The 72,089-nt window shown below is 38.4% G+C and overlaps 1 protein-coding gene and 3 long non-coding RNA genes across 10 annotated transcripts; all 4 read right to left on the reverse strand.

Moving 5' to 3' along the window:
- Positions 1-8,212: 8,212 nt before the first annotated feature.
- On the reverse strand, positions 8,213-10,230 carry LOC137579616 (uncharacterized). 2 transcript variants are annotated; one of them, XR_011032867.1, is made up of 3 exons: positions 9,404-10,230; positions 8,797-9,335; positions 8,213-8,734 (listed from the first exon to the last, which is right to left on the reverse strand). It is a non-coding gene; the product is annotated as an uncharacterized lncRNA (long non-coding RNA). The 2 variants fall into 2 exon arrangements; XR_011032866.1 differs by having other exon boundaries at positions 9,398-10,230.
- Positions 10,231-39,015: 28,785 nt separating this feature from the next.
- On the reverse strand, positions 39,016-41,763 carry LOC137579614 (uncharacterized). 3 transcript variants are annotated; one of them, XR_011032859.1, is made up of 3 exons: positions 41,604-41,763; positions 39,339-40,145; positions 39,016-39,276 (listed from the first exon to the last, which is right to left on the reverse strand). It is a non-coding gene; the product is annotated as an uncharacterized lncRNA (long non-coding RNA). The 3 variants fall into 3 exon arrangements; XR_011032860.1 differs by lacking the exon at positions 41,604-41,763 and adding an exon at positions 40,260-40,337 and having other exon boundaries at positions 39,339-40,191; XR_011032861.1 differs by lacking the exon at positions 41,604-41,763 and adding an exon at positions 40,260-40,330.
- Positions 41,764-43,468: 1,705 nt separating this feature from the next.
- On the reverse strand, positions 43,469-46,324 carry LOC137579615 (uncharacterized). 4 transcript variants are annotated; one of them, XR_011032863.1, is made up of 4 exons: positions 46,206-46,306; positions 46,133-46,150; positions 43,929-44,733; positions 43,469-43,866 (listed from the first exon to the last, which is right to left on the reverse strand). It is a non-coding gene; the product is annotated as an uncharacterized lncRNA (long non-coding RNA). The 4 variants fall into 4 exon arrangements; XR_011032862.1 differs by lacking the exon at positions 46,133-46,150 and having other exon boundaries at positions 46,206-46,324; XR_011032864.1 differs by lacking the exons at positions 46,133-46,150; positions 46,206-46,306 and adding an exon at positions 44,848-44,925.
- A 24,482-nt stretch (positions 46,325-70,806) lies between these two features.
- LOC137579592 (antifreeze protein Maxi-like) lies at positions 70,807-71,662 on the reverse strand. The gene is made up of 2 exons (XM_068293371.1): positions 70,865-71,662; positions 70,807-70,827 (listed from the first exon to the last, which is right to left on the reverse strand). Exons 1-2 carry the CDS (start codon positions 71,660-71,662, stop codon positions 70,807-70,809), a joined length of 819 nt encoding a protein of 272 aa, XP_068149472.1.
- Between the last annotated feature and the right edge of the window lie 427 nt (positions 71,663-72,089).

Raw genomic sequence — 72,089 nt, forward strand, 5'->3', positions numbered from 1 at the left:
AATGATGCACTTATGGCGATAAATGCCATTGAGCTCCCTGCCGTCAGTGAGTTAGACTTTGATATAGAGCCCACGTTACGAGAAGAGCAAACCGCAGCCCTGAAGTCTATTATTTCCACTTCATATGTACAAGTTGATCCAGATTTAATCAAGCCCATGAACTATGAGATGAAAATAGAATTGACTAGCCAAACTCCGATTTTCTGCCGCCCCCGCCGTCTGTCGCACCACGAACGCATCGAGGTGCGTGAGATTTGTGACGATCTCTTGAAAGCTGGCATTATTCGCCACAGTAGTTCCCCTTACGCTGCCGCGATTGTCCCTGTACGCAAAAAGGACAACACCCTAAGAAAGTGCGTAGATTATCGCCCGTTGAACAAAATTACAGTTCGAGATCATTTTCCGATTCCCCTGTTAGATGATTGCATTGAACATCTGGGTGGTAAATCGTTCTTCACTATCTTGGACTTGAAGAACGGTTTCCACCATGTAAAAATGCACCCAGACTCAATCAAATACACGGCCTTTGTAACCCCTGATGGCCAGTTTGAATATGTACGCATGCCCTTCGGACTTTGTAATGGCCCTTCCGTGTTCGCGAGATTCGTTTATTTTGTCCTTAAGGAATTTATAAACCGAGGCCAACTGGTGATATATATGGACGACATTCTAGTCGCGTCGCATGACTTTGAAACTCACCTTGAGATTCTGAAGGAAATATTGTATGTGCTAAGAGTGAACGGGCTATGCCTGAAGCTGACGAAATGCCGTTTTGCGTATAGGGAACTAGATTACTTGGGCTACTTAGCCAATTCCGCCGGTATCACGCCTAAACTAGCTCATATCCAGGCGATACGGGATTTGCCCATCCCAAGGGATAGCAAGGAATTAGAGCGTTGCCTAGGCCTATTCTCATACTTCCGCCGATTTGTATCAGGTTTCGCTAAGATTGCGTGTCCGCTGTCCCGATTGTTAAGAAAAGATACCCCTTATGTCTTCTCCAATGAATGCCTTGAAGCCTTCCGAAAACTGAAATTGAAATTGATCAAATCCCCCGTGTTATCTATTTACAACCCGAAGTCTGAAACAGAGTTACACTGCGATGCTAGTTCAATTGGTTTCGGAGCAGTGCTCCTCCAGAAACAAACAGACGGTAAATTACACCCAGTGTCCTACTTCTCTAAGATGGCCTCCGCCGCTGAATCGAAACTACACAGTTATGAGTTAGAGACGTTAGCTATAGTGTATTCCTTGAAACGTTTTGAGACATACCTTAAGTTCATCAAAACTATAACTACATGATTGTACACCGCTCGGGGGTTGGTATGCCCCATGCTGATGCTCTAAGCAGAATAGAAACTGCCGCATACGTTGACGATATAAACCTCGACTTCCAACTGCAGTTAACCCAGAACCGGGACCCTGAGATTGTCAAACTCCGAGATGAGTTAGAGAAACATGAGATAGCGGATTTCGAACTGCGAGATGGAGTAGTGTACCGCCTGTCCTCGACGAGTGTACCCCAACTTTATGTCCCTTCCGAAATGATAAATCATGTCATACGAGTAGTGCACGAGAAGCTTGGCCACATGGCCACGGAAAAATGTTGTACACAGATCAAGAAGCATTACTGGTTCCCGTGTATGAAGTCTTATGTTAACAATTACATTAAAAATTGCCTCAAGTGTATATACTACTCCGCGTCCGCTTCGGACCACCGTGTTACGCTACATAGTATTCCGAAAGTGCCCCTTCCGTTTGATACCGTCCATATTGACCATTTGGGCCCCCTTCCGTCCATACGTTCTAAGAAAAAGTACCTTCTGGTTGTCATTGACGCTTTCACCAAATTTATGAAGCTGTACCCTGCCGCCACGACGAATTCGCGTGAAGTATGCCAGACATTAGAATCTCAGTATTTCGCAAATTACAGTAGACCCCGCCGAATTATCAGCGATCGAGGTACCTGCTTTACTTCCTCCGAGTTTGAAGAATTTCTGAAGGCCAATAATATAATTCATGTGCTGAATGCCACTGCCTCACCCCGGGCCAACGGCCAAGTCGAGCGGGTTAACCGCGTGTTGGGTCCCATGTTGGGTAAACTGACGGAACCTGTGGACCATGAAGATTGGGTCCAACAACTGCCGAACATAGAGTTTGCATTGAATAACTCCGTCCACTCCACAACCAAATTTGCCGCTTCCGTACTTCTATTCGGTGTTGAACAACGAGGTGTGGTAGTGGACGAACTAACCGAACGGTTGGATGAGAGAACGGAGGAGGTCGATGCCTCAGAGGTAGATGTCCGGAGATTAGCCTTCCGTAACATTGTTAAGTCCCAAAAATATAATTCGGAATATTATTCAAAGCATCACCTCCCTGCCGTTAGTTTTGAGGAGGGGGATTTCGTAGTTATCAAGAATGTGGATACTTCGGCAGGCACAAACAAAAAGCTTATCAGGCGGTATCGTGGTCCGTATGACCGATATGTTATCCGGGATGTAGAGGGCTCCCAAATCACCCAACTACCATATGATGGGGTCCTAGAAGCCTCCAAACTAAAGCTATGGGTTGCCCTTGATCAAGATTGCACTTCTGATAGACAAACAAAGGCGACACCAGCCACTTAAGATTCTTATTTACCCCCCCTTCATTGTTAACAATTGGAATCGAGGTCGATTCCTCGTCAGGACGGCCGAGTTGTAAGATTCCAATTATTTACAAGTCTGTTAAATGCTCATGTATATACCGAAATCGGTGTTGTAGTATCGATTGTTAGTAATAAGTATCGATTGTTAGTATAAGTATCGATTGTTAGTATTTTAAGTATCGATGGTATATATTGGTACACGACCTAAGGCCACACTAGAGCGTGGCTTCTTTCTTCTTCCGGCAACCACCAAACGAGACAGACCTACAGCTGCTCATTAGAAAAAGAAATCTTTTGCCATCGATACTTATACATTTATCTTTCAGAAAATAAATACCCTATTATAAAAGATGAGTTTTGAAATAACGCTGAAAAAGAAATTTCGGAATTTCAAGTAATTTTAAATTTTTGTTTAAAACAGTGCCAGTGCCTACCGGACCTTCTAGATTATGGGATCCGCAGAGACAAGTGCCTGATTCGCCACGTGCACGCTATAACCCAAATTGATCCAATGTGATGGAGCAGATGATCCAATTTCAATTTTGTGACTAGACGTTGTTTATATGATTGTTTCTGGAAAAAAGGATGTGCTAAGAAAACTTTTACTGTTTTTCGGTCACTCACACGACAAAAAAAGATGACTTGACAAATAAGCGAAATTACGGTAAAATCGTACTCTTACGGCTCTCTTTATATCTTTTACAGTTAGTTCACGTGTCTAAGTTTCATTTAAGAGCAGAACATTTACGGTAACAGAACCTCTAATGCTGTAAATACAAATTTTAATTTTTGACAAATTTTAGGATAAGAACGTTACTAATAACTCACAGTAAGAAAACAAATAGAGAACCCATAACAAAACGCATTATGTCCAGCAAACTCGGATCGCTACAACAGTGTATAACACACAAAACCCAATAACACGTTACGGAGTATATTCAACAGGACAAAAAGCAAGATTAATACAATGGACAAGAGCAATGTAGTTTATAAACTACCATGCAACGGGAATAATGCAGAAAACTGAAGAAAATTACATAGGTACACTTCAATATTCAAAAAGCGGCACTTATGGCACTGTGCGGCCAGTGGACATTCACCTTCCATTTTATTGCAGCAAACATGGTAGATAAAGAAAAACATTACACCAAACGGTTCACTTTCGAAATGCTGCAGATAAAAAATACCCTGACAAATATAAGACTTAGTAATAAGGTAGATACCGACAACTACGCTCATTTATACAGGCATTTATTAGGGACAAATCAGTGTATAGCTTCACGTTACAGAGTGCGGACGTGGAAAAATAAGTAGCTGATGTAATCACACTTAAATGTTAGTTTATTCTAAAATGGTGTTTGTTATAAACATTGCTCTACACAACTGTTAATTTTGGAAAAAACTAAATAATTTTTGGAATCAATAGACTCTTGTGCATAAAACATAGTTAAGATCTCAACTCGGTTCAAAAGGATTTTTACATTGATATTTAGATAATATATGAAATATGAAATCTAAGTTAGTCTATTCGTGTATATCTTCCATCAGTGTGGCTTAATCCTTTCATTAACCACTTCGAAGCGATTTCATGTTGCCTTGATTTGTCATCATTAGTGTTCACGCCACTGAGTGAACCATGAAGATTGGGTCCAACAACTGCCGAACATAGAGTTTGCATTGAATAACTCCGTCCACTCCACAACCAAATTTGCCGCTTCCGTACTTCTATTCGGTGTTGAACAACGAGGTGTGGTAGTGGACGAACTAACCGAACGGTTGGATGAGAGAACGGAGGAGGTCGATGCCTCAGAGGTAGATGTCCGGAGATTAGCCTTCCGTAACATTGTTAAGTCCCAAAAATATAATTCGGAATATTATTCAAAGCATCACCTCCCTGCCGTTAGTTTTGAGGAGGGGGATTTCGTAGTTATCAAGAATGTGGATACTTCGGCAGGCACAAACAAAAAGCTTATCAGGCGGTATCGTGGTCCGTATGACCGATATGTTATCCGGGATGTAGAGGGCTCCCAAATCACCCAACTACCATATGATGGGGTCCTAGAAGCCTCCAAACTAAAGCTATGGGTTGCCCTTGATCAAGATTGCACTTCTGATAGACAAACAAAGGCGACACCAGCCACTTAAGATTCTTATTTACCCCCCCTTCATTGTTAACAATTGGAATCGAGGTCGATTCCTCGTCAGGACGGCCGAGTTGTAAGATTCCAATTATTTACAAGTCTGTTAAATGCTCATGTATATACCGAAATCGGTGTTGTAGTATCGATTGTTAGTAATAAGTATCGATTGTTAGTATAAGTATCGATTGTTAGTATTTTAAGTATCGATGGTATATATTGGTACACGACCTAAGGCCACACTAGAGCGTGGCTTCTTTCTTCTTCCGGCAACCACCAAACGAGACAGACCTACAGCTGCTCATTAGAAAAAGAAATCTTTTGCCATCGATACTTATACATTTATCTTTCAGAAAATAAATACCCTATTATAAAAGATGAGTTTTGAAATAACGCTGAAAAAGAAATTTCGGAATTTCAAGTAATTTTAAATTTTTGTTTAAAACAGTGCCAGTGCCTACCGGACCTTCTAGATTATGGGATCCGCAGAGACAAGTGCCTGATTCGCCACGTGCACGCTATAACCCAAATTGATCCAATGTGATGGAGCAGATGATCCAATTTCAATTTTGTGACTAGACGTTGTTTATATGATTGTTTCTGGAAAAAAGGATGTGCTAAGAAAACTTTTACTGTTTTTCGGTCACTCACACGACAAAAAAAGATGACTTGACAAATAAGCGAAATTACGGTAAAATCGTACTCTTACGGCTCTCTTTATATCTTTTTCAGTTAGTTCACGTGTCTAAGTTTCATTTAAGAGCAGAACATTTACGGTAACAGAACCTCTAATGCTGTAAATACAAATTTTAATTTTTGACAAATTTTAGGATAATGACGTTACTAATAACTCACAGTAAGAAAACAAATAGAGAACCCATAACAAAACGCATTATGTCCAGCAAACTCGGATCGCTACAACAGTGTATAACACACAAAACCCAATAACACGTTACGGAGTATATTCAACAGGACAAAAAGCAAGATTAATACAATGGACAAGAGCAATGTAGTTTATAAACTACCATGCAACGGGAATAATGCAGAAAACTGAAGAAAATTACATAGGTACACTTCAATATTCAAAAAGCGGCACTTATGGCACTGTGCGGCCAGTGGACATTCACCTTCCATTTTATTGCAGCAAACATGGTAGATAAAGAAAAACATTACACCAAACGGTTCACTTTCGAAATGCTGCAGATAAAAAATACCCCTGACAAATATAAGACTTAGTAATAAGGTAGATACCGACAACTACGCTCATTTATACAGGCATTTATTAGGGACAAATCAGTGTATAGCTTCACGTTGCAGAGTGCGGACGTGGAAAAATAAGTAGCTGATGTAATCACACTTAAATGTTAGTTTATTCTAAAATGGTGTTTGTTATAAACATTGCTCTACACAACTGTTAATTTTGGAAAAAACTAAATAATTTTTGGAATCAATAGACTCTTGTGCATAAAACATAGTTAAGATCTCAACTCGGTTCAAAAAGGATTTTTACATTGATATTTAGATAATATATGAAATATGAAATCTAAGTTAGTCTATTCGTGTATATCTTCCATCAGTGTGGCTTAATCCTTTCATTAACCACTTCGAAGCGATTTCATGTTGCCTTGATTTGTCATCATTAGTGTTCACGCCACTGAGTGAACCATGAAGATTGGGTCCAACAACTGCCGAACATAGAGTTTGCATTGAATAACTCCGTCCACTCCACAACCAAATTTGCCGCTTCCGTACTTCTATTCGGTGTTGAACAACGAGGTGTGGTAGTGGACGAACTAACCGAACGGTTGGGTGAGAGAACGGAGGAGGTCGATGCCTCAGAGGTAGATGTCCGGAGATTAGCCTTCCGTAACATTGTTAAGTCCCAAAAATATAATTCGGAATATTATTCAAAGCATCACCTCCCTGCCGTTAGTTTTGAGGAGGGGGATTTCGTAGTTATCAAGAATGTGGATACTTCGGCAGGCACAAACAAAAAGCTTATCAGGCGGTATCGTGGTCCGTATGACCGATATGTTATCCGGGATGTAGAGGGCTCCCAAATCACCCAACTACCATATGATGGGGTCCTAGAAGCCTCCAAACTAAAGCTATGGGTTGCCCTTGATCAAGATTGCACTTCTGATAGACAAACAAAGGCGACACCAGCCACTTAAGATTCTTATTTACCCCCCCTTCATTGTTAACAATTGGAATCGAGGTCGATTCCTCGTCAGGACGGCCGAGTTGTAAGATTCCAATTATTTACAAGTCTGTTAAATGCTCATGTATATACCGAAATCGGTGTTGTAGTATCGATTGTTAGTAATAAGTATCGATTGTTAGTATAAGTATCGATTGTTAGTATTTTAAGTATCGATGGTATATATTGGTACACGACCTAAGGCCACACTAGAGCGTGGCTTCTTTCTTCTTCCGGCAACCACCAAACGAGACAGACCTACAGCTGCTCATTAGAAAAAGAAATCTTTTGCCATCGATACTTATACATTTATCTTTCAGAAAATAAATACCCTATTATAAAAGATGAGTTTTGAAATAACGCTGAAAAAGAAATTTCGGAATTTCAAGTAATTTTAAATTTTTGTTTAAAACAGTGCCAGTGCCTACCGGACTTTCTAGATTATGGGATCCGCAGAGACAAGTGCCTGATTCGCCACGTGCACGCTATAACCCAAATTGATCCAATGTGATGGAGCAGATGATCCAATTTCAATTTTGTGACTAGACGTTGTTTATATGATTGTTTCTGGAAAAAAGGATGTGCTAAGAAAACTTTTACTGTTTTTCGGTCACTCACACGACAAAAAAAGATGACTTGACAAATAAGCGAAATTACGGTAAAATCGTACTCTTACGGCTCTCTTTATATCTTTTTCAGTTAGTTCACGTGTCTAAGTTTCATTTAAGAGCAGAACATTTACGGTAACAGAACCTCTAATGCTGTAAATACAAATTTTAATTTTTGACAAATTTTAGGATAATGACGTTACTAATAACTCACAGTAAGAAAACAAATAGAGAACCCATAACAAAACGCATTATGTCCAGCAAACTCGGATCGCTACAACAGTGTATAACACACAAAACCCAATAACACGTTACGGAGTATATTCAACAGGACAAAAAGCAAGATTAATACAATGGACAAGAGCAATGTAGTTTATAAACTACCATGCAACGGGAATAATGCAGAAAACTGAAGAAAATTACATAGGTACACTTCAATATTCAAAAAGCGGCACTTATGGCACTGTGCGGCCAGTGGACATTCACCTTCCATTTTATTGCAGCAAACATGGTAGATAAAGAAAAACATTACACCAAACGGTTCACTTTCGAAATGCTGCAGATAAAAAATACCCTGACAAATATAAGACTTAGTAATAAGGTAGATACCGACAACTACGCTCATTTATACAGGCATTTATTAGGGACAAATCAGTGTATAGCTTCACGTTACAGAGTGCGGACGTGCAAAAATAAGTAGCTGATGTAATCACACTTAAATGTTAGTTTATTCTAAAATGGTGTTTGTTATAAACATTGCTCTACACAACTGTTAATTTTGGAAAAAACTAAATAATTTTTGGAATCCATAGACTCTTGTGCATAAAACATAGTTAAGATCTCAACTCGGTTCAAAGAGGATTTTTACATTGATATTTAGATAATATATGAAATATGAAATCTAAGTTAGTCTATTCGTGTATATCTTCCATCAGTGTGGCTTAATCCTTTCATTAACAACTTCGAAGCGATTTCATGTTGCCTTGATTTGTCATCATTAGTGTTCACGCCACTAAGTGAACAGCAGGGAGGGAGTGGTAGAAATGTTTTTCCAAAAGCGAATACGGTTACGCCGACCACCCGCACTTTTAACTCCAGTTTTACTTTAGCCCGAAACATGTCGTGGGTGAATACTTGCCTGTAAATAATTCATCGTGTTTAAAACTAGGTTAAAATTAAATTCCGGCGCGTTTTGATTACTTGTACCAAATCGTTTTAGTATTTTGGGCCTTCTTTAGTTTATTTATCACAGTATCATCGGTGGACTAAACCTGTTTAGATACCTCTTGATCAGTATTGCTTGTCGAATGTAATGATATATATATGGAATCGGATTATTATGACTTATTCCATATTTCAGGCAATTTAACCTCATTGAAACCGTCTTCGACTTGTTTTGGAAATCTTTTGCTTGTCCTCGGTGATGATCTGCTGACTCCCTAGCTTGCGCTGAACTGGTGGTGCACTCAAGCGATTCTCAATTGTGGTCTCTCGCAAAGTTGCATGGTAGCAGCCGGTTTAAAGATCTTCGATTATGTAGTTTTAAGCGAGAATTGTGTTGTAGTCCGCTTGGCATTGCGACTGAGCTTACGATTTCCACTGGGAGAGTGCCACTGAGTGAACAGCAGGGAGGGAGTGGTCGAAATGTTTTTCCAAAAGCGAATATGGTTACGCCGACCACCCGCACTTTTAACTCCAGTTTTACTTTAGTCCGAAACATATCGTGGGTGAATACTTGCCTGTAAATAAATCATTGTGTTTAAAACTAGGTTAAAATTAAATTTCGGCGCGTTTTAATTACTTGTACCAAATCGTTTTAGTATTTTGGGTCTTCTTTAGTTTATGTATCACAGTATCATCGGTGGACTTAACCTGTTTAGATACCTCTTGATCAGTATTGCTTGTCGAATGTAATGATATATATATGAAATCGGATTATTATGACTTATTCCATATTTCAGGCAATTTAACCTCATTGAAACCGTCTTCGACTTGTTTTGGAAATCTTTTGCTTGTCCTCGTTGATGATCTGCTGACTCCTAGCTTGCGCTGAACTGGTGGTGCACTCAAGCGATTCTCAATTGTGGTCTCTCGCTAAGTTGCATGGTAGCAGCCGGTTTCAAAATCTTCGATTAGGTAATTTTAAGCGAGAATTGTGTTGTAGTCCGCTTGGCATTGCGACTGAGCTTACAATCTCCACTGGGAGAGTGCGTCTACTTTTTGCAGGGGTATCATAATTAACTGCAGCAGATGATTGTTAATTTAATCAAAAAGAATTTGTTAACCCAACGATCAAATCGCAAATGATGTAAAAGAGTACCCTTTATCAGCAAGTGTACAGGAATATTCTTCTGCCCATACGTGCGATGGAAACTCATCTTCAGTAATCAGAATTTCTGTATATGATCAAAATCCGTAATGGTTGCTCATTTCACTTTCTTCATCAGATTTAAAGATATCAAAGAGCTAAAAATAGGCCGGAACACAAGTCATTTAGATGCATATAATTTGAATTCAGTTTTCCATTTATCCACTCCAGATGTTCATTCAATGTATATAACGGCCATCGAATGGATTGCTGGTCGCAGTAACATTTCTTTTCGACATAAACTGAAAGGATTATTATTAGTAAACCATAACACTATTAGGAGAACTGAAAGTAAAGCAATTCTAGTAATAAAGAAAAGATAAGTTCACAAAGCACGGCACGCATACTTATACGGTTTATATAGAGCTGCGGTTGAGCAGATCCGATCTGTATTGGTATCTAATCTTATATATATAATGAAGTAAGTCGACTCGCCGACTTGGGTTTCACCAGGTGAAACAAATATTTCAAATTTCGAAAACCAGATGTATGTCTATTAAATTGTTTTTACATGCCCCATACTATGTGTGCTATCTCGCTCACTCCACAAACACACGAGCACTCTAGCGCCGCTACTAGCCAACGGCCAATCCTGGCCTTATGCACGTTCATACTCAAATTTTGCATGTTTCTTGTCCGATTTGGTAGTTTGGTAGAAATACTTACTCTGGCGAATTAGAATGCGAAATCAAAAACTACAGAAGGAAATCGGTTTATTATGGAGGCGAAAGTCGACTTGGCAAAATATGAAAAGATGTATACTCTGCGCGCATACTAAGCCAGTGTACATACTAAATTTGCTGACTTTAGCTTTGTTAGTTTTTGACAAAATCAGTTGTTTGATTTGCGGGGGCGGAATTGGGCGCGGCATAATTTTTTAATAGCCAATATCTGCGCGTCCATTGAACTAGTCTACATACCAAATTTAAAGTCGGTAGCTGTCATAGTTTTTAAGAAAATCTGTTTTATGTAAATTCCGGCAGCGGAGGGGGCGTGGCAAAAGTGTGAACAATTAGTTTCTGCGTGCTAACTAAACGAAAATATAAACCAAATTTGATGTTTCTAGCTGTTATACTTTTTAAGAAAAATAGTTTTATACCTACCAAATTCGGTGTCTCTAGCACTTATAGCCTCCGAGATCTGCGTGTTCATACAGACGGACGGACGCACGGACAAACGGACAGACGGACGGACTAGCTTCACAGAAGTCCTTGAATTGGGCGCTAACGAACTGCCGGCCGTTATCTGTCCTTAACGATCTCGGTATGCCAAGCCTGGATAATATTTCTTTAAATGCCGTAATAATTGTTTGCGATGATATTTAGCCAATGAATTTTATCTCCTGATAACGCGAAAAATAATCTATCAGCACCAATACATGGTCATTGTTCGGTAGAGGCCCCAACAGGTCGGTTGCTAAGCACTGCCACGGGCCGTCAGGGAAAACGTGCCGCTTCATCGGCGGTGGACGGGTTGGCTGTGACACCAATAAACAGCTTCTGCACAGTTTCATATGCTGTTCGACATCTCTGTCCAAACGTGGCCACCACACCTTCGCTCTCATTCGTCGCTTCATAGCCGATTCGCCAGGGTGTCCTTCGTGCCCTAACTCTAAAACTCTCTGCCGTAGAACTTCTGGTATCACTATACGAGTACCACGCAACAGAATGCTACCCACTGTTGATAGCTCAGCTCTAAACGGGTAATAACAGCTTGATAAACCTTCATTCCAGTTATCGTCTTTAAGATGTGAGAAAGCAGCTGATATCTCTCGGTCCACAACACTTGTTTTTGCTATTTCTGGTATAGCAATTGCTTTTGGTGTAGCACAAGAAACAATTTGACAGATGTTATAGTCACCTCCTTTATCGAAAGAATCGCATGACTGAGCCTTACAAAGTCTTGATATTGAGTCGGCAATGTTCTCCTTTCCAGGGCGATATGAAACCTTGAATTTAAAAGCCTGTAGTCTCAAAAGCCAACGTTCTATTCTCGCCGGGGGTTTCGATGTTGGTTTGAAGATCGCCTCCAGTGGTTTATGATCAGTGACGAGTTCAAACTCCAAACCCGCAACGTAAAAGAAAAATTTTTCAACAGCCCAAACTAGCGCCAGACTTTCCACTTCCGATAAGCTCTTACTAGCGAAGCTAATGATAACCGATTCATTTCTCTCATCAAATTGTAACAAAACACCACCAAGTGCTACCGGACTTGCGTCTGCAATTATCTGCGTGCGTCTATTTGGATCAAAATATGAAAGTTCCGGGATACGAGCTAGCCGATTTTTCAAGTTAACAAACGCTTTTCCTTGTTCGCTCGACCACACGAATTTGCTATTGATTTTAAGTAGTACTCTTAATGGCTCTGTAATATGCGACAAATCGGCGTAGGATTTTCCAACGTATGTAACCAGTCCCAGAAAGCTTCTCAGTTCCTCCTTTGTTTCAGGTGGTCGAAAATGCAAAATCAATTTCACCTTCTCTGGATCTGCCGCAATGCCGTCACTCGATAAGATATGTCCCAGAAATTTAAGCTCTTTTGCCTTATACACGCATTTATCTTTGTTTAACAGAACACAATTGATCTCAACAGATTCAACACTTTTGTAACGCTTTATCGTGCTCAGCTTCAGTTCTTCCAAAAATTATTACATCATCCAAATAGTTATTTGCATTTTTGCATGGTGCCAAGATCTCCGCCATCACCCGTTGAAAAATCTCTGGTGCCGAATTTACGCCAAAAAGAAGACGTTTATATCGAAACAGCCCTTGCTGTGTCACGAAAGTTGTTATTTCGCGGCTAGATTCATGAAGTTCAAGCTGATGATAGGCATCCTTGAGGTCCAGTCTCGAAAACCATTTCGCACCCTGGCTTTTGTCATAAAAGTTTCAAAGGTTGGTAGTGGATAATTTTCCCGTTGGATAGCCCTGTTTGCCATCCTCATATCAACGCATAGCCTTATTTCGCCGCTTTCCTTGAACGCAATTACCACCGGCGAGATCCATGCACTCGGACCCATTACTGGTTCTATTATGTCACGATCACAAGCGTCTTTTATCTTATCTGCCACTTTATCTTCAAATGACACTGGAACCCGTTTCATAGGTTGGTGCACTGGTTTCACGCTGGAATCAATGGCCAATTTTATCAATCTGCCTTTTATTTTTGAAAACGGCAATAAAGTCTCAATACGGCAAACATCTAACCCTAACGATAGGACCTTGAGTTGAATGGCCGTTTTCTTCCCCAGAAGCGATTGACTACCCTTTTCTATTACGTAAAATGTAGCAATCATTTCTTGGTTCGTTTTCACACTTATTGGTGCTTCAAAAACGTTAAAATAACATATTGTCACTCATCGAAGTCGGTCGTGTTTTTTTTGCGCTCTCGCTTAATTTTTGTTTTTCATTCTTTCGTGAAGCTAATTTATAATATTCAATTTAAATTCATTGCCTTACTAATTCTTAATAAATCGCTATACTCATCGCGAAGTTTGCGTTAAATTTACAAACATTTATATAAATTTATAATCAAAACTTTAACAAACGCAAATATAATTTTGTTGTTGCGCTGCTTAGATTTTGATTTCGTTCTATCTTTAGCTCCCACCCGCGCTCTCAATTTACAGTTCATAGTTTGCTTTTGTTTGTTTGGTGTTGGTGCTGTCTATTCTTTTGTTTTCTCTTTTGATCGCGCTCGCGGCCGTTAACTTCGCGCTTGTGACAAGTTTTTGTTGTTGTGTGTTTTAATACAGATAAGTACAAATATTCTCTCTTTTTGTTTTCTCTTTCTAATTTGCATATTGCAGTTAGCTTTTTGCCTTGGTTTGTATACGTTTTTCTTTACATACATACATATACAGTTTTCTTTTTATTTACATATTAATTTATAATTTGTTTTTGTATAAATCAATTATTTAATAATGTCTGTCTGTTGCAAATATAATTGCAATAATCCCAGCAAGACCAGTGAAGCCTTTCTTTACTGTTGGCTGTGTGACAATGTAATGCACTTTAAATGTGCTGGTTACACAGTCAAGGTGCGGGACAGTATTGCACAGGGTGGCGGCCTTAAATGGGGCTGTGATTCGTGTCGTGGTTTGGAGCTCGAGATGCGAAGTTTTATGAAACGGACTGGGGAAGCGTTTAAAACCCTGTCAGCTGGCGTTCATAAGCTCCAAGAGGAGCTTTTGGCGATGGAGGTTCAATTCAGAAGTTCTAAACTTTTGATTGAATCTCCGACGCGCAAGAGGGCCAGGTTTCAGGGCGCGTCCCTCAGTCCGTCGGCACTTTCGTCTCTACCAGTTCCGGCTTTCGACATTGACCCTATGTCACCAAATGTACAGCAGCTGACGTCGTTTAGGAGTCCGGCTTTGGCAGGTGTGGAGTCTCTTCCCATTTCCCCTGGAGACAGTATCCCACCTACTAACACGATATCGGTTGTAGTTTCCGAACCGTCCGGGCAAACATCCGTTTCCAGTAATATTGACAATTAAGTAGTTACAAAAGGAGCTAGTAAAGTGCTGGCTGCTTCAGCTGCTGCCCCGTCTGCTGTAGCCGCTACAGCTGTGCCTAGTATTCCTAGTTCCCTTGTTGTAGTTCCACCCAAAAAGCAAATTTTTATTTCGAGGCTTGATCCCAATACTACTTCTGAAGAAGTCATAGCCTTTATCCAGGGCAAAGTTCAAGCACCAAACATTGCGGTGGAAAAGTTCCGTTTCTCATATACTCGGGACATTTCGTCCTTTAAAATAGGTGTCTCCCCAGATCTTTTTGGCCAAATATGTCATAAAGATTTTTGGCCGGAACACCTTGTTGTAAAAGAGTTTACAATAAAAAAGAAGAATCGGCCTCCGATTAGTTTGCTACCTGCCTCTGTGAATAACGTTCCTTCCGGCTCGTCTGCACCTGTTGGCGAGTCAAAAAACTAATTTCGTCCCTAACTCTGGCCTATCAGAACGTACGGGGACTAAAGTCTAAACTGTCTAGACTCTATGTAGATAGTATAGCCTTTGACTTTCATATTCTTGCCTTTACTGAGACTTGGCTGAAGCCTGATATTGCTGATGCTTCAATTTTCCCCTCAAAATATTTAATATATAGACATGATCGGACTATCCGTAATGGTGGTGGCGTTTTGATCGCTGTTGACTCGGCGTTCTCGTCTCAAATTGTCCAGTCCTCCAATCAGGAGATTGAATTTGTTTGTGTTAAAATTTCGTTTAATTCTTTTTCTGCCTATATTACTTGTTCGTATATTCCACCACAGTCCGACTTGGCAGTATACACTCACCATTTGGAAGCTATTCAACTTATATCCTCATATCTCTCTGACAAAGACTTGCTCGTTGTTCTGGGAGATTTTAATTTACCTGAGATTGCCTGGACCCTCTCATTTGATTCTTTATTACTGTTGCCCTCCTTGTCACATTGTTTCATAGATGGTCTGCTTGAGTTGTCCCTAACTCAAATAAATCCTGTCCGGAATAGTCGTAACAGATCACTAGATCTGGTATTTGTGCTGGATTCTTCCAACTGCGATATTTCCAGGACTGATCCCCTTAGTTATCCCCGAAGACAACTTTCATCCAACTCTGGATATAACCATTGACCTTCCTTTTGGTGTTATGTCTCGACATAATAACTCGATGCCTCCAACCCGATGTTTTCGAAAGACAAACTTTACTAAACTTAAAAAACTTTTGTTAACTAATGATTGGACATATCTGTATACTTGCACGGATATGGACTCGGCCATTTCTGTCTTCTATAAAACTCTTGAGTCGTTCTTTGATGTTTGTGTCCCACGTGTGACTCTAGGATGGTCTGATAGACCTGCTTGGTTCTCACGTGAGTTATGTAACTTGAAGAACGTAAAATCGAGATGTTATAAAGATTTAAAAAATCCGGTAAAGCATCGGATTTTTCCCTATATGTAGTTGCTCGATCAAATTTTATGGTGCTGAATTCACAGTGCTATAAGGATTATCTTCAGCGATGTAAACTCAGGTTTTCTCGCGATCCTAAGCAATTTTATAAATTTGTAAATGTTAAACGTAAGACATCGGTGCACCCGTCTTACTTGTCTTTCGAAAACAATAAAGCTGACAATGATCAGGCAATTGCCGACATGTTTGCTGATTTTTTTAAAACAACTTATTGCTCTTCGATTTATCAAGCAAATCCTCCTTATCCTCATCACTTGCAATCGTCTAATTGCATTTTAGACCCTGTGTTTGATGAAAGTTCGGTTCTTAGCGTGCTCAGTTCCGTCAAACCAATATATGCACCTGGCCCTGATGGAATACCAGGCTGCGTATTAAGGTTTTGCGCGGAGGCCCTATTTAAGCCAATACTTAAGTTGTTTACATTGTCCGTCACATCTTCCGCCTTCCCGCCTATCTGAAAGGAATCATATATTATTCCTCTTCATAAAAAGGGGAAGAAGTCCGAAGCCTCCAATTATAGGGGTATTTCTAAATTGTCTGCCATACCCAAAGCATTTGAGAAAATAATAACATCTCAATTGCAGCATTTCTGTAGTTCAATCATTTCGTCATCCCAACATGGGTTTAAAAAACGTAGATCGACAACTACTAACCAATTAGAATTTACATCTCACTCAATCAAAGGGTTTAAGACTGCCGTGCAAACTGACGTCATTTATACTGACTTCAGCAAGGCCTTTGACTCCGTTAATCATACTCTGCTTCTATATAAATTAAACGCACTTGGCATCCCCAGCCTTTTGCTAGATTGGATTTTTCAATATCTTTCTAAGCGTACACAAAAGGTCCTCTTTAAGTCTTCATTTTCTAAAACCATCCAAGTGACCTCTGGAGTACCTCAGGGTAGTCATTTGGGTCCATTGCTATTCACTCTTTTTATAAATGATCTTCCATTGGTAGTGTCACATTCTCGGGTGCTTATGTACGCGGATGATGTCAAGCTTTACCTCAGTTTTAAAGACATATCATCTTCTAGCCTACTTCAATCGGATCTTAATGATCTTCAGAGTTGGTGTGAAACAAACCTATTAAACCTTAACGGCTCTAAATGTAAAGTTATGTCTTTTTATAGATGCAATCCATACTTAGCAACTTATTATCTTAACGACACTGCCTTAGAGCGGTTAGATATTATCAATGACTTAGGTGTTCTTATGGACCATAAATTAACTTTTAATCCTCATATTTCTGCTACAGTTAGCAAAGCTATGAATGTTCTTGGGTTTGTGAAACGATGGTCAAAAGAGTTTGACGATCCGTACACAACCAAAATTCTGTATACTTCTTTAATCCGTCCTATCTTAGAGTACGGATCTTGCATATGGTCACCTCAATATGAGATGCACCAAAGTAAAATTGAATCTGTTCAAAAGCAATTTCTGCTTTTTGCTCTTCGCGGTCTAAATTGGGATCGCAATGTCAATTTGCCATCATACTCCAGCATGCTTCTTTTAATCAATCTTCCTTCTTTAATTAATCGTAGAGTAATGCTTGGTGCTATCTTTATTCATAAACTTTTAATAGGTGAAATAGACTCTCCTGCGCTATTGAACCAGTTAAACCTATCTGTACCCCGTAGACCTACTAGAAATTTTATTCCTCTATCCTTAAAACACTGTAGCTCTAACTATTCTTTGCATGAACCTTTTCGAGTCCTATGTTCTGATTACAATCGTCTGTATCCCGTAATTAGATCAGAAGCCTCTCTTTCCCTTGTGAAAACTTCTATTTTAGCACATTTAGCTCGTAATTAGCTATAGTTAATCATATTTTTAATTGTTTGTCAGTTTTATTTGTATTTGTCCACGCGATCGTGCCGTCCGATATGCGGCTGCGCCCCACGGTCGGTCGTGCGGGAGGTGGACAGCGCTCTGCCTGGGCTCGCGCGAAACAGGCTATGTCCTGGTGTCGCATTGTACGCGTCAACGTCCAGACAATATAACCCTGAGCGGATCTTCATTCGCTTATGCTTTAAATCTGTCAGTCGTCTGGGATCTCATATTCCACATAACAGCGTTGCTATTACACAACATTTTCCAATGCTTCTCACATAATAAATTCGCAGGTGATCCTGAATCAATAATCATTCCGATTGACACACCTCCAATGTTACATCTAATGTTGTCATCATTTCTTGCCGAACCATCAATTCTAAAACACTCCAACTCTTTGTCCTCATCATCATCGCTGTTCACTTGATCTTCGACGCTTTGAACATTTGCATATACCTTGCGCCTCTTTGGATTGGAGTATCTTCCGTGTCCGAAGACCTCTTTGAGTTCCGAGTTCTACATTGCCTGGCAAAATGACCATGCAAATTGCAGCGTTTGCAAGCTTTATCCCGCGCTGGACATCTTCCATTATTAGCATCATGATCCTCAATCCCACATCTGGTGCAAGCCTTAGGTGGATTTCGCCCGAAACGTTTCCTTGCGAAAATTTTGTTGAAAAAATCTTTTCTTCAAGTCATTTGAAGCCCATGAGTCAATTATTTTATCGGCAAGACAAATATCTTCAATTTCTGCCTTTGTTGTGCCATATGAACACTTTGCAAGTTGTTGTCTCAGACGAATTACATATCTGTTGAATGTCTCGCCTTCCAATGGTGACAAATTGCTCTCGAACGATGAATTCCTTAACGGTGCAAAATATTCGTCCAGTTTGCCCACTAAACCTTGTAGACATCATTGTTTTCTTGAGCATCATAATCAACTAACGCTCCGGGAATGTTGTAAATTATCTCTTGCAATTGTGGCCCACCCAAATGTAAAGGCTTGCTCTTTTTTTTGGGTATTGATGTGATATCTTCCGCGTTAATGATTTTCAAAAGAAAGTTCCAATACCTAAAATATAAACAAAAATTATATGTTTATTCTTATGTGTAACACATTCAATTGAATATGCCACTAGACACATTTGCGTCCATCGTGCTCTCCTGGCACATTTTGTCTTCTGGAAGAACAAATGGTTCGATCCTAGAAACCTCACAATAAGAAGAATCCAATACAAAAATAAGATCTAACGATTTTCTATTAGAATTTAAGACGGGATTGACTTGGGATAAAGATAAGCCTAGAAGGCCATCAATAAAGTCATGTGACAAAGAGGGCAGCAACGTGGTAGATTCATCTGTTAGTGACCATGCTAAAGCGGGTAAATTAAAATCACCTACAACTATGAGCAAGTCTTGACTGGAAACTAAAGAGGAGACAAACTGAATTGCCTCTAAATGATTTAAATATACCACCATGTCTGACAATGGTGGAATATAGGAACAAGTAATGAAAGCATTAAAAGATTTAAAATTTACTTTAACACCGACAAACTCAATCTCCTGGGTACTAGAAAATTGAATCATTTCAGATGATAAAGCAGCATCAACAGCTATCAGAACGCCACCACCTATACGAGAAATCCGGTCACGTCTGAATATAGAAAAGTTAGTGGAAAAAACCGATGCATCAGCAATATCAGGTTTTAGCCACGTCTCTGTAAAAGCTAGAATGTTATGTTCAAAAGAAAGACTATCTACATAGAGATTAGAAAGTTTAGATTTCAGTCCTCTAACGTTCTGGTAACCCAGGTTAAGGGACGAAGCTAGCTTTTTGACACACCAGCAGATGCTGATGTGGCAGGAATAGTGTTAGTTGTTGTTGGCAAGCGAATCGGTTTCCGATTTCTTTTTCACAGTATATTCCTTAACTAGTATATGTTTTGGCCAAAAATCTTCTCTACATATAGTGTCGAAGATATTGGCAGAAACACTAATTTTAAAGGACGAAATGTCCCGAGAGTAAGAAAATTTAAACTTCTCCACCGCAATATTCGAGACGTTAACTTTCTTCCGAATATAGGCTATTCCATCATCAGATGTGTCAACAGGGTCTAGCCTAGAAACAAATATATGTTTCTTTGGTGGTATGCCAACGAGAGGCCGCGGTCCCGAAGCGTCAGCCGCAGCAGTAACGTTGGACAAGTCACCCACTGCAGCAGTCAACTTGTTTACGGGGCCCTCGATACTTTTAGAACTATCGGCAATTTCCATTGGAATGGGTAATTGCCCGGACACATCGGACACTACAATAGGCATCGTTTTTAAGAGATCATTCCCAGGTGATACCGGTAATTCCTTACTAATAGCATTCACAACCGGGCTCTTAAACGAAATCAATTGCTGTACATTAGGAGTGGACGGTGCATGAGACCGGTCGGGGACGATAAGAGACGCTGGCGGGTCTACAGATGCAGAAACACCCCAAGGACTGGTGCTTTTACGTTTCGGAGACTCATTCATAAGCGATAAACTTCTGAACTGGAGTTTATTAAAACCTACCCCTTAAAGTGTCAAAACTATCTCTAGTCCGCCTCATGAAAGAGCGCATCTCATTCTCGACCTCTCGGCAAGCATCACATCCATATTTTAAGCCACCACCTTTAGCAATAGACTCCTTGATTCTGCCTGTGTAACCTGCACACTTAACGTGAACCGCATTGTCACACAACCAACACAGAATATAATCATGGGAGTCAACCGAATTAGTGGCAACTATGCAATTATTTTTTGAGCAGACAACCATTTTATCAAAAAGTTTAATTTAATTAAAAAAGGAAATACAAAAAAATAAAAAATAAAAATTCTAAGGGTTAAAATTCTGTGTATAAGAATATACTGACCAGTTCTGACACAAGGGATTATGTGCAGAGTAAGCCTTCACAACTAGAGAATAAAAAGAGATGAAAGCACAAAAACAAAAACATGTATCACAGAGTCGCGGGTAGGCTAAAGACGAGAGCGCAAATCAATCAAGAATAGGAAAGAGCGGGAGAGCGCGTCAAATTGAACACATGCAACAACAATTTGTACGCAAGAGCGCGAGAGTTAGTTAAAACGGTAAAGACACAAACGCAAAAGAGATAAGCAAAAGAACAACACCGCTAATGCAAGTATTGTTGTAAGCTTTGATTTTATTTAAATTTAAACAAAAGCGACAGCAAGAATTCGCGAAATGAAAATAAAATTCGGATGTTGAAATTATTATTAATTAAACCGATAATGAATTTAAGAAATTTGTAAAAGTATTTAATCGCGAGAAAAAAATAAAAATTAATAAGCGCAAAAAAAACACGTCCGTCCTCTGCAACGAGTGAAAGTTTATCTTCCTGTGTCCTTCTCGTACATTTGTACGATTCGTACTAATATTTTCTTTTGATACCTTTGTATCAATTTTCTTGTAGCCTCCTCATACATTTATATGATTCGCGCTATTTTGATACCTTTGTATCAATTTCTTGTAGCCTCCTCGTACATCTGTACGACTCGCGCTATTTCACCACAGTCGCTTAACAAGAAAAATTGAATTACAATTCAATCCACTCAACTTAGTTTAACGTTTCTCTTTTCCACCGAGTTCTCCCAGTCGTCGCCAATGTAACAACTCGTAATTTATAGTTTAATTATACATTATTTAAATATTAATTTATTCTTTAGTTCTTTGTACGTCTACACTTCTTCGCTGTCACGCTCCAAGTCCCCGAGCGTTCCCACCTTACGTCCGATATCTCTTCGATATCCGTTATCGGTCTGGCAGGGTTAACAAACGCTTTTTCTTGTTCGCTCGACCACACGAATTTGCTATTGATTTTAAGTAGTACTCTTAACGGCTCTGTAATATGCGACAAATCGGCGATGAATTTTCCAACGTATGTAACCAGTCCCAGAAAGCTTCTCAGTTCCTCCTTTGTTTCAGGTGGTCGAAAATGCAAAATCAATTTCACCTTCTCTGGATCTGCCGCAATGCCGTCACTCGATAAGATATGTCCCAGAAATTTAAGCTCTTTTGCCTTATACACGCATTTATCTTTGTTTAACAGAACACAATTGATCTCAACAGATTCAACACTTCTTGTAACGCTTTATCGTGCTCAGCTTCAGTTCTTCCAAAAATTATTACATCATCCAAATAGTTATTTGCATTTTTGCATGGTGCCAAGATCTCCGCCATCACCCGTTGAAAAATCTCTGGTGCCGAATTTACTCCAAAAAAGAAGACGTTTATATCGAAACAGCCCTTGCTTTGTCACGAAAGTTGTTATTTCGCGGCTAGATTCATGAAGTTCAAGCTGATGATAGGCATCCTTGAGGTCCAGTCTCGAAAACCATTTCGCACCCTGGCTTTTGTCATAAAAGTTTCAAAGGTTGGTAGTGGATAATTTTCCCGTTGGATAGCCCTGTTTGCCATCCTCATATCAACGCATAGCCTTATTTCGCCGCTTTCCTTGAACGCAATTACCACCGGCGAGATCCATGCACTCGGACGCATTACTGGTTCTATTATGTCACGATCACAAGCGTCTTTTATCTTATCTGTCACTTTATCTTCAAATGACACTGGAACCCGTCTCATAGGTTGGTGCACTGGTTTCACGCTGGAATCAATGGCCAATTTTATCAATCTGCCTTTTTATTTTTGAAAACGGCAATAAAGTCTCAATACGGCAAACATCTAACCCTAACGATAGGACCTTGAGTTGAATGGCCGTTTTCTTCCCCAGAAGCGATTGACTACCCTTTTCTATTACGTAAAATGTAGCAATCATTTCTTGGTTCGTTTTAACACTTATTGGTGCTTCAAAAACGTTAAGAACCCTGAGCGGATCTTCATTCGCTTATGCTTTAAATCTGTCAGTCGTCTGGGATCTCATATTCCACATAACAGCGTTGCTATTACACAACATTTTCCAATGCTTCTCACATAATAAATTCACAGGTGATCCTGAATCAATAATCATTCCGATTGACACACCTCCAATGTTACATCTAATGTTGTCATCATTTCTTGCCGAACCATCAATTCTAAAACACTCCAACTCTTTGTCCTCATCATCATCGCTTTTCACTTGATCTTCGACGCTTTGAACATTTGCATATACCTTGCGCCTCTTTGGATTGGAGTATCTTCCGTGTCCGAAGACCTCTTTGAGTTCCGAGTTCTAGATTGCCTGGCAAAATGACCATGCAAATTGCAGCGTTTGCAAGCTTTATCCCGCGCTGGACATCTTCCATTATTAGCATCATGATCCTCAATCCCACATCTGGTGCAAGCCTTAGGTGGATCTCGCCCGAAACGTTTCCTTGCGAAAATTTTGTTGACGCTGTCGCTTACCTCTTCACCCAGCATAGTTTTCGAGTGCTTATTTACTTGCTCATGGACCTGACAAGCATCTATTAGATCACTCAGCTTTTGCTCTTTCTCCAAAAATCTTTTCTTCAAGTCATTTGAAGCCCATGAGTCAATTATTTTATCGGCAAGACAAATATCTTTCATTTCTGCCTTTGTTGTGCCATATGAACACTTTGCAAGTTGTTGTCTCAGACGAATGTCTCGCCTTCCAATGGTGACAAATTCCTCTCGAACGATGAATTCCTTAGCGGTGCAAAATATTCGTCCAGTTTGCCCACTAAACCTTGTAGACATCATTGTTTTCTTGAGCATCATAATCAACTAACGCTCCGGGAATGTTGTAAATTATCTCTTGCAGTTGTGGCCCACCCAAATGTAAAAGCTTGCTCTTTTTCTTGGGTATTGATGTGATATCTTCCGCTTCAAGATATAATGTAATATATATATCAAGATATTTGTACCACTACTTTGATACATTTGTATCATCTTCCTGTGTCCTTCTCGTACATTTGTACGATTCGTGCTAATTTTTTCTTTTGATACCTTTGTATCAATTTTCTTGTAGCCTCCTCGTACCTTTGTACGATTCGCGACATTCTGATACCTTTGTATCAATTTCTTGTAGCCTCCTCATACATTTGTATGATTCGCGCTATTTTGATACCTTTGTATCAATTTCTTGTAGCCTCCTCGTACATCTGTACGATTCGCGCTATCCTGATACCTTTGTATCAATTTTCTTGTAGCCTCCTCATACATTTGTATGATTCGCGCTATCTTGATACCTTTGTGTCATTTTCATGTAGCCACCTCGTAAATTTGTACGACTCGCGCTATTTCACCACAGTCGCTTAACAAGAAAAATTGAATTACAATTCAATCTACTCAACTTAGTTTAACGTTTCTTTTTTCCACCGAGTTCTCCCAGTCGTCGCCAATGTAACAACTCGTAATTTATAGTTTAATTATACATTATTTAAATATTAATTTATTCTTTAGTTCTTTGTACGTCTACACTTCTTCGCTGTCACGCTCCAAGTCCCCGAGCGTTCCCACCTTACGTCCGATATCTCTTCGATATTCGTTATCGGTCTGGCAGGGTTGCCACAGGTATCTAATCTTATATATATAATGAAGTAAGTCGACTCGCCTACTTGGGTTTCACCAGGTGAAACAAATATTTCAAATTTCGAAAACCAGATGTATGTCTATTAAATTGTTTTTACATGCCTCATACTATGTGCTATCTCGCTCACTCCACAAACACACGAGCACTCTAGCGCCGCTACTAGCCAACGGCCAATCCTGGCCTTATGCACGTTCATACTCATATTTTGCATGTTTCTTGTCCGATTTGGTATGAGTGTATTTTATAAAAAGTCTGATTTGTTCAACTCGAGATCTGCTGAAGCAAATTTTATGGTTATTGATTTGTTGTATTTGTCTATGCCCCGAATAGCAGAATACACCTTAAGAACAATAAATAATTGCCGGAAATCCGTTAAAACAGTTAATTTTTTTTCGCCTAAACAAAGTTTGAGGGCACTGTTATTTTAATATCACAGAAGGGCCTTGGTTCGTGCTTCTCAAATAAGAGCACAGAGAATCAGCCCTTGAAACGGTTAGGTTAGAAAGAAGAAATCTTCGAGCTTATCATACAGATGAACAGAAAAATAAACTTCGAAGAAGAAATGGTTCAAGTATTGATTGGAATTCAGCAGACTTTCTCTATAATTGCACCAACGACTCAAGCTTCCATCGATTAGTTTGTATTGGTGCTATGAACTTTGCCTGCCAGCATTTTGGCACATTGCTGTTGAAACGACTGGTTTGTGCTGCCTTAATGGTGAAGTAAAATTTCCATTATTGGTCCCACAACCAACACTAGAATGACGGAATTTTCTAGCAAACAATCAAAAAAACAGTTAAACATGAACGTGAATATGATCCGCATGAACTAATTCAATCAGTTTAATGGAATCTAGCACTGCTAAATCCAAAGCAGAGGGAAGTCTTTGATACACTGATAAAAATTTTTTGAAGGAAATTGTGAATTTTTTTCGGATGCCCCTGGTGAAACTAAGAAGACATTCCTGTGGGATGTGGATTTGCGATGTGCATCAATCCCACTGTAAACGAAGACGAGAGACGAGACGACGATCAAAGAGAGAACGTGAGCGTGTAAGAAGAGACGATCAAGAGGGATGACGAACGAATGAGACGAGAGAGTTGGTTTTTGCGCGTTGAATAAGACGGACGTGTTTTGAGGTCTTGCGTCATAGTCGGATGCAAGGTCAAGTCGAGTACCATAGACGGGTACTATAAGTCGAGTGTCAAGGCCGGACACTAAAAGTCGAGTACCATAGACGGGTGCCATAAGTCGTGTGTCAAAGTCGGACACTAAAAGTCGATCGCCAAAGTCGGGCGTGAAAAGTCGAAGCGTCATAGACGGACGCCAAAGTCGAGCCGAGCCAAACGTCGATTGTCATTTAGCATAGTGTAATCTCTATAAAGTCGTATTATCATGTAAACCCCCTAGACTATAATTATATCGTAAATAAAACCCCACATATTTTGGGTGCTCATCCGGGATAGATTCAAGTTAGAGTGGTTACAAAAGAGTTTCCTCACATATTTTGTCGTGATAGAAAGAGTGCGGAATACAAGAGACTACCTCACATACATTTTTTGTGCGTTCGTGTGGGAGAAGAGTGAAAAAAAAAAAAAAAAAAAAAGTGATTTTTTTTTTTTCTCGAACAATCGTGTCGTATTAAGTCGGTCCTGCTCTGCTAGTGGTGAAATTAAAGCATTAACTATGTCGTGTCTAAATGATTTAATAAGTGATACTCTGAAAACGGGTAAAGCAGACAATATCAGAGCATTGCATAAATTTATCTATGAGAGCGAGGGAGATAGAAATAACCGCAAAAGAATTCGAGAATTTTCTGGTTTCGATTACGATGAAACGAACGCAAAGTACGAAGCAAAGGCGGAATATGTACGGCGAAATTTGACGAACGGTGATCTTGTTTCGATTTGCAATGTATTGGGAATCAAGTACAGTGTCGACGACCTAGCGTTGCATATTTTCATGAATTTGAAGCTGAACAATTTGTTGGCATCACAAGACGAAGACGAATCAGACGACGAAGTAGATGATGAAATAAACGACGAGACAGATCATGAATCGGTAGCTACACATAGGAACGTAGCAACAGAGAAAAATTGGAGGAACAGGCCACACGAGAGAGCAAGCGAGAACGACAACGATGAGTACAGAAGAATAAACGAAGAGAGAGATAGAATGATGACGCCGCGTTTTGCCATTAGTTTTCGCGACGTGGAAGAGAACATTCGTATTTTTGACGGCACTAATACTATTGCAGTAGAATTTTGGATTAACGAATTCAATGAGCAAGCATCGTTGATGTGTTGGAACGATTTCCAAAAGTTTCTGTTCGCGAAGAAGGCGTTAAAAGGCATCGCGAAACTGTTTGTCTTGAGTGAGAGAGGAATAAATTCGTGGAACTCTCTCGAAAAAGCACTTTTGAGTGAATTCAAATCGTGCGTGAGTAGTAAAGACGTACATGAGCAACTGATGAAAATGAAGCGTAAAAACAATGAGTGTGTTTTTGAGTACTTTTACAGAATGAAAGATGTAGCTTCACGTGGACAAATAAAAGACGATTCATTAATAGAATATCTGATTGACGGCATTGATGAAAAAAGTGAGAATAAGTCGATTTTATATGGAGCGAAAAATTTAAATGAGTTTAAAGAGAAATTAAAGCAGTATAAAACAATGAGTGAAAAAGAAAGTAAGAAAGACAATGGTAAATACAAAAACGACGAGAACAGTGCAAAAGTGAAAGACAAAATGATGAAAAGAAATAATAAAGATGTTAAAAACGATGTCGTGTGTTACAATTGTGGAAATAAAGGACATTACTCGAAAAATTGTGATGATAAAGAGAAAGGTAGAAAGTGCTACAAATGTAATGGATTTGGTCATATAGCTAAAAATTGTAATAAAAGAGATATGAACAGTCAATTTGAACCAAACACAAGAAGTTTTAAGTCGAAAGAAGAAATAACCTGTAAAGTTATTAAAATTGACAACATTGAGTGTAAAGCATTGTTCGACACCGGAAGTAAATTTTGTATTATTCGCGAAGATTTGTATAAACGTTTGAAACAACCCGAGTTAAGCAGTTTTGACGGGTTTCTAATTGGATTTGGTGGCGGAGAATCAAATAAGATAAAACCAATTGGACACTTTGTGAATTCCATTTTGATTGACGACCATACGTTCGTGTTAGATTTTCATGTAGTTCCGATTAGATTGTTAGATGTCGAAATGATCATAGGCGAGGAATTATGTTTGCAAGCTGACATTATATTTAGTCGAAATGGTGTAAGAGTAGAAAAATTCGAAAAAGAAAGTGATGAAATAAAAATTCTAAAAATTAATGTCGCGAATAATAAAGATGAACTTGATATAGACGAATGTGCAAGCACAAGTGCTAAAAAAGAGGTATTCGATTTGATATCTAATTATCAACCGGTAGCAATAAAGACGATATTTGCGCGACCCCGTAGACTTGCATTCAAAGAGGCAGAGTTCGTGAACGAGAAAGTCGAAGAATGGTTGGCTGAAGGCATAATTGAAGAGTCAACGTCCGAATACACAAGTCCGGTGGTACTTGTAAAGAAGCATGACGATTCCTGCAGGCTCTGTGTCGATTTTCGCAAAATAAACAAGGTATGTGTGCGTGACCATTATCCATTGCCGCTCATCGAGGATCAGTTGGATCGTTTGCAAGACGCTACGATTTTTAGTACCATTGATTTGAAGAACGGATTCTTTCATGTGGCAGTTGCAGAATCTAGTCGAAAGTATACGTCGTTTGTGACCCACTGTGGTCAGTACCAATTCAAGAGGGTTCCGTTTGGATTTACTAATTCGCCTGGAGTATTCCAAAGACATGTTAATGCAATATTTCGGCATTTATCCAAGAGAGGCATTGCGCTGCCATACGTTGACGATGTTATCATTTTGGGCAGAGATGAAGTTGAAGCTGTTAAGAATCTAAAAGAGGTAATCGTAACCTGCGAAGAGTATGGTTTAGAGCTAAACCTGAAGAAGTGCCATTTTTTAAAGAAAAGAATACAATTTTTGGGGCACATTGTCGAGAATAAGAAGATATATCCATCTCCAGATAAAATTGAGGCTGTTGCGAAGTTTAAAATGCCTCAAACCGTAAAGCAAGTTCAAAGTTTCTTAGGTTTGACGGGATATTTTAGAAAGTTTATTCCAAACTATGCGTGTATAGCGAAACCTCTGACCGAATTGACCAAGAATGCATCAAAATTTGTCTGTGGTCCTGAAGAAGAAAATGCAGTACAGATATTGAAGAAGTTACTAACTGAGAATCCAGTCTTAAGCATCTACAACCAGTCGTACGAATCGGAAGTCCATACTGATGCATCTATCGAAGGTTTTGGAGCAGTTTTACTACAAAGATGTCCAGACGACGGTGAACTCCATCCCGTATACTACATGAGTCGAAAAACCACAGACGCACAGCGAAAGTATAGCAGCTATGAATTAGAGATTCTCGCAGTCATAACAGCGTTAGAAAAGTTTAGAGTTTATCTGTTGGGCATGCATTTTAAGCTAATCACGGATTGCGACGCATTTACAAAGACGCTGGAGAAGAAGAGCCTTTGTACCAGGGTAGCTCGTTGGGTACTTTTTCTTCAAGAATACGATTTTGACGTTTTACACCGTTCAGGTACCCGTATGAGACATGTCGACGCCCTCAGCAGATATCCAATTATGCAAATCAACGACTATGGAATCAGCGTTGGCATGAAGAAGGCGCAATCACAAGATGAGAAAATAAGAGCCATTATAGAAGTTCTGAAAAACAATTCGAAAACTTATGATGATTATTTTCTGAAAGCCGATATCCTGTACAAATTGGTCAATGACGTTGAGCTAATTGTTGTCCCAAACGCGATGCAGAAGCAGATTATTGGTCAAGCCCATAACAAAGGACATTTCGGTGCAAAAAAGACGAAAGACTTGATTTGCAGAGAATACTTCATACCGCATCTCGAGGAAAAAATCCAAAAATATATCGAATGCTGTATTCCTTGTATCATCAGTAGCCGTAAAGTTGGCAAGCAAGAAGGCTTGTTGCATCCGCTTCAGAAAGATGATATTCCACTTTTGACTTACCATATTGATTTTCTAGGTCCTCTCGAGTCTACTCACAAAGACTTTAAGCATATCCTGGCGGTCATAGATGCATTTACGTAGTTCTGCTGGTTATACCCAACCAAATCGACGACTAGCAATGAAGTTATTGCGAAGCTGACGATGCAAAGCACGATTTTTGGCAACCCTCGGATCGGGGTTCCGCCTTTACATCCCAAGATTTTCTGAAGTACTGCGACAATGAAGGTATCAAACACGTAAAGACGACTACAGCACTTCCGAGAGTAAACGGCCAAGTCGAACGTTTAAATGCGATCATCATTCCTGTTCTGTCGAAATTGAGCTTTGATGATCCGACGAAGTGGTATCGACATGTTAGCAAAGTTCAGCAGGCTATCAATTCGACGTACACCAGAAGTATTGACACTTCTCCATTTGAGTTACTAACTGGCGTAAAGATGAGGACCAACGATGACCATAAACTGAGAGATCTTATCAACCAAGAGACGATAGAAGCGAGCTCCGTGCCAAGGCGAAGGCACACATCTCCAAGATCCAAGACGAAAATAAGAAGTACTACAACCTACGTCGTAAGCAAGCTCGATCTTATGATGTTGGCGACCTGGTTGCAATTAAGAGGACGCAATTCGGGAGTAGTCTCAAATTAAAACCGAAATATTTTGGACCCTACCAGATTAAGAAGGTGAAGCACAACAACGCATACGATGTCGAAAAAGTTGGCAAGTGCGAAGGGCCTAAAGTGACGTCAACATGTGCAGAGTACATGAAGCCCTGGAGCCTAAACCGAGACGACGAGGAAGATGACCCAGCATTCGGGTCGAATGCGTAATCAGAATGGCCGAATGTGGGATGTGGATTTGCGATGTGCATCAATCCCACTGTAAACGAAGACGAGAGACGAGACGACGATCAAAGAGAGAACGTGAGCGTGTAAGAAGAGACGATCAAGAGGGATGACGAACGAATGAGAGATGACGACGAGAGAGTTGGTTTTTGCGCGTTGAATAAGACGGACGTGTTTTGAGGTCTTGCGTCATAGTCGGATGCAAGGTCAAGTCGAGTACCATAGACGGGTACTATAAGTCGAGTGTCAAGGCCGGACACTAAAAGTCGAGTACCATAGACGGGTGCCATAAGTCGTGTGTCAAAGTCGGACACTAAAAGTCGATCGCCAAAGTCGGGCGTGAAAAGTCGAAGCGTCATAGACGGACGCCAAAGTCGAGCCGAGCCAAACGTCGATTGTCATTTAGCATAGTGTAATCTCTATGAAGTCGTATTATCATGTAAACCCCCTAGACTATAATTATATCGTAAATAAAACCCCACATTCCTCATGTCATTGATTTTAACCACTGAACGTGCTGGATCCGAAATTGAGGTAGCAGTTGCTTCTTCTGAAATAGCGGCCTCATTGTTAGACGGATGCCGTACGGCTCACTCAGCGTTAAAATAACAATAAACCTTCAAACTACTGAACAACCGACATACAGCATTTCAAAACACTACGCCATGGCCAAAGTTTTAGTAGCATGAAAAATCATCACATTGGACGAGTGCAGAATGGCACACAAACGCGCATTGGAAGCACTTGACATTGAAAGATGTTTTGGTGGTGATGATTTTATTATCTGGCGGCTTTCTACAAAACCTACCATTCCAAGATCTATCTTGTGACGATGTATAAAGAAACTCCAACTGTCTGTAAGCATGAATATTGCACTGTTAAACTATCTATCTGCTGATGATTTCTCTAAGCAATTGCTGAGTATTGGTAATAGCCGTGTTCCTGCTGACGAATAGAGCGGTTAAATATCATTTCCCCAAAATTTTTTAATTTCGACTCATCAAAAAACGAGCTTAATAACAAAGTATTCCCGGATATCATACCGTGAAGACAAGCAATTGACTCGTCATTCGACATTGTGTTGTGTTGAAACCAAGAGCTGAATTCGAATGGGACAAAATATTGTGGGGGTGGGAAAGTCCACGCAATCGGCTTATAGCCACTCACTTCCACTCACTGCTTTTCACTCGCGGAACACCGCTTTGAGCCGTGATAAGGCAAACTAATGCAAACTAAGAATTTGAATTCAGAGGACTATTAATAAACATTAGAAAACATGAATAATTTAGTTTTTTTACTTTTTACAATGGGTAATATATTTTCGTAAGGAAAATAAAAACCTAGAATGGTGGTAGTTTGCTTCCGCATTGTTTAAGTTGCTCTATATGTATGTTCACTTACCAAGTACTCATCAAAAAATTCAATCTCAGATTCGAGAACTGTATACTTATGGGAGTTTAATAGTCCTGTAGGATGAGATGGTCAGCCACATTAGAAGATTAAATTAATAAGTACCGCCCGTATCGGTAATCCCTAAGGACCAAGTCAGTTAAATACCTAAATCGCTTATAAATTATGTTACACTTACCGAACTTTAACAAAATATTTCACGTTTCGCTTTTTTTTTCAAAAAAAACATTTTCAATTTTAAAAAACTTGTAAAGGACGAAAACTACAAGATAGAAAAAAAATATAATATTATCTAAAAGAAGTGTTTGACTGTGATGTTTTTTAGAAACGATTTTTAGTAGGTTGAGTTCGAGGGCCTTAATTTTTAAGTTATGGATTGCTTTGATCTTGAACAAAGGACTAAGATGAACGATTTTAAATCACATTTTTTAAATTTTGAAGTAAAGTAATCGATTAAAAAACGTGGTAATTGATTACATTAACCCTTACTTTATTGGCAAAATTACTGAAATGTGTTATTCACAGATTAATTCAGTTTCTTTTTTTATTAATGTGTGAAAATGCTTATTTATTTTATGAATAAATTTTATCGTGCTTGAGTAAGTGTGTCCGTGTCCTCTCTATTATCGACTAAATTAATCGAAGGAAAATATGACGGCTCAATCGTTAGGTTGAACTTAAAATATATAATGAGTGAGAAATAATATAGTGCTAAAACGCCCATTAAGATGAACAAATTTATGTAAAAAAAATCAAAGAAGCTAACATCGGCTATGCCGAAGTTTGTATACCCTTGCAGTCCTTGGCAATAATAATTTTACATGTACAAAATTTGTTTTCTGCAACTCAATTCATCAATATACAAACAAAACAATTTTACTCTCATATAATCACATATGTAAATTTAATAGCATACTCGATTTTTATGAAAATGTTTCTTCTAGTTCTTCTAGAGCTATTTTATATAGTGTTCCGATCCTTATGGTTTTCATACTTTTTTTCCCGGGTAATAAGCCCGATAGCTCTTAAGACGGCTGAGTAAAACGCGTACGCACTGACGGACGGACAGACGGACATGGCTATATCGACTCAGCTTCTCACGCTGATCAAGAATATATATACTTTATGGGGTCGGAAACGTCTCCTTCTGTGCGTTACAAACATCTGATCAATTTTATAATACCCTCTGCAAGAGTATAATGATTTTCTTTAGACAAATTGAGATCTGAAATTGTAAATTTCAAGTTTATATTTTGTAATCTGAAATGGGGAAATTTACTACCTGATGCTAACTTTAATACCGTGAATGACGAAAGCGACAACGAAGAAGATGGTAATATTGATGTTAACGATAATTATGTACAAGATGAAAGAGACTAATTCAACCCTTCAGTAGCCAAGATTTGCTTTACATTTTCATAACATTGAATATTCAATTAAATCGTTTAATGGTGAAGATACCCTTTCCATTGAAGTAAATTAATGAATTCGATTATCTTCTAAACATAGTTTATTGGAATGATTTACAAATATTTATATTTGCAAAACTGTCATAAAAAGGATTACATATAAAAGCTTTTTGTTGCGAGCGAGCGAGGTATTTCTAACTGGTTAAAACTAAAAAAGGCGCCTTTCAATGAATTCAAGTCGACTACGAACAGTGCTCAATTGCACGAAATGATGGCTGATCGGAAAATGAGGGAAAAAAGCCATGTATTCAATCAAACAACCATTCGTAGTTGACGGACAAGAAATTAAAATCAGTATTTTTAGTAATTGATCCACAATTTCTTGACGAAGACTTGCTAAGAACGCGAAGAATTTTGTAAAAGTGTGAAAGTAAAAATAAATCATGAATAATTGTAAAAAACGTGACAGCATCGAGTTTGAAACGAAAATTTCGGTGTTGATAAGAATAATTTAAATACATTAAATGTCAACGAGATTGAATTAAATACTGAAGCTAACGTAAGCAATTACGCAAAGAACGAGGTACGCGAACTGATTTAAAACTATAAATGCAAATGTAAATGCAAAGTCGACAAACGTGAAAATGCGAATCGTAGTCAATGATGATACCCCAATATACTCACGTCCGCATGGAATCGTTGCTATGACTCGAGATGTCAACAAGTTGATGAATGGTTAAAGCAAGGTATATTCGACCACTCCGAGTCAGAGTACAGAGGTCGGTAGTCCTGGTAAAAAACGAGATGGATCTTCAAGACTATGTATCGAATATAGAAGGATCAACAAGGTAATATTACAAGACCATTTTGCTTTACCCTTAATCGAAGACCAACTGGACACATGGACAGTGAGCAGTGGAATGATATTCAGCACAATTGACTTGAAAAATGGATTCGTCCATGTTGATTTTAACTTGTGTTCTATTTATCCGATCGGAAATTTCGGGATCTTATGTTTTATATCCAATACTATCACCTTAGCAAATTTCATGGGGATACTCCAATTTGTATGTAAATTTTTTTGAAAATGTGCGAGATTCTCCAAGCTCGTTTTTCCATCGTGTTGGAAGTAAAGTTGCCTGGGCCGTGGAGTATGCAGCTTTGCGGGATACAAATATCGTTTGGACATAGACCAAGTTCGTCGTCGGGGTCATCAGATTCCACTATATATGGTCTGCTGTTGACAAGATATTCTGTCTCCATAAAAATTGTTTGCAACGTTTCATCGCTGAGATTTGCGTTTACTGCTAAAATTGCTTCAATTGCCCGCTTAAAACAGCCTACTAGTCGCTCCCAACAGCCTCCGAAATTTGGTGCATTTGCTGGAATGAAATTCCAAATTATTTTAATACTTGCCATATTCTCTTTCAAGGCACACTTGTGCAGGTCCTCTAGGTCCTCTTGTAAATCTCTTGCTGTTCCGCGAAAATTCGTGCCATTGTCTGACCAGATGATTTGTATAGGTCCACGTCGAGCCATCAATCTACGAACTGCCATTATGCAGGAATCGGTGTCTAGGGAGTGGGCTATCTCCACGTTGATTGCTCTTGTTGTCAGGCATGTGAATATTACTCGGTACCGCTTGCGGAGGTGTTTTAAGGCTCGAGTTCCTCTTTTTGCTTTGGTGTAAAATGTACCGAAGTAATCGACGCCTGTTGCTGTAAATGGTTTTTTGTGGGTGAAAACCTTTAAAACCTTTTCAAACTTAATACAATCTTGGATGATTATCCTACAATTGTTTCGGTTTTTTTTTTTTAACATATTTTAAAATGCCAAAAATAAACATAATCGTAAGGTAGAACTACAAATAACGAAGGACAATTCCTGTAGATTCAGTAAAGAAATGCTGAAATGGCAAACCGTTTTGACTGTTAAGTTAATCATGGAATCCGGATATAACTTTTCATAATCATATCTAAGTGTTCCTTTTCAGCAATTGGCTATGCAGCTGCCGATCTCAGCTACGATATATTTTTTTTATTAGCGGACGTTGACGATACTATGCGCAGTACGTTCAAGTGGCCCCTTCGACACCAGGACATAGCCTGTTACGCGCGAGCCCAAGCAGATAACTGCCCACCTCCCACCCGACCGACCGAGGGGTGCAGCCGTATAACGAACGGCACGAATCGCGTGGACAAATACACAATAGAAAAAACAGACAAACAAATAATACTACAGCTATCTATTAACTAAATGGGATAGGATAGATGTTTGAAGCAAATTAATAGAAAACCCTGAGCCGATTACAGGGAATAGAAGGTTGTAATCAGAGCAGAGGACCCTAAAAGGTTCATGCATAACATAGTTAGTTGTTTAGGGTCAGAAGAAAACTGAAGCTTACACCGCTGAAGATAATTCTTATAGCATTGTGTATTAAGCATCATGAACTTTGAACAAGCGACTGTATACAGAGCATAATCTGATGAACGACGTGTTTTTTGAAACTTCTTATAGTATCGTGTCTTCACATTTTTCAAATTGGATAACTCACGAGAGAACCAGGGAGGTTTGTTAAGCCGCTCCAGCCTACCAAGAGGCACACAAATATCAAAGAGTGAATTCAGAGTATCATAGAAAAAGCGAACAGCTGAGTTCATATCTCTACAATTGTACAGATAAGACCAATCGGTAGTAGCAATGTTTTCATTAAGGCTGGCAAAGTCAGTCTTACGAAAGCACCTAGTTAGAGGTAACTCATTTGAACCAAGTAATGGTGAAAGCAAGGGCAAATCAATTTTTAAATTTAATGTAGGATGAAATTTGTCTTCTGGAAGAACAAATGGTTCGATCCTAGAAACTTCACAATAAGAAGAATCCAATACAAAAATAAGATATAACGATTTTCCATTAGAATTTAAGACAGTATTGACTTGGGATAAAGATAAGCCTAGAAGGCCATCAATGAATTCATGTGACAAAGAGGGCAGCAACGTGGTAGATTCATCTGTAAGTGACCATGCTAAAGCGGGTAAATTAAAATCACCTACAACTATGAGCAAGTCTTGACTGGAAACTAAGGAGGAGACAAACTGAATTGCCTCTAAATGATTTAAATATACCACCATGTCTGATAATGGTGGAATATAGGGTCAAGTAATGAAAGCATTAAAAGATTTAAAATTTACTTTAACACCGACAAATTCAATCTCCTGGGTACTAGAAAATTGAATCATTTCAGATTATAAAGCAGCATCAACAGCTATCAGAACGCCACCAGCTATACGAGAAATCTGGTCACGTCTGAATATAGAAAAGTTTGAGGAAAAAACCGATGCATCAGCAATATCAGGTTTTAGCCACGACTCTGTAAAAGCTAGAATGTTATGTTCAAAAGAAAGACTATCTACATAGAGATTAGAAAGTTTAGATTTCAGTCCTCTAACGTTCTGGTAACCCAGGTTAAGGGACGAAGCTAGCTTTTTGACACACCAGCAGATGCTGATGTGGCAGGAATAGTGTTAGTTGTTGTTGGCAAGCGAATCGGTTTCCGATTTTTCTTTTTTACAGTATATTCCTTAACTATTATATGTTTTGGCCAAAAATCTTCTCTACATACAGTGTCGAAGATATTGGCAGAAACACTAATTTTAAAGGACGAAATGTCCCGAGAATAAGAAAATTTAAACTTCTCCACCGCAATATTTGAGACGTTAACTTTCTTCCGAATATAGGCTATTACATCATCAGATGTGACAACAGGGTCTAGCCTAGAAACAAATATATGTTTCTTTGGTAGTATGCCAACGAGAGGACGCTTCCCGAAGCGTCAGCCGCAGCAGTAACGTTGGACAAGTCACCCACTGCAGCAGTCAACTTGTTTACGGGGCCCTCGATACTTTTAGAACTATCGGCAATTTCCATTGGAATGGGTAATTGCCCGGACACATCGGACACTACAATAGGCATCGTTTTTAAGAGATCATTCCCAGGTGATACCGGTAATTCCTTACTAATAGCATTCACAAAATCAATTGCTGTACATTAGGAGTGGACGGTGCATGAGACCGGTCAATGAAGTGGCTCCCGTAACGGAGTTCAATGGACGACTGTTCAAGGCAGCTGCTGATGAAGATACAATGGAATGGGTGGCAAGAAATATTTGTTTGAGGACATAAGTCTTATTAATTTCTTACGGGTAACCGCTGCTAGAGTTACATGGCCAAAAGTGAAGCGTAGCCTGAAACTTATTTTTAAGCTCCTAGAAAGCCAGAACTGTAATATTTCGACAGAGAAATGGGCAGTAGTTATTCAAAAAATCTGCCGCGCTCTTCCCCTGAAAACGACACAGATATTTGCATTAATGAACAGGTCGAGATCTGGATGGATGCGGAGAGTGCCGATGCGATCAAAGAACGCTCTTATCTTTTGAAATATAGCTTTTGGAGGATACCATTTGAATTTTGCGATTAGTTGAGAAGTTGATGTATATATTTTTATGTTGTGGAATATATTTTTTTATATTAAAGATTTTGAAATAACGCTGAAAAAGAAATTTCGGAATTTCAAATAATTTTAAATTTTTGTTTGATCCAATGTGATGGAGCAGATGATCCTATTTCAATTTTGTGACTAGACGTTGTTTATATGATTGTTTCTGGAAAAATGTATGTGCTAAGAAAACTTTTACTGTTTTTCGGTCACTCACACGACAAAAAAAGATGACTTGACAAATAAGCGAAATTACGGTAAAATCGTACTCTTACGGCTCTCTTTATATTTTTTACGGTTAGTTCACGTGTCCAAGTTTCATTTAAGAGCAGAACATTTACGATAACAGAACCTCTAATGCCGTAAATAATTTAAAGAGTAATCTCTTAAAAATGTAACAAGTTTACTAAAAACACAAACTCAACTTTTCTTACAAATATTTTGTACATTTGAACTTTTTTTCACTACTACTATTCAAAACTGTACATTTGGAACATTTCTTAATAAAATATAATGAAAAAAATAGGGATATTTGGTACTTTATGTTTGGGTCCTGTGGTTGACCTTTTTCCGGAAATGCCCATATCTAGATTCATCAATACACAGACGAGGAAACGAGCTTCAATTAAAATGGTAAAAAAAAAACCAACAGCATCAGAACGAATCATCAACTTCAACTCAAAACATCCGAAGTCAATGATAATGAATACAGCAAGAGGTTGTATACAACGGATGCTCAACGTATCGGACCATTTTTAATAAAAAAACAGAGGTAGAAATAAGACAAATTTTAAAGGATACGGACGTTACTAATAACTCACAGTAAGAAAACAAATAGAGAACACATAACAAAACGCATTATGTTAGTCGGAAAGACTAGCAAACTCGGATCGCTACAACACTGTATAACACACAAAACCCAATAACACGTTACGGAGTATATTCAACAGGACAAAAAGCAAGATTAATACAATGGACAAGAGCAATGTAGTTTATAAAATACCATGCAACGGGAATAATGCAGAAAACTGAAGAAAATTACATAGGTACACTTCAATATTCAAAAAGCGGCACTTATGGCACTGTGCGGCCAGTGGACATTCACCTTCCATTTTATTGCAGCAAACATGGTAGATAAAGAAAAACATTACACCAAACGGTTCACTTTCGAAATGCTGCAGATAAAAAATACCCTGACAAATATAAGACTTAGTAATAAGGTAGATACCGACAACTACGCTCATTTATACAGGCATTTATTAGGGACAAATCAGTGTATAGCTTCACGTTACAGAGTGCGGACGTGGAAAAATAAGTAGCTGATGTAATCACACTTAAATGTTAGTTTATTCTAAAATGGTGTTTGTTATAAACATTGCTCTACACAACTGTTAATTTTTGAAAAAACTAAATAATTTTTGGAATCCATAGACTCTTGTGCATAAAACATAGTTAAGATCTCAACTCGGTTCAAAGAGGATTTTTACATTGATATTTAGATAATATATGAAATATGAAATCTAAGTTAGTCTATTCGTGTATATCTTCCATCAGTGTGGCTTAATCCTTTCATTATTTGTCATCATTAGTGTTCACGCCACTAAGTGAACAGCAGGGAGGGAGTGGTAGAAATGTTTTTCCAAAAGCGAATACGGTTACGCCGACCACCCGCACTTTTAACTCCAGTTTTACTTTAGCCCGAAACATATCGTGGGTGAATACTTGCCTGTAAATAAATCATTGTGTTTAAAACTAGGTTAAAATTAAATTCCGGCGCGTTTTAATTACTTGTACCAAATCGTTTTAGTATTTTGGGCCTTCTTTAGTTTATCACAGTATCATCGGTGGACTTAACCTGTTTAGATACCTCTTGATCAGTATTGCTTGTCGAATGTAATGATATATATATGGAATCGGATTATTATGACTTATTCCATATTTCAGGCAATTTAACCTCATTGAAACCGTCTTCGACTTGTTTTGGAAATCTTTTTCTTGTCCTCGTTGATGATCTGCTGACTCTCAGCTTGCGCTGAACTGGTGGTGCACTCAAGCGATTCTCAATTGTGGTCTCTCGCTAAGTTGCATGGTAGCAGCCGGTTTCAAGATCTTCGATTAGGTAATTTTAAGCGAGAATTGTGTTGTAGTCCGCTTGGCATTGCGACTGAGCTTACGATCTCCACTGGGAGAGTGCGTCTACTTTTTTGCCGGGGTATCATAATTAACTGCAGCAGATGATTGTTAATTTAATCAAAAACAACTTGTAAGCCCAACGATCAAATCGCAAATGATCCTAAAGAGTACCCTTTATCAGCAAGTGTACAGGAATATTCTTCTGCCCATACGTGCGATGGAAACTCATCTTCAGTAATCAGAATTTCTGTATATGATCAAAATCTGTAATGACTGCTCATTTCACTTTCTTCATCAGATTTAAAGATATCAAAGAGCTAAAAATAGGCCGGAACACAAGTCATTTAGATGCATACAATTTGAATTCAGTTTTCCATTTATCCACTCCAGATGCTCAGTTCGGGGTATATAACGGCCATCGAATGGATTGCTGGTCGCAGTAACATTTCTTTTCAACATAAACTGAAAGGATTATTAGGATTAGTAAACCATAACACTATTAGGAGAACTGAAAATAAAGCAATTCTAGTAATAAAGAAAAGATAAGTTCACAAGGCACTGCACGCATACACATACGGTTTATATAGAGCTGCGCTTGTGTGTATGCACGTAGTAGCAGCGGTTGAGCAGAGCCGATCTGTATAGGTATCTAATCTTATATATATAATGAAGTAAGTCGACTCGCCGACTTGGGTTTCACCAGGTGAAACAAATATTTCAAATTTCGAAAACCAGATGTATGTCTATTAAATTGTTTTTACATGCCTCATACTAAGTGCTATCTCGCTCACTCCACAAACACTCGAGCACTCTAGCGCCGCTACTAGCCAACGGCCAATCCTGGCCTTATGCACCGCGTAGTAAAATACGTTCATACTCATATTTTGCATGTTTCTTGTCCGATTTGGTAGTTTGGTAGAAATAGTTAGTCTGGCGAATTTGAATGCGAAATCAAAAACTACAGAAGGAAATCGGTTTTTTACAAATTATGGAGGCGAAAGTCGACGTGGCAAAATATGAAAAGATGTATACTCTGCGCGCATACTAAGCCAGTGACTTTAGCTTTGTTAGTTTTTGACAAAATCAGTTTTGTTTGATTTGCGGGGGCGAAATTGGGCGCGGCAAAATTTTTAAATAGCCAATATCTGCGCGTCCATTGAACTAGTCTACATACAAAATTTAAAGTCGGTAGCTGTCATAGTTTTTAAGAAAATCTGTATTATGTAAATTCCGGGAGCGGAGGCGTGGCAAAAAGTGTGAACAATTAGTTTTTGCGCGCTAACTAAATGAAAATATAAACCAAATTTGATGTCTCTAGCTGTTATACTTTTTAAGAAAAATAGTTTTATGTGATTCTTTTATGTGATACATTTACATACTACATGAGTATACATACATACCAAATTCGGTGTCTCTAGCTCTTATAGCCTCCGAGATCTGCGTGTTCATACAGACGGACGGACGGACAAACGGACAGACGGACGGACTGATCAAGAATATATATACTTTATAGAGTCGGAGAAGCTTTCTTCTGCCTGTTACATACATTTTGGAGAATTTAATATACCATTTCACCCTATGAGTGTATGGTATAAAAAGTCCGATTTGTTTAACTCGAGATCTGCTGAAGCAAATTTTATGGTTATTGATTTGTTGTATTTGTCTCTGCCCCGAATAGCAGAATACACCTTAAGAACAATAAATATTTGCCGGAAATCCGTTAAAACAGTTAATTTTTTTCGCCTAAACAAAGTTTAAGGGGACTGTTATTTTAATATCACTATATCGTTTAATAGTCCTGTAGGATGAGATGGTCAGCCACACTAGAAGAATAAATTAATAAGTACCGCCCGTATCGGTAATCCCTAAGGACCAACTCAGTTAAATACCTAAATCGCTTATAAATTATGTTACACTTACCGAACTTTAACAAAATATTACACGTTTCACTTTTTTACAAAAAAAACATTTTCAATTTGAAAAAACTTGTAAAGGACGAAAACTACAAGAAAAAAAAAAATATAATATTATCTAAAAGAAGTGTTTGACTGTGATTTTTTTAGAAACGATTTTTAGTAGGTTGAGTTCGAGGGCCTTAATTTTTAAGTCATGGATTGCTTTGATCTTGAACAAAGGACTAAGATGAACGATTTTAAATCACATTTTTTAAATTTTGAAGTAAAGTAATCGATTAAGAAACGTGGTAATTGATTACATTAACCCTTACTTTATTGGCGAAATTACTGAAATGTGTTATTCACAGATTAATTCAGTTTCTTTTTTTATTAATGTGTGAAAATGCTTATTTATTTTATGAATAAATTTTATCGTGCTTGAGTAAGTGTGCCCGTTTCCTCTCTATTATCGACTAAATTAATCGAAGGAAAATATGACGGCTGAATCGTTAGGTTGAACTTAAAATATATAACAATATAATGAGTGAGAAATAATATAGTGCTAAAACGCCGAATAAGATGAACAAATTTATGTAAAAATGATTTTCTTTAGATAAATTGAGATCTGAAAGAATAAAACAAACGTGTTCTAAGGGTTTAACGCGGTTCCACGAATTTGTCAAACGTTTAACATTTCGACAAATTGTGAATTTCAAGTTTATATTTTGTAATCGGAAATGGGGAAATTTACTACCTGATGCTAACTTTAATACCGTGAATGACGAAAGCGACAACGTAGAAGATGGTAATATTGAAGATGATGATATTGCCTTTCAATGAATTCAAGTCGACTACGAACAGTGCTCAATTGCACTAAATGATGGCTGATCTAAAAATAAGTAATAAGGAGAATTTCCAAGAATATTTCTTGCTGATGATTGATTCAGTATGTTATTGATGGTATTGAAGACTTGGGTAGGAACATGTCAACGTTGACGTTAAAAGTCTTCAAAGACAAATTGAAATCCGCCAAAATAATGCGAGAGAAATTTAAGAGTGATAAAAAACAATGTTCTATGATATAACAAAAAAATCCAGAAAAGTGAACGTAACTCTCAACCAATGCAAAGGTACAGCCGCTTCTTGTGAAAGTAAAAACCAAGTTAAAAAGGGTTTTGAATGCAACATATTTGGCCAAATTGGCAGAGTGTCGCAAGAAACCGTAAAAACGCGAAGTGAGTAATACACGAAAACTAAACACATCAATCTCACTTATGTTTAAAGAGATAATAATCGACCGTTTAAAGATGAATGCTGGAAGTAAAGACAATCTTATGTCCGAAACGACTTATAAAAGAACAGCCAAAGCAATGTGAGTGCAACATGTTATTAATCGGGATTGGTAGTAGCGGCGCGGTCAAAGCCATGGGTTCAATCAAACAACCATTCGTAATTGACGGACAAGAAATTAAAATCAGTATTTTTAGTAATTGATCCACAATTTCTTGACGAAGACTTGCTATTAACGCGAAGAACTTTGTAAAAGTGTGAAAGTAAAAATAAATCATGAATAATTTTAAAAAACGTGACAGCAAGAAAATTACATAGGTACACTTCAATTTACAAAAAGCGGCACTTATGGCACTGTGCGGCCAGTCGACATTCACCTTCCATTTTACTGCAGCAACCATGGTAGATAAAGAAAACCATTACACCAAACGGTTCACTTTCGAAATGCTGCAAATAAAAAATACCCTGACAAATATAAGACTTAGTAATAAGGTAGATACCGACAACTACGCTCATTTATACAGGCATTTATTAGGGACAAATCAGTGTATAGCTTCACGTTACAGAGTGCGGACGTGCAAAAGTAAGTAGCTGATGTAATCACACTTAAATGTTAGTTTATTCTAAAATGTTGTTTGTTATAAGCATTGCTCTACACAACTGTTAATTTTGGAAAAAACTAAATAATTTTTGGAATCCATAGACTCTTGTGCATAAAACATAGTTAAGATCTCAACTCGGTTCAAAGAGGATTTTTACATTGATATTTAGATAATATATGAAATATGAAATCTAAGTTAGTCTATTCGTGTATATCTTCCATCAGTGTGGCTTAATCCTTTCATTATTTGTCATCATTAGTGTTCACGCCACTAAGTGAACAGCAGGGAGGGAGTGGTAGAAATGTTTTTCCAAAAGCGAATACGGTTACGCCGACCACCCGCACTTTTAACTCCAGTTTTACTTTAGCCCGAAACATATCGTGGGTGAATACTTGCCTGTAAATAAATCATTGTGTTTAAAACTAGGTTAAAATTAAATTCCGGCGCGTTTTAATTACTTGTACCAAATCGTTTTAGTATTTTGGGCCTTCTTTAGTTTATCACAGTATCATCGGTGGACTTAACCTGTTTAGATACCTCTTGATCAGTATTGCTTGTCGAATGTAATGATATATATATGGAATCGGATTATTATGACTTATTCCATATTTCAGGCAATTTAACCTCATTGAAACCGTCTTCGACTTGTTTTGGAAATCTTTTGCTTGTCCTCGTTGATGATCTGCTGACTCTCAGCTTGCGCTGAACTGGTGGTGCACTCAAGCGATTCTCAATTGTGGTCTCTCGCTAAGTTGCATGGTAGCAGCCGGTTTCAAGATCTTCGATTAGGTAATTTTAAGCGAGAATTGTGTTGTAGTCCGCTTGGCATTGCGACTGAGCTTACGATCTCCACTGGGAGAGTGCGTCTACTTTTGCCGGGGTATCATAATTAACTGCAGCAGATGATTGTTAATTTAATCAAAAACAACTTGTAAGCCCAACGATCAAATCGCAAATGATCCTAAAGAGTACCCTTTATCAGCAAGTGTACAGGAATATTCTTCTGCCCATACGTGCGATGGAAACTCATCTTCAGTAATCAGAATTTCTGTATATGATCAAAATCTGTAATGGTTGCTCATTTCACTTTCTTCATCAGATTTAAAGATATCAAAGAGCTAAAAATAGGCCGGAACACAAGTCATTTAGATGCATATAATTTGAATTCAGTTTTCCATTTATCCACTCCAGATGCTCAGTTCGGGGTATATAACGGCGATCGAATGGATTGCTGGTCGCAGTAACATTTCTTTTCGACATAAACTGAAAGGATTATTAGGATTAGTAAACCATAACACTATTAGGAGAACTGAAAATAAAGCAATTCTAGTAATAAAGAAAAGATAAGTTCACAAGGCACGGCACGCATACACATACGGTTTATATAGAGCTGCGCTTGTGTGTATGCACGTAGTAGCAGCGGTTGAGCAGAGCCGATCTGTATAGGTATCTAATCTTATATATATAATGAAGTAAGTCGACTCGCCGACTTGGGTTTCACCAGGTGAAACAAATATTTCAAATTTCGAAAACCAGATGTATGTCTATTAAATTGTTTTTACATGCCTCATACTAAGTGCTATCTCGCTCACTCCACAAACACACGAGCACTCTAGCGCCGCTACTAGCCAACGGCCAATCCTGGCCTTATGCACCGCGTAGTAAAATACGTTCATACTCATATTTTGCATGTTTCTTGTCCGATTTGGTAGTTTGGTAGAAATAGTTAATCTGGAGAATTTGAATGCGAAATCAAAAACTACAAAAGGAAATCGGTTTTTTACAAATTATGGAGGCGAAAGTCGACGTGGCAAAATATGAAAAGATGTATACTCTGCGCGCATACTAAGCCAGTGACTTTAGCTTTGTTAGTTTTTGACAAAATCAGTTTTGTTTGATTTGCGGGGGCGAAATTGGGCGCGGCAAAATTTTTAAATAGCCAATATCTGCGCGTCCATTGAACTAGTCTACATACAAAATTTAAAGTCGGTAGCTGTCATAGTTTTTAAGAAAATCTGTTTTATGTAAATTCCGGTAGCGGAGGCGTGGCAAAAAGTGTGAACAATTAGTTTTTGCGCGCTAACTAAATGAAAATATAAACCAAATTTGATGTCTCTAGCTGTTATACTTTTTAAGAAAAATAGTTTTATGTGTTTCTTTTATGTGATACATTTACATACTACATGAGTATACATACCAAATTCGGTGTCTCTAGCTCTTATAGCCTCCGAGATCTGCGTGTTCATACAGACGGACGGACAAACGGACAGACGGACGGCTAGATCGACTCGGCTGTTGATCCTGATCAAGAATATATATACTTTATAGAGTCGGAGAAGCTTTCTTCTGCCTGTTACATACATTTTGGAGAATTTAATATACCATTTCACCCTATGAGTGTATGGTATAAAAAGTCCGATTTGTTTAACTCGAGATCTGCTGAAGCAAATTTTATGGTTATTGATTTGTTGTATTTGTCTCTGCCCCGAATAGCAGAATACACCTTAAGAACAATAAATAATTGCCGGAAATCCGTTAAAACAGTTAATTTTTTTCGCCTAAACAAAGTTTAAGGGGACTGTTATTTTAATATCACTATATCGTTTAATAGTCCTGTAGGATGAGATGGTCAGCCACACTAGAAGAATAAATTAATAAGTACCGCCCGTATCGGTAATCCCTAAGGACCAACTCAGTTAAATACCTAAATCGCTTATAAATTATGTTACACTTACCGAACTTTAACAAAATATTACACGTTTCACTTTTTTACAAAAAAAAACATTTTCAATTTGAAAAAACTTGTAAAGGACGAAAACTACAAGAAAGAAAAAAATATAATATTATCTAAAAGAAGTGTTTGACTGTGATTTTTTTAGAAACGATTTTTAGTAGGTTGAGTTCGAGGGCCTTAATTTTTAAGTCATGGATTGCTTTGATCTTGAACAAAGGACTACTAAGATGAACGATTTTAAATCACATTTTTTAAATTTTGAAGTAAAGTAATCGATTAAAAAACGTGGTAATTGATTACATTAACCCTTACTTTATTGGCGAAATTACTGAAATGTGTTATTCACAGATTAATTCAGTTTCTTTTTTTATTAATGTGTGAAAATGCTTATTTATTTTATGAATAAATTTTATCGTGCTTGAGTAAGTGTGCCCGTTTCCTCTCTATTATCGCCAAATTAATCGAAGGAAAATATGACGGCTGAATCGTTAGGTTGAACTTAAAATATATAACAATATAATGAGTGAGAAATAATATAGTGCTAAAACGCCGAATAAGATGAACAAATTTATGTAAAAATGATTTTCTTTAGATAAATTGAGATCTGAAAGAATAAAACAAACGTGTTCTAAGGGTTTAACGCGGTTCCACGAATTTGTCAAACGTTTAACATTTCGACAAATTGTGAATTTCAAGTTTATATTTTGTAATCGGAAATGGGGAAATTTACTACCTGATGCTAACTTTAATACCGTGAATGACGAAAGCGACAACGAAGAAGATGGTAATATTGAAGATGATAATATTGCCTTTCAATGAATTCAAGTCGACTACGAACAGTGCTCAATTGCACTAAATGATGGCTGATCTAAAAATGAGTAATAAGGAGAATTTCCAAGAATATTTCTTGCTGATGATTGATTCAGTATGTTATTAATGGTATTGAAGACTTGGGTAGGAACATGTCAACGTTGACGTTAAAAGTCTTCAAAGACAAATTGAAATCCGCCAAAATAATGCGAGAGAAATTTAAGAGTGATAAAAAACAATGTTCTATGATATAACAAAAAAATCCAGAAAAGTGAACGTAACTCTCAACCAATGCAAAGGTACAGCCGCTTCTTGTGAAAGTAAAAACCAAGTTAAAAAGGGTTTTGAATGCAACATATTTGGCCAAATTGGCAGAGTGTCGCAAGAAACCGTAAAAATGCGAAGTGAGTAATACACGAAAACTAAACACATCAATCTCACTTATGTTTAAAGAGATAATAATCGACCGTTTAAAGATGAATGCTGGAAGTAAAGACAATCTTATGTCCGAAACGACTTATAAAAGAACAGCCAAAGCAATGTGAGTGCAACATGTTATTAATCGGGATTGGTAGTAGCGGCGCGGTCAAAGCCATGGGTTCAATCAAACAACCATTCGTAATTGACGGACAAGAAATTAAAATCAGTATTTTTAGTAATTGATCCACAATTTCTTGACGAAGACTTGCTATTAACGCGAAGAATTTTGTAAAAGTGTGAAAGTAAAAATAAATCATGAATAATTTTAAAAAACGTGACAGCATCGAGTTTGAAACGGAAATATCGGTGTTGATAAGAATAATTTAAATACATTAAATGTCGACGAGATTGAATTAAATACTGAAGCTAACGTTGCTATGACTCGAGATGTCAACAAGTTGATGAATGGTTAAAGCAAAGTATATTCGATCACTCCGAGTCAGAGTACAGAGGTCGGTAGTCCTGGTAAAAAACGAGATGGATCTTCAAGACTATGTATCGAATATAGAAATATCAACAAGGTAGTATTACAAGACCATTTTCCTTTAGCCTTAATCGAAGACCAACTGGACACATGGACAGTGAGCAGTGGAATGATATTCAGCACAATTGACTTGAAAAATGGATTCATCCATGTTGATTGTAACTTGTGTTCTATTTATCCGATCGGAAACAGAACAGGTCCAATGAAGACGTTCATTACGGACATGGGAACAGAATATAGAAACTCAATAATTGAAGATTTATGCAAAAACTTGCAAATTAAAAAAATAACTTCAACTGCACATCATCACCAGACTGTAGGCACTGTAGAGCGAAGCCACCGAACACTCACTGAATTTTTACGATCATACATTTCAGTTGACAAAACTGACTGGGATGTATGGATACGATACTGCGCATATTGTTTTAATACAACACCCTCTATGGCACATGATTATAGTCCATATGAGTTGGTATTCGTTAAAACTTCGAATTTATCCAAACATTTTAATAGTGTTGATAAGATTAATCCACTATATAACATAGAAGATTATGCTAAGAAATCAAAATTTAGGTCAGAACAGGCATATAAAAGAGCCAGAATAATGTTAGAACAGCATAAAGCAAAGGATAAATAGATATATGATACAAAAGTAAAAATATCGAATTAGAAATAGGAGATAAGGTTTTATTACGTAATGATACGGGTCATAAGTTAGAAAGTAAGTATTTATGCCCATACATTATAGAAGAAATAAAGGATAGGGATAACATTTTAATTAAAGAAGAAGCAATTAGTGCATAAAGATAGGTTAAAATTTTTCATCAATTAATACACATAAAACAAAAAAAAAAAAATAATAATAAAACAAAACAAATAAATTATCTACATTTAATAACAAAATACATATATACAGAAATACTTTTACCACATATACATATCATTAAACAAACAATCAAACATTAAACAAAAAAAAATTTTTTTTAATAATACATAAATAAATTTCCATATAATAAAAATTAGCAAATACCTCCATATAATTACGTTATTTTTTTAAAGAGGGAGAATGTGGCATGTTTTAGAATTACAAACATATTGAAGCACCTAGTTACAATATTTATGTGCGCAACATTCAAGTGCATTTGCCTCTTTAGTAACATGACCACCCATAAGTGCATGGTGCTGGACAATTGCTGTGTCGGCATATATGTGGGACTGTTAGTGCAATCCCACTTTTTCCTCCCGAATTTCTAGGCCGTTTTTACTCACAATCAATCAGTTTTATTCACCATTATTTCTTTATACATTTATCACTTAATTACCACATAACTACACTCTTCTTATTCGAGCAGCCACGAGGAACACAACCGGTCGACGCAACTGGACGCCATAAAACTCTTTTCTCAATTGATATCGATGGTTTGTCATCGATATCGTTGATAAACTTTAAATTATGCACCTCTGAACTGGTTCAGTACAATCGAGCGCTTCTCGTCTCTCGACCCATTCCCACATTCGGCCGGACTGACTTATCATTCGCCTCCAATGTTGAATCGTCTGATGAATTCACTTGACCATTCCACGACTTCATATACTCTGCGACAGTGGAGGTTTTCCCAGGACCTTCCTGATCTCCTACCTTTTCTACGTCATAGCGTCCATGAGACTTAACTTTCACCACCCTATATGGTCCAAAATATTTAGCCTTAAGTTTTAATCCTGAACCATATTGCGTTCGCTTAATTGTTATAACTTTTACGATTCTCCTCTTGGATTCTCTCAATATTATGCTGAGCTTCCTGACGAACGTTAGTGCGTTCAATTTCTAGCTCTTCTATGGCTTCCTCTTCCAAAAGTTCTTGTAACTCAGGGAAACTACCCCGGTTAATAATTTAAATGGCGACACTTTTGTGCTTCTAGGAGGGGTGCTATTGTTTGCTTGCTGCACTCTTTCAACGTACCTATACCACATAGTCGGTTTTTCATAACAAAGTTTTGTTAGCATAGGAATAATTATCTTATGGATACGTTCAACTTGACCATTTCCCCTAGGTACTCCGGTAGCTATCATTAAATGCTGAATGTTTTGCTCTTTACAATAATCTGGCGAACTGGTGAGAAACAAATGCTGCACCTCTATCTGATATAATACGCCCTGGATTTCCAAAAACTGATGCTTGACGCCTGAGTCTATCTACTACCGCTTCTGATGCCGTATTTTTTGTTGGATAGAGCCACACAAATTTCGAAAACGCGTCGACAACTACAAATAGATAGTTATAACTCTTCGCTGTCGGATCCATAGGTCCTACATGATCAACATGATAAGTCCCTAAAGGTTTAACTTCGTTATTTATTGGAGCTAAGAAACCTTCTTTCTTGCCTGCTTTACCTTCCGAAACAATGCATTCGATACAATTTTTTACAATCTCAGAGGCCTTTTGGAACAACTTCGGTATGTAAAACTTTCTCTCAACTTCCTCTTGAGTTCTTTTGGCCGAAAAATGACCCTTTCTTCTCTTCCATAAGTGATGGGACTACAATTAAATCCTTAATGGGATCCTTGTACAAAACACCGTTTTTTATAAAGAAATCTTCATAAGTCTGATGTTCTAAAACAGCTGTCACTGCCCTAATCCAATCATCACTAGCTTGAGCTATTTTAAGTCTGTGATGCATTGAATCCTCTAACATTAAACAGGAGAGCATCTACATGCTTCATTTTACTGCCACTTCTATGTTCAATTTCATACTTGAATTCTTGAAGAAATAAAGCCCAACGCGAAACTCTTACTGGAGTGTCTCTTTTTTTCATTGTCATTGCAAAAGCATTGCAATCTGTTATGATTTTGAATTCTATTCCTAGTAAATATACGCGCCACTTCTACAACGCTTCCACTATTGCTAACACTTACAATTCGTATGAGTGATATTTTTCTTCCGCAGGCTTGGTTTTCTGGCTGAGATATTGTACTGGATGGAATAACTGATCATCGCTATCTTTTTGTAGAAGAACTCCTCCGTAACCAAACATGGACGCATCAGTGTGTACTTCAGTTACTGCCTTTGGGTTATACAATCGTAAAACTGGTGCGCTAATCAAGGCTGCCTTTAGCTGTTTAAATGCAATTTGATGATCGTCACCGAATACAAACGTTGCATCTTTTCTTAACAAGTCTGACAGTGGTTTCGCTATCAATGCGTAAGACTCTATGAACGACGAAAATATGAAGTTAGCCCAAGAAACCTTTGTACACTCTTGTAATTCTGTGGTTTTGGGTAATTTTTCACCGCCTGTGTTTTTGCTTTAGAAGGCCTTATAGAACCCTTTTCAACAATGTATCCCAAAAATTCTATACTTTCTTTTAAGAACTGACACTTCTGCCATTTAATGCGCAAACCAAACTCAGATGCCCTATTTAACACACCATTCAGCTTGTAAATTCCTCCTTTAATATCCTTTGAAGGAATAATTAGATCATCCATATATGTTACGACTGTGCCATCTCTAATCAAATCAATAAATGTTGCAAAGATGTAGCGGGAAAACACATGAGGGGAATTCGAAATTCCAAATGGGTTAAACTTTCACTCGTTGCAGAGGACGGACGTGTTTTTTTTGCGCTTATCAATTTTTATTTTTTTTCTCGCGATTAAATACTTTTACAAATTTCTTAAATTCATTATCGGTTTAATTAATAATAATTTCAACATCCGAATTTTATTTTCATTTCGCGAATTCTTGCTGTCGCTTTTGTTTAAATTTAAATAAAATCAAAACTTACAACAATACTTGCATTAGCGGTGTTGTTGTTTTGCTTATCTCTTTGCGTTTGTGTCTTTACCGTTTTAACTAACTCTCGCGCTCTTGCGTACAAATTGTTATTGCATGTGTTCAATTTGACGCGCTCTCCCGCTCTTTCCTATTCTTGATTGATTTGCGCTCTCGTCTTTTGCCTACCCGCGACTTTGTGATACGTGTTTTTGTTTTTTGTGCTTTCATCTCTTTTTATTCTCAAGTTGTGAAGGCTTACTGTTGTATGTTGTATGCCAAATGAGCATATGCCCACAGTATTGTAGAGTATACAATATAACAAGTGGTCATATGCTCAACATTAAAGTAAGAGTAACATACCAACACTTTGTTGCTATGTTTATGCAACCATTCATAATAATAATATGATCCGCCACTTATGCGGACTGGCCGCTGAGCGTGGGATCGCTAGCGTAAGCACTTTTGACTATGTACCCTCTGTACATATATGCTAACACATACAAACATATATACTGCAACACACTCTCCCTCTCTCTGCCAGCGCCCTAAGCGGCAGAATGTATTCAATACATATAAGATGTATAGGCTAAAACTAGCATATGAATAAACTGTCCAGACAATTCTGGATGACGGCTCGAACAGAACAGTTGCGTTTTATTTTAACATAAACGGATTTAACAAAAACTTAATGCGCACATAACATGGCGACCGTGACATGTGAAAAAAAAAAAAGAAATAAATTAATTAACATTTCAACATAAACCAAAAAAACACGAAAATAATTTGTGCAAATTGTGAAATGTATTTTGAATTAATTGCGAACCACTGTGCGCGCTATGATGAATGAAACAAAACAAAAAGAAAAATTAATCTAGATGCTGGAATTCATGTGATTTTTCTACTATCAACTCTTGGGTGCTGCTCCAAGGTGCACTCCCATAACACACATACGTTTCTCCAATTATTTACAAAAAAAAAAAAGAAATTAATTGGAATTTAAAAACAATAAAAAAAAAAAAATAATTTGAAACATTAATATAAAACCAATTAAATCAACAACAAGATACTGATGTCCACGGAACCCTCCTTCAAGACCGCTGTTCCTAACGAACAAAGTGATTTGCCGACGTTGCAAGAGGCTTTGCAGGCAAATCCATTCGATGGACCACGGCCACTAACAATAGAGGAGTACAGGGCCCGGCAACAGAAGAGAATCCCCAAGAAGACGAAACGAGGCGGTGAGGTGAGACGCCTGCTCACCCAGAAAAGACTGCAGCAGGATTTGCTAAAGGCCAGCACCAACGAAGAAGACCGACAACGCTGCATAGAGCGTATTGAGGACATCAAAATTGAACTGCGCCAAAGAGCGCAGAAACGCAAGCGGGCCGCAGTAATGCGCAAGCCCTAACTTGCCATAGACTTAAAATCTAATAAGCAAACTGAGGCACGAAAGTGCAGGTTGCGCCTACTAACCACTATTAGGCTTTCTACTAAAAACACACGATTGGACAATTAATTGTTTAAATAAAAAATGTCAGCCAATCGTGTGTAACTAACACAACAATAACTTTTCCATGTCTCTGGCGCTGAGAATAAAACTCAGCAGCGTTAGAAAAATAGTTTCAAGAAAAATAATTAAAAAAAAAAAACAAAACTTTAAATGAAAAATAAAAAAAAATCTTTTTTATATATATATATATTCTTGAGTTAGTATTTTTTTTTTTTTTTTTTTCTATATGCACCCTAATGCGATTCCAAAAGACAGTAACATAGAAAAAGTTGACAATATGTTAGATCATGAATCTAAAGTAGCGGATTCAACCGCGAATGTCATAAATAATGTCGAAACTGTCTCGGTTGATTTGAAAATCATAACCTTAATGCTTGTAATAATTGTTATTCTTTTATTAACAAACGTTTTAACAAAACTATATAAGATGCAAAATAAGTGCCTTAAGAAAAAATATTCCAGTAGGGCCGATAACCTAGATGTTGTTTAAGACGATAGACATAGTAGAAAAGTGTATAATAGAGAACCCAACTTTAGAATAAATTCTTTGATAATATTGAGTAAATATTACGAAGTTATAAAAATTGGTGATTTCGAAGACGAAAATATAGATACTTTTAATTGTGCAGCAAGCCCATTAATAATATGTAACAACAAAATAGAAAAGGGCATAGTAATGAGTACATTACCATGTGTAATGGTAAAAACAGTAGAAGAAAACCATGACATACTTGGTTCTACAACAATAATTTTGGTACGATTGCACCGCTGAATGTTGTAGACAAAATATGGAGTGGAGTACGATAGCACGAAAGATTAATGATCATAAAGATAAATTTGAAAAATCTTTTAAATGTATTAACTCAGATAAAGTCATAAGACCGGAAACTTTAATAAACCATGCTCAAATACTGATAACACAGTATAATAACATATTATCAATAGTAAACAAAGTTAATGAGAAATTAGCAAAAGAGCATAGGCATCAGTGTGAAAAACTGATAAAATCATTGAAAATAAGATTGAACAACATTAGTACTAGACGAAATATTGTAATAGTAATTCCAGAAGATCAAAGTCAGCCAGCTGAATTTGACGAAAGCCAATTAGCGGATTTGGACGAGTCCAAACCAATTATTGATACTGAAAGTGATATCGATAGTGACATCGAAACACTTGAAGAAAGTACAATGGCTAACCAAGTGGAATTAGACAGGCAATATGTTAGACAGGTTTCCACTTCAGTTCCTGAATTTGATGGTAAAAAGTTATTATTAAACAGATTCCTAACTGCATTACGCATTGTGGAAAGAACTAAGGGAGACCAAGAGGATATAGCAGTTGAGGTTATAAAATCAAAAATAACCGGCACAATCCTCTATAAAGTAGAAAATGAAACCACTATTGCAGGGATAATAAATAAGCTCAAAGAAAATGTAAAAGGAGAATCTCCTGACGTTTTAAAGGCAAAACTAATGAACATAAAACAAAAAGGCAAAACTGCTTCCCAGTATGCAACCGAAATGGATAATTTGCGGAAGCAACTGGAGGCAGCCTTTATTGATAACGGATTAGACCCAATCAATGCGGAAAAATTCTCTACAAGCGAGTCTGTTTCTGCAATGATTAAAAATTGCGAGCACGAAAAGCTCAAAGTAATATTAGAAGCTGGAAACTTTGTAACTTTCAATGATGTAATGGGTAAATATATCCATTGCAGCACGGAAATGACTGGAAGTGCAAATACAGTATTATTTCAACGAGGCCGCAATAATAGAGGAGGTAGTAACCATTACCAAAGAGGTAGAGGCAATGGCCGCGGAAACTACAACGCCAACTATAACAATTACAATAACAGAAACAACAATAGAGGTGGTCGAGGTAATGGCCGAGGTAGAAATAATTACTACCGAGGTAACAGCCAAAACAGATACAATAGCAATACCGAAAACAGTTATGTCCGAGTAGCCCAAGATGCTTCGGGAAACTCGCAGACACCTCCAGATACTCGAAATTAAAAAGTAAAATATATACTGTAAACTTAAGTCTCAATAATTTTGTATCATTTACAAATGTTCAGACAAATAAAATCATTACATTCCTAATTGATACAGGTGCAGATATTTCAATTATAAAAGAAAATTCCGATGTCTTTCATGACATACAATTCAATAAAATCATAGACATTCGAGGCATAGGTGAAGGAGTAATTAACTCCAAAGGACTAGCCTCAATTGAATTACAAACAGGGAAATACATTATTCCATATAAATTTCATTTACTACATTCAGATTTTGCAATCCCTTGCGATGGAATAATAGGACTAGATTTTATAAAGACTTTTAATTGCCAATTAGATTATAATACTTCGGAGGATTGGTTTATAATCAGACCTTCAAACCTAACGTATCCCATTAATGTACCAATAACATTTAGTTCTGGTAATAATTCAACACTTCTGCCAGCGAGATCCCAAGTGATACGCAAAATAGATTTGTCTTCAGAAGAAGAAAGCATTTTCATCCCAAATCAAGAAATCAAGCATGGTGTTTATATTGCAAACACTATTGCCCAAACCAAAAATAACTTTGTCCGATTTTTAAATACGACAGATAAATGCCAACTAGTAGGCATTAATAAAATAAAATTCGAACCGCTCTCAAAATACGATGTGGTTCAAACTTCAAAATTAGTAAACTAAAGAAAAATTTTCCAATCATGTTCAAAAAGCAACTTATGGAAATATGCACCGAGTATAGTGATGTGTTCGGACTTGAAACCGAACCAATCACAACCAACAACTTTTATAAACAAAAATTGAGACTTAAGGACGAAGAGCCAGTATATGTAAAAAACTATCGATGTCCGCATAGCCAAACCGAAGAAATTAAAAAACAAGTAGAAAAGTTAATTGAACAAAATATTGTTGAACCATCGATTTCACCTTACAATAGCCCACTCTTATTGGTCCCAAAGAAATCTCTTCCGGACTCTAAAGAGAAAAAATGGCGATTAGTAATTGACTATCGCCAAATAAACAAAAAACTGCTATCAGATAAATTTCCACTCCCCCAGAATTGACGATATTCTTAATCAACTGGGTAGAGCTAAATATTTTTCATGCCTTGACTTAATGTCAGGTTTCCACCAAATTGAACTTGAGGAAAGCTCAAGGAACATAACGTCTTTTTCAACAAACAATGGTTCATATCGCTTCACGAGATTACCATTTGGTCTAAAAATAGCACCTAATTCATTTCAGAGAATGATGACAATAGCATTCTCGGGTTTAGAGCCTTCACAAGCATTCCTTTATATGGATGATTTGATCGTTATTGGTTGTTCTGAACAACACATGCTTAAAAAACCTAACAGACGTTTTTACACTTTGTAGAAAACACAAATTGAAATTACATCCAGAAAAATGTTCATTTTTCATGCATGAGGTGACATTTTTAGGTCACAGATGCACCGACAAAGGAATCTTACCAGATGATACAAAATTCGATGTTATTAATAACTATCCAGTCCCTACGGACGCAGACAGTGCTAGAAGATTCGTTGCATTTTGCAATTATTATAGACGTTTCATAAAAAACTTCGCCGAATACTCACGGCATATAACAAGATTATGCAAAAAGAATGTCCCATTCGAATGGACAGCGGAATGTGAAAAGGCATTCCAGTATTTAAAAACACAACTTGTTAAACCAACCTTGTTACAGTACCCAGATTTTAGCAAAGAATTTTGTATAATCACAGATGCAAGCAAGCACGCATGTGGAGCAGTTTTAACTCAAAACTATAATGGACTCCAACTCCCAGTTGCATATGCATCAAGAGCATTCACTAAAGGTGAAAGCAATAAAAGTACAACTGAACAAGAGCTAGCAGCAATACATTGGGCAATTACACATTTCAGACCATATATATATGGCAAACATTTCACAGTAAAAACTGATCATCGCCCCTTAACATATTTATTCTCGATGATAAACCCAAGTTCAAAATTAACTCGCATGCGACTCGAATTAGAAGAATACGATTTTACAGTAGAATATATGAGAGGAAAAGATAATTTCGTGGCAGACGCTCTGTCCAGAATTACAATAACTGATTTAATTGATATGAATAAAAAAGTCCTGAAAGTCACTACCAGGCACCAAAGTAGACAACAAAATTTCTGCGCAGAAAACAAACAAGAACAATTGCCAAGGCAAAGTCTTGAAAAAGCTTCTAAGCCCAACGTATACGAAGTCATAACAAATGACGAGGTACGAAAAGTAGTGACCTTGCGAATGACAGATTCGAAATGTTTATTGAAACATGGAAAAAAAGTTATAGCGAGAATAAATGTTAGCGATTTATACTCCAATGGAATTTTAGACTTAGGTCAGTTTTTCCAAAGGCTTGAATGGCAAGCCGGTGTATATAATGTCAGCCAACTAAAAGTGGCACCGAGCGAAAAGATCTTTGAATCAATTTCGATAGATACTTTCAAACATATGGGCAACAAGAATTTAAAATCATTAAGAGTAGCGCTACTCAAGCCGGTGACCCAAATATACAATGAAAAAGAAAAAGAAGCTATATTGTCTACATTTCATGACGATCCAATTCAAGGAGGTCACACAGGCATAAATAAAACGATAACAAAAATAAAAAGACAATATTATTGGAAAAACATGACGAAACATGTAAAAGAGTACATTAATAAATGTCCAAAATGCCTGACGTCAAAAACGACGAAACACACGAGATCACCTATGATAATTACAGAAACTCCACAATATGCTTTCGACAGGGTGATAGTAGACACAATTGGTCCACTACCACGTTCGGAAAATGGGAATGAATACGCAATCACTTTAATATGTGATTTGACAAAGTATTTAGTAGCAATTCCTATTGCAAATAAAAGTGCAACAACTGTCGCAAAAGCCATATTCGAATCTTTTATTCTGAAGTACGGTCCAATGAAGACGTTCATTACGGACATGGGAACAGAATACAAAAATTCCACTATAACTGACTTGTGCAGATATCTAAAAATAGATAACATAACATCTACAGCACACCACCACCAGACATTAGGTACCGTTGAAAGAAGTCATAGGACATTCAACGAGTACATTCGTTCATATATTTCAGTAGATAAAACTGATTGGGACGTATGGTTACAGTATTTCGTGTATTGTTTTAACACAACACCATCTGTAGCTCATAATTATTGTCCATATGAACTAGTATTTGGAAGACAGAATAACTTACCAATACAATTTAATAGCGTAGATAAAATAGAACCTATATATAATATAGAAGATTATTCTAAGGAAGTTAAATTTAGACTAGAAAACGCGTATAAGAGAGCTCGAATACTTTTAGAAAAAAATAAAATTAAACAGAAAGAAATAAACGATAAGAAAGTATTAGATTTTAAACTAGAAATAGGAGACCAAGTTTATTTGAAAAACGAAACAGGTCACAAATTAGAATCTTCTTATATAGGACCATTTGAGGTCATTAATATAGAAAAGAATAACAATATAATTATAAGAAATAAGAAAAATAAGGAGCAAAAAGTTCATAAAGATAGACTAAAAAAGATAAATAAATAAAGAAAAAAAAAAAAGAGATAAGAATATATATATATACATATTGAAAAAAAAAAAAAAAAAATTTTTTTTTTTTAATTACAAAAAAAAAAAAAAAAAAGAAAACATTTTTATAAAAAAAAAAAAAATTAAAATTAAAAATATACAACATAGTATTTAAGAAAAACAAATAAATAACTACATAATATTACGTTATTCTTTTAAAAAGGGAGGTGTTGTATGTTGTATGCCAAATGAGCATATGCCCACAGTATTGTAGAGTATACAATATAACAAGTGGTCATATGCTCAACATTAAAGTAAGAGTAACATACCAACACTTTGTTGCTATGTTTATGCAACCATTCATAATAATAATATGATCCGCCACTTATGCGGACTGGCCGCTGAGCGTGGGATCGCTAGCGTAAGCACTTTTGACTATGTACCCTCTGTACATATATGCTAACACATACAAACATATATACTGCAACACACTCTCCCTCTCTCTGCCAGCGCCCTAAGCGGCAGAATGTATTCAATACATATAAGATGTATAGGCTAAAACTAGCATATGAATAAACTGTCCAGACAATTCTGGATGACGGCTCGAACAGAACAGTTGCGTTTTATTTTAACATAAACGGATTTAACAAAAACTTAATGCGCACATAACATTACTCTGCACATTAACCCTTGTGTCAGAACTGGTCAGTATATTCTTATACACAGAATTTTAACCCTTAGAATTTTTATTTTTTATTTTTTGTATTTCCTTTTTTTAATTAAGTTAAACTTTTTGATAAAATGGTTGTCTGCTCAAAAAATAATTGCATAGTTGCCACTAATGCGGTTGACTCCCATGATTATATTCTGTGTTGGTTGTGTGACAATGCGGTTCACGTTAAGTGTGCAGGTTACACAGGCAGAATCAAGGAGTCTATTGCTAAAGGTGGTGGCTTAAAATATGGATGTGATGCTTGCCGAGAGGTCGAGAATGAGATGCGCTCTTTCATGAGGCGGACTAGAGATAGTTTTGACACTTTAAGGGCAGGTTTTAATAAACTCCAAGCGGAGTTTACTGCGGTGGAGACTCAGTTCAGAAGTTTATCGCTTATGAATGAGTCTCCGAAACGTAAAAGGACCAGTCCTTGGGGTGTTTCTGCATCTGTAGACCCGCCAGCGTCTCTTATCGTCTCCGACCGGTCTCATGCACCGTCCACTCCTTATGTACAGCAATTGATTTCGTTTAAGAGCACGATTGTGAATGCTATTAGTAAGGAATTACCGGTATCACCTGGGAATGATCTCTTAAAAACGATGCCTATTGTAGTGTCCGATGTGTCCGGGCAATTACCCATTCCAATGGAAATTGCCGATAGTTCTAAAAGTATCGAGGGCCCCGTAAACAAGTTGACTGCTGCAGTGGGTGACTTGTCCAACGTTACTGCTGCGGCTGACGCTTCGGGACCGCGGCCTCTCGTTGGCATACCACCAAAGAAACATATATTTGTTTCTAGGCTAGACCCTGTTGTCACATCTGATGATGTAATAGCCTATATTCGGAAGAAAGTTAACGTCTCGAATATTGCGGTGGAGAAGTTTAAATTTTCTTACTCTCGGGGCATTTCGTCCTTTAAAATTAGTGTTTCTGCCAATATCTTCGACACTATATGTCGAGAAGATTTTTGGCCAAAACATATACTAGTTACGGAATATACTGTGAAAAAGAAAAATCGGAAACCGATTCGCTTGCCAACAACAACAACTAATACCATTCCTGCCACATCTGCATCTGCTGGTTTGTCAAAAAACTAGCTTCGTCCCTTAACCTGGGTTACCAGAACGTTAGAGGGCTGAAATCTAAACTTTCTAATCTCTATGTAGATAGTCTTTCTTTTGAACATAACATTCTAGCTTTTACAGAGACGTGGCTAAAACCTGATATTGCTGATGCATCGGTTTTTTCCACAAACTTTTCTATATTCAGACGTGACCGGATTTCTCGTATAGGTGGTGGCGTTCTGATAGCTGTTGATGCTGCTTTATCATCTGAAATGATTCAATTTTCTAGTACCCAGGAGATTGAGTTTGTCGGTGTTAAAGTAAATTTTAAATCTTTTAATGCTTTCATTACTTGTTCCTATATTCCACCATTGTCAGACATGGTGGTATATTTAAATCATTTAGAGGCAATTCAGTTTGTCTCCTCCTTAGTTTCCAGTCAAGACTTGCTCATAGTTGTAGGTGATTTTAATTTACCCGCTTTAGCATGGTCACTAACAGATGAATCTACCACGTTGCTGCCCTCTTTGTCACATGACTTTATTGATGGCCTTCTAGGATTATCTTTATCCCAAGTCAATCCCGTCTTAAATTCTAATAGAAAATCGTTAGATCTTATTTTTGTATTGGATTCTTCTTATTGTGAGGTTTCTAGGATCGAACCATTTGTTCTTCCAGAAGACAAATTTCATCCTACATTAAATTTAAAAATTGATTTGCCCTTGCTTTCACCATTACTTGGTTTAAATGAGTTACCTCTAACTAGGTGCTTTCGTAAGACTGACTTTGCCAGCCTTAATGAAAACATTGCTACTACCGACTGGTCTTATCTGTACAATTGTAGAGATATGAACTCAGCTGTTCGTTTTTTCTATGATACTCTGAATTCACTCTTTGATATTTGTGTGCCTCTTGGTAGGCTGGAGCGGCTTAACAAACCTCCCTGGTTCTCTCGTGAGTTATCCAATTTGAAAAATGTGAAGACACGATATTATAAGAAGTTTCAAAAACACGTCGTTCATCAGATTATGCTCTGTATACAGTCGCTCGTTCAAAATTCATGATGCTTAATACACAATGCTATAAGAATTATCTTCAGCGGTGTAAGCTTCAGTTTTCTTCTGACCCTAAACAATTTTATAACTTTGTTAATTCTAAACGTAAGACCTCTGTGCACCCATCTTTTTTGTCTTTTCAAAATAAAAAAGCAAGCACTGATCAGGCAATTGCCGATATGTTTGCGAGTTTTTTCAAAACAACTTATTCCTCAACGGAATATCGAGCAAGTCCCTATCCTTATCATTTAAAAAAGGCTAATTGCATTTTCAATCCAGTGATTGATGAAAGTTCTATTCTTAGCGAATTTAAATTAGTTAAACCTGTTTATTCTCCGGGGCCAGATGGTCTTCCTGGATGCGTACTCAGGTTCTGTGCAAACGCATTATGTAAACCCATTTTAAAATTGTTTCTATTGTCTGTCGAATCTTCCTCTTTTTCATCTATTTGGAAGGAGTCGTATATCATTCCTCTGCATAAAAATGGCAAAAAGTCCGAAGCCTCTAACTATAGGGGTATCTCAAAATTGTCCGCTATTCCGAAAGCTTTTGAGAAAATTATAACTTCTCAATTGCAACATTTTTGCAGCTCTATTATTTCGCCATCCCAACATGGGTTTGTGAAACGTAGATCTACAACCACTAACCTTTTAGAATTTACATCAGTAATTACCAAGGGGTTTAAAAATGGTAAACAAACTGATGTAATATATTCCTTTGATTCGGTTAATCATACCCTATTACTTTCTAAGCTGAGCGACATTGGGTTTCCACCCCTTTTCCTTTCTTGGGTTCGTGAATATTTAACAAATAGAAAACAGAAGGTACTTTTTAAGTCTTCTTTTTCCGCTTCCATTCCTGTGACTTCTGGTGTACCTCAAGGTAGTCATCTTGGCCCTCTGCTCTTCACACTATTCATTAACGATCTTCCATCAGTCATTGTTCATTCGCGTGTGCTTATGTATGCTGACGATGTCAAGATTTGTCTTACTCATAAAGATACAGATTCATTTAGTCGGCTACAAGCTGATCTTAAAAACTTTCAATCCTGGTGCCAGTTTAATCTACTAAATCTTAACACTACCAAATGTAAGGTAATGACTTTTTTCCGTAACTCTCCCCAACTGGTCACTTATTTTCTAAACAATAGCCCTTTAGAACGTTTAAATAATATAAATGATTTGGGAGTACTTATGGACCATAAGTTAAATTTTAACACCCACATTTCCACCACGGTCGCAAAGGCCATGAGTGTCCTGGGTTTCATTAAAAGATGGTCAAAAGAATTTGATGACCCCTATACAACTAAAGTTCTTTTTACTTCGCTTGTCCGTCCTATTTTAGAGTATGGATCTTGCATTTGGTCACCTCAATATGAGTCGCACCAGATTAGACTTGAATCCGTTCAAAAGCAGTTTTTGCTATTTGCTCTTCGTGGCTTAAGCTGGGATCGCAATGTCAATTTGCCTTCGTATTCTAGTAGACTTCTCTTGATTAACCTTCCGTCCCTAACTAACCGTAGAATTATGCTTGGTGTCATTTTTATGCACAAGCTCCTAATTGGTGATATCGACTCGCCTGAGTTATTAGCTCAGGTGAATCTGTCGGTACCATGTAGACGGAGTAGACATCCTTTGATACCTTTATCCCTTAGTCGTTGTTCTTCTAACTATGCTATGCATGAACCTTTTAGGGTCCTCTGCTCTGATTACAACCTTCTATTCCCTGTAATCAGCTCAGAGTTTTCTACTAATATGCTTAAAACATCTATCCTATCCCATTTAGTTAATAGATAGCTATAGTATTATTTGTTTGTCTGTTTTTTCTATTGTGTATTTGTCCACGCGATTCGTGCCGTGCGTTATACGGCTGCACCCCTCGGTCGGTCGGGTGGGAGGTGGGCAGTTATCTGCTTGGGCTCGCGCGTAACAGGCTATGTCCTGGTGTCGTAGGGGCCACTTGAACGCAGTAGCGCATAGTATCGTCAACGTCCGCTAAAGGGACATACAAAAATTCGAACTGACCGCTATGTGTCACAAAAGCAGTATACTTCCTTGAGTTGGGCTCCACAGGAACATGAAAATATCCATTTTCAAGATCCAAGGTTGTAAACACTGTATTACCCTGCAATCTCTCAATTACATCATCTATAAGTGGCATTGGGAAATGTTCTCTTACAATCTTAGCATTCAAACGTCTATAATCACAGCAAAGTCTTTTTCCTCCATCCTTTTTTGGAACAAGAACTATAGCAGACGCATATTCTGATGTACTTGGTTGAATGATACCCTCGGCTAACCATTTTTCTACTGTTGAGTCCACGATACCTTTATCAACGAAAGATAAACGCCTTGGCCGTTCGTATACTGGGCATTCGTCACTTAATAATATTTTCATTTCGACTGGACTCTTCTTTGAAGACTGTGGTACATAACTGTGAATAAACTGCTTGACTTCTTTGACGTCTGATTTAGTTAAATGGCACAAATCTATTTCACTCTTTTCTTCTTCAGCTAATAAACACAAACTCTCAAATTCCTGTAACATACCCTTCGGAGTTTTCACTTCTTCATTGTGTACAGTTTCTTTCGCTTCTGTGTTTGGCATCACTTCTTCTTCTCTAGGCTTAAAAGTAGCATTTCCTTTTGTGATAACCAATTTAGCTAATTCTAAAATGTTGTTTCCAATCACTACTTCGTAGTCAATATCCTCTTTTCTATAAACGGAACGTTAAGGGCCATTGAAGACCATCAATAGTCACCTGCGCTTTAAAACTACCTATAGTATTTAACTCACTTTTACACACTCCCAATAAACGATTTCGTTCATCGTTTAATTCTATACCATGAAGTTTTCTGATAATATCATCTCTTATTAAACATAGATCACATCCTGTATCTATGAGTGCAGACAGCTCAACGTTTCCACATGATATTGTTTTGAAAATAGCTTTTCCTTTTACATTGATTTCTTTTGACGTTGTACTAGCCCTACTGTATTCCTTTTTAGTATCTAATTTATTGTATTTTTAATGTCGGGCATACTGATGCTTTATGCCCTATCTGATCGCATTTAAAGCACTTAATCTTCGGACACTCATTCATAAAATGAGATACTTCGCCACACTTATAGCATTTTCTCGGTTGTTTAGATATTTCCGCTTTTTTATCATCCTTCTTGAGGGTGACCAAAGTAAACCTTTTCGTAAATTGTAATCTGTTCCTTCAGCTTAATGACTGTCTTTGCCTGATACAAGTTACTTTTGTTAGCTTTTGAATCAGGTATTCCTTCTATGAAATATTCTATAAGACTAGCTTCATCTAAATTTATGGAACTGCCTATTTCCCTCAGACTATAAAGGTATTTCGCAACAATTTATGTACTTCAATTGCTGATACTTCTGCGCCGAACTCGCTTAACAAAATTCTTTTTAATGATATCCAATCAGTCACTCCTCGATCACTACGCACAAAAACTTATGCTGCACCTTTTAATAATTGCTTCGCATAGATAAATTTCTGTAAAGAGTTCCATTGAACTGCTTCTGCATTATCTTCAAAATCCCGTAACCAATTTTCTATAGACGGTTGACCTGACCCATTGAACGAAGAAAGAGAATCCTCAATGTCGCGCAAAGTAAAATTATTTCTAACTACAGTTGGTGCCGTAGACTGAAATGATCCCGCATCATCACTTTCGGATTCAATCTCGACTTCGTCAGCCACCAAACCGAAATGTTCGAGAAGACGATCTTGCAACGATTGCTTTCTACCAGTTATTGCCAAATTCAAACTGGCTAACTTTGCTTTGAGCTCATTTACGTTACATTTTGTATTCGTCGTAGCTTACTCATTACAGCTGAAATTTCAATATATTTACAAAAGTATAATCTTAGTAATTTAATTTTCTCTTCTTTAAGCAATTACAAAATATAATTATTTCTCTTTTAACATTTACTTTTCTTTTAATTCCAAATTTATTTACTTCACTTTTGAATTCCAAATTTATTTACTTTACTTTTGAATTCTAAATTTATTTACTTTACTTTTGAATCAACATTAATTTACTTTACTTTTATTCAAGACAATCTTTAAATTATTAGTTATAATTTTGACATAAATTTATATTGATTTAATTTAATGATTGCATCAACTCAATTTAAATGATAACATTTTCCGTTCTGTAAACATAATGTTAATTAACATAAACATCTGGCTCACCACTATGTTGCCTTCTCGCTCGCTCGTGTTGACTCACCAACGCCGTTTATTCGCGCCAATTCTGCTGATATGCCGATCTTTCACGAATGCTCTCACTAACGCTGTCTCGCTCGTGACGCCAATGCCGATGCCTCGCTCTTGTACAAATTTTTCCACTGACGCCGCCAAACTTGTGCGTCTAATGCTTTCTCGCTCTTGCCGCCAATTGTTGTAGCTTCTCTTGCCGCCAATTCTCAAGAATTTCCCACTCTAGGTACAGCTGCTCACCACATAGATTCTATGTTCCAGGCCATTTGCCATATAAATCTACCATCTCAGTGAATAGTTCCCACGACGATACTCCAACACATTTACCAAAATTACGCTATACTAGCCTCATTGCCACGTAAATTTGTGCAAAATTCCAACGATCGTCAATCTCTTTGCGTTTTCAGCCTCTTTGCCACGCAAACTTCAGGGTTCTATACTGTTTGCACCTCCACACTTTTCACTCTCACTTGAACTTGGACGTTTCGCTGTCTCTCTCTAACATACAAGCATTCATCAATTGGGGGTTTTTTTTTTTTTTTTACCGCTCTTTGTACATTAAGGTTAAATCAAACACACATTTTTTTCGAACTTTCTGTCTTTGGCGACTCAATTTTAATGAATTTTTCGCTTCGAACGACTTGTTTTAATTATTAGTGTTCTTTATTTAACATTTTTTAACTGCACGTAAGCTCGATGCACTATGTAAATGTACATATCTCACTTCTGACACCAATTTGTGGGACTGTTAGTGCAATCCCACTTCTGACACCAATTTGTGGGACTGTTAGTGCAATCCCACTTTTTCCTCCCGAATTTCTAGGCCGTTTTTACTCACAATCAATCAGTTTTATTCAACATTATTTCTTTATACATTTATCACTTAATTACCACATAACTACACTCTTCTTATTCGAGCAGCCACGAGGAACACAACCGGTCGACACAACTTGACGCCATAAAACTCTTTTTCTCAATTGATATCGATGGTTTGTCATCGATATCGTTGATAAACTTTAAATTATCCACCTCTGAACTGGTTCAGTACAATCGACCGCTTCTCGTCTCTCGACCCATTCCCAAATATACATATAACATGCGCGGCCGCTCTGGCCGAATATGCAATATGATATAACCTCACTCTCCCGCTGCGGCGGCATATACACATACATACTCTTATGTAAACATTTATACATTTATACATAAATATGTTTATACATAAGCATACCTACAAACAACCAAGGACAATTCCTGTAGATTCAGTTGTAACATATAACCTGCTACATTTTTACTGCGAGCTGTTGGAATCTGGTAGAATCTATCAGTAGTACGCGCTGGTTTCGGCTCAATTAGTCGGTGAGGAATGGGGGATGGGGGAAATGGATAGACTACCCGCTCTACTAGTTAGAATTTTATTAATGAATTCGCGTACTAACACAATTTATCCTCGGTTTAACGCTTTGTACTTGCAAAAGAAAAAAGAATATAGAAAAGAATGAGAAAAAGAAAAGAAATACCGCGTTTCCTGGCGCAGCTGCTGAACAAGAAGGGGTCTGATATCAGTGACGCCCAAAACAAATTCGCCCACCCTACCATGATCGCTGTATCCAAAGTCAAAAAAATTACCCAGCGATCCCTATGCCAAACCAATTTTTAACCTAACTTACTTTGCATGATTCCCCCCCCTTGTAAACGTCTCAGCCTAAATTCATCTTAAAAACTTATATTTAATAAAAGTAACAAATAATATAAAGCATTTCAAAAATTAAAAATTATAGATTATGGTATAAATATAGATAGGTTTGACAATGTTTATATGAAAAGTATATTAAAATTCAAAGAAAGTGTAAACACCTATTTATTGGGAAAATATGATAACGATTAATTTGTATTTCCTGGATTTTATCTTTGGTTTTTCTGCGCAGATGCAACTTGCTCGTTGCGTCGCCGGAAGAGAAGAGAGACGCCGTCTCTCAACCTATCGAGGACTTATCGCTAACAATCGATACTTATTACTAACAATCGATACTTATTACTAACAATCGATACTTATTACTCACAATCGATACTACAATACCGGTTTCGGTATATACAGGAGCATTTAACAGACTTTGTAAATAATTGGAATCTTACAACTCGGCCGTCCTGACGAGGAATCGACCTCGATTCCAATGGTTAACAACGAAGGGGGGGGTAAATAAGAATCTTAAGTGGCTGGAGTCGCCTTTGTTTGGCTATCAGAAGTGATCAGGGGCAACCCATAGCTTTAATTTGGAGGCTTCTAGGACCCCATCATATGGTAGTTGGGTGATTTGGGAGCCCTCTACATCCCGGATAACATATCGGTCATTCGGAAGTTTTTTATGAACCACATACGGACCACGATACCGCCTGATAAGCTTTTTGTTTGTGCCTGCCGAAGTATTCACATTCTTAATAACTACGAAATCCCCCTCCTCAAAACTAACGGCAGGGAGGTGATGCTTCGAATAATATTCCGAATTATATTCTTGGGACTTAACAATGTAACGGAAGGCTAATCTCCGGACGTCTACCTCTGAGGCATCGACCTCCTCCGTTCTCTCACCCAACCGTTCGGTTAGTTCGTCTACTACCACACCTCGTTGTTCAACACCGAATAGAAGTACGGAAGCGGCAAATTTGGTTGTGGAGTGGACGGAGTTATTCAATGCAAACTCTATGTTCGGCAGTTGTTGGACCCAATCTGCATGGTCCACAGGTTCCGTCAGTTTACCCAACATGGGGCCCAGCACGCGGTTAACCCGCTCGACTTGGCCGTTGGCCCGGGGTGAGGCAGTGGCATTCAGCACATAAGTTATATTATTGGCCTTCAGAAATTCTTCAAACTCGGAGGAAGTAAAGCAGGTACCTCGATCGCTGATGATTCGGCGGGGTCTACTGTAATTTGCGAAATACTGAGATTCTAATGTCTGGCATACTTCACGTGAATTCGTCGTGGCGGCAGGGTACAGCTTCACAAATTTGGTGAAAGCGTCAATGACAACCAGAAGATACTTTTTCTTAGAACGTATGGACGGAAGGGGGCCCAAATGGTCAATATGGACGGTATCAAACGGAAGGGGCACTTTCGGAATACTATGTAGCGTGACACGGTGGTCCGAAGCGGACGCGGAGTAGTAGATACACTTGAGGCAATTTTTAATGTAATTGTTAACATAAGACTTCATACACGGGAACCAGTAATGCTTCTTGATCTGTGCACAACATTTCTCCGTGGCCATATGGCCAAGCTTCTCGTGCACTACTCGTATGACATGATTTATCATTTCGGAAGGGACATAAAGTTGGGGTACACTCGTCGAGGACAGGCGGTACACTACTCCATCTCGCAGTTCGAAATCCGCTATCTCATATTTCTCTAACTCATCTCGGAGTTTGACAATCTCAGGGTCCCGGTTCTGGGTTAACTGCAGTTGGAAGTCGAGGTTTATATCGTCAACGTATGCGGCAGTTTCTATTCTGCTTAGAGCATCAGCATGGGGCATACCAACCCCCGAGCGGTGTACAATCGTGTAGTTATAGTTTTCCAACAGCAGGGCCCAGCGAGCAATCTTGGCGGAATGTCCACCATTTCTCAGTGTCAGCGCAAGGGAATTACAATCGGTCACGATTTTGAACGGGATGAACTTAAGGTATGTCTCAAAACGTTTCAAGGAATACACTATAGCTAACGTCTCTAGCTCATAACTGTGTAGTTTCGATTCAGCGGCGGAGGCCATCTTAGAGAAGTAGGACACTGGGTGTAATTTACCGTCTGTTTGTTTCTGGAGGAGCACTGCTCCGAAACCAATTGAACTAGCATCGCAGTGTAACTCTGTTTCAGACTTCGGGTTGTAAATAGATAACACGGGGGATTCGATTAATTTCAACTTCAGTGTTCGGAAAGCTTCAAGGCATTCATCGGAGAAGACATAAGAGGTATCTTTTCTTAACAATCGGGACAGCGGACACGCAATCTTAGCGAAACCTGATACAAATCGGCGGAAGTATGAGAATAGGCCTAGGCAACGCTCTAATTCCTTGCTATCCCTTGGAATGGGCAAATCCCGTATCGCCTGAATATGAGCTGGTTTAGGCGTGATACCGGCGGAATTGGCTAGGTAGCCCAATTACTCTCTTAACACATACAATATTTCCTTCAGAATCTCGAGGTGGGTTTCAAAGTCATGCGACGCGACTAGAATGTCGTCCATATATATCACCAGTTGACCTCGGTTTATAAATTCCTTAAGGACAAAATAAACGAACCTAGCGAACACGGAAGGGCCATTACAAAGTCCGAAGGGCATGCGTACATATTCAAACTGGCCATCAGGGGTTACAAAGGCAGTATATTTAATTGAGTCTGGGTGCATTTTCACATGGTGGAAACCGTTCTTCAAGTCCAAGATAGTGAAGAATGATTTGCCACCCAGATGTTCAATGCAATCATCTAACAGAGGAATCGGAAAATGATCTTGCTTGGTTCGTCAGGACTTCAAACGTATGTATTGTATGTGTGTTGCGGAGGCGAACCCTACACTGGACTTGGCCTAAGGACAGAAGTTGGCTATTTCCTAAACCACGGCAGTTCAATGTACGGGGGCTAAGACGGCAGTTGGAGGGGACTTCAGATTGACGGATAAAACTCTTTGGACTGCCCGAATCAAGGAGAGCAAACATATCTATAAATCTCCTATCACAAACAAAAGCAACACTCACCAGTTGTAAATGGTCTAGTCGATTTCCCGTCCTGACGCCGTACCTTCCAGCATACGACCGTCGGCGGTCATTCAACTGCAGAATTTCAAATGCGTCTTCCAGATCGTTCAGCCATTTCTTCACATCGTATGCGGTATCCGCTAAAAAACGAGCCACCATGCTCTCAATGACACTTACGTCGCTGATTTGCTGTCTCGGTGCTTGGAATTCGTCAATCCCCTGCTGCAGTTTGAGGATTTGATGCTGTAGCTGTAGCAACTCATGTTGTTTCTGCAGCGTCCCCAGTTGCTCATTCAGGCTGGGGGAGGCGGAAGTGGCCGGTGTGATGGCGGCCGCGGCAGTCGATACGGAGGGCACTAAAGCGGGCATCTCCTCCCATGGTTCCGCGTCGGGACCAGTGACAGGGGCGGCGAGCGAGGCTGCAGCCCACATGGCAGACATATAATCGACGGGCACAGCATCCGCAGGTATAGTGGAAGTGGCAGCGGCGGCAGGTACCGTAATGGATGTGGCGGCAGCGGAGGCGGGTACAGCAGTGGCGGCGGCGGCAGCAATTAAGGCGGTTGCGGGTACAGCAGTGGATGCGGCAGCGGCGGCGGGTGCGGCCGGTGCGCGTGCGGCAGCAGCGGCGGCGGCAGCAGCAGCAATTAAGGTGGTAGCGGATGTAATGGCGGCAGCGGGTGCATTGGCTGCGGCGGGTGCAATGGCGGCAGCGGGCACAATGGCGGCGGCTGGCACAATGGCGGCGGCGGGCACAGTGGCGGCAGCGGGCAGAGTGGCGTCGGCGGGCACAGTGGCGTCGGCGGGCACAATGGCGGCAGCGGGTGCAGTGGCGGCAGCAGGCGGTCCAGCAGGGGCGAGTATGACGGCAGTTGGCCCAGCAGGAGCGGGTGTGGCAGCGGTTGACCCAGCAGGGGCATCAGTTAGTCCAGCAGGGGCTCGTATGGCCGCAGTTGGCCCGGCAGGGGCGGGCATGTCAGCGGTTGGCCCGGCAGGGGCGGATGTGTCAGCAGTTGGCCCAGCAGGGGCATCAGTTAGTCCAGCAGGGGGCTCGTATGGCCGCAGTTGGCCCGGCGGGGGCGATCATGTCAGCGGTTGGCCCGGCAAGGGCGGATGTGTCAGCAGTTGGCCCAGCAGGGGCATCAGTTAGTCCAGCAGGGGCATCAGTTAGTCCAGCAGGGGCTCGTATGGCCGCAGTTGGCCCGGCGGGGCCGGGCATGTCAGCGGTTGGCCCGGCAGGGGCGGATGTGTCAGCCGTTGGCCCAACATGGGCGAGTATGGCAGCCGTTGGCCCAGCAGGGGCGGACGCGGCAGCAACGGGTCCAGCAGGAGCGAGTGTGGCGGCAGTTGGCCCAGCAGGGGCAGTTGCGGCAGCGGCGGGGGCGGGCATGTCAGCGATTGG

Source organism: Drosophila tropicalis, unplaced genomic scaffold (genome assembly GCF_018151085.1).
Source record: "Drosophila tropicalis isolate 14030-0801.00 unplaced genomic scaffold, ASM1815108v1 contig_717, whole genome shotgun sequence".
Lineage (NCBI taxonomy): Eukaryota > Metazoa > Arthropoda > Insecta > Diptera > Drosophilidae > Drosophila > Drosophila tropicalis.

Excerpts from the sequence above, each read along its gene's own strand:
- LOC137579592 (XM_068293371.1), bottom strand. The coding sequence starts at position 71,662 with ATGCCCGCCCCTGCCGGGCCAACTGCGGCCATACGAGCCCCTGCTGGA. Across the intron at positions 70,828-70,864 it reads CGAGACAGCAAATCAGCGAC|CGGATACCGCATACGATGTG; the intron begins GTAAGTGTCATT and ends CTCGTTTTTTAG.